The sequence below is a fragment of the Rhipicephalus microplus genome, chromosome 1 (genome assembly GCF_043290135.1).
Source record: "Rhipicephalus microplus isolate Deutch F79 chromosome 1, USDA_Rmic, whole genome shotgun sequence".
Classification (NCBI taxonomy): domain Eukaryota; kingdom Metazoa; phylum Arthropoda; class Arachnida; order Ixodida; family Ixodidae; genus Rhipicephalus; species Rhipicephalus microplus.
In genome coordinates this window covers 116,595,058-116,666,552 of record NC_134700.1, presented here as the reverse complement: position 1 = coordinate 116,666,552, position 71,495 = coordinate 116,595,058, and the positions used below count along the sequence as shown (strand labels likewise).

General features: G+C 45.1%; 2 protein-coding genes across 2 annotated transcripts in view; both read right to left on the bottom strand.

Moving 5' to 3' along the window:
- LOC119178238 (progranulin) overlaps positions 1 to 30,454 on the bottom strand; it is a 102,385-nt gene extending 71,931 nt beyond the window's left edge. Inside the window, exons 1-4 of the mRNA XM_037429432.2 lie at positions 30,299 to 30,454; positions 26,769 to 26,832; positions 4,419 to 4,529; positions 2,622 to 2,924 (exon numbers count right to left, since the gene is read on the bottom strand). Of these exons, the coding sequence (XP_037285329.2) occupies positions 2,622 to 2,924; positions 4,419 to 4,529; positions 26,769 to 26,832; positions 30,299 to 30,301 (481 nt within the window). The 5' untranslated portion in view covers positions 30,302 to 30,454. The remainder of the gene's footprint in view (positions 1 to 2,621; positions 2,925 to 4,418; positions 4,530 to 26,768; positions 26,833 to 30,298) is intronic.
- A 26,168-nt stretch (positions 30,455 to 56,622) lies between these two features.
- Positions 56,623 to 70,667, bottom strand: LOC119178136 (uncharacterized). The gene has a single exon (XM_037429300.2). It carries the CDS (start codon positions 70,396 to 70,398, stop codon positions 69,169 to 69,171), a length of 1,230 nt encoding a protein of 409 aa, XP_037285197.2. The 5' UTR covers positions 70,399 to 70,667; the 3' UTR covers positions 56,623 to 69,168.
- Between the last annotated feature and the right edge of the window lie 828 nt (positions 70,668 to 71,495).

Genomic DNA, 71,495 nt, shown 5'->3' with positions numbered 1-71,495 from the left:
GAGAATGGAACACGCTCTGAAAAACGGAGGAAGCGTCAAAGCAGTGAAGAGGAAACTTGGGCTAGGCAAAAGTCGGATGTATGCAATAAGGGACACAGAAGGCAAAATAACTACCAATATGGATAGGATAGTTGAAATAGCGGAGGAGTTTTACAGAGATCTGTCCAGTAGGCGAGACAACCACGACCTTAATACTATAAGAACTAGCAGTAACCTAGATGACACCCCACCAGTAATGATAGAAGAAGTCAGAAAAGCTTTGGAGAGCATGCAAAGAGGCAAAGCTGCTGGTGAGGATCAGGTAACATCAGATCTGCTGAAAGATGGAGGACAGATTCTGTTAAAAAAACTAGCCACCCTGTTTACGAGGTGTCTCCTGACGGGAAAAGTACCAGAGTCTTGGAAGAACGCTAACATCATCTTAATATATAAGAAAGGAGATGACAAGGACTTGAAGAATTACAGGCCGATCAGCTTGCTCTCTGTAGTGTACAAGCTATTTACAAAGGTAATTGCTACAGAGTAAAGAAAACATTAGAATTCAATCAACCAAAGCAACAAGCAGGATTTCGAACAGACTACCCAACAATTGACCACACTCACACTATCAATCAGGTAATAGAAAAATGCTCAGAGTATAACCAACCACTATACATAGCCTTCATAGATTACGAGAAGGCGTTTGATTCAGTAGAAATATAAGCCGTCATGCAGACACTGCGGAATCAGGGCATAGATGAAGTATATATAAACATTCTGGAAGAAATCTACAGGGGATGAACTGCTACCATAGTGCTTCATAAAGAAAGCAACAGAATACCAATCAAGAAGGGTGTAAGGCAGCGGGACACAATCTCCCCAACGCTATCTACCGCGTGCTTACAGGAGGTTTTCAGAAGCCTAGAATGGAAACAGTTAGGGATAAGAGTTAATGGAGAATAGCTTAGTAACCTGCACTTCACCGATGTCATTGCATTGCTGAGTAACTCAGGGGACGAATTGCAACTCTTGATTACGGAGTTAGACATGGAGAGCAGAAAGGTGGGTCTTAAAATTAATCTGCTGAAAACGAAAGTAATGTACAACAACCTCGGAAAGGAGCAGCGCTTCGAGATAGGTAACAGTGCACTTGAAGTTGTAAAAGACTATGTCTACTTAGGGCAGGTAATAACTGCAGAGCCGAACCACTAGATTGAAGTAACTAGATGAATAAGAATGGGTTGGAGCACATTCGGCAAGCACTCTCAAATTATGACAGGTAGATTGCCACTATCCCTCAAGAGGAAGGTATATAACAGCTGTATCTTGCCGGTACTTAGCTACGGAACAGAAACCTGGAGACTTACAAAGAGGGTTCAGCTTAAATTGAGGACGACGCAGCGAGCAATGGAAAGAAAAATGGTAGGTGTAACCTTAAAAGACAAGAAGAGAGCAGAGTGGATTAGGGGACACACGAGGGTTAAGGATGTCATAGTTGAAATAAAGAAAAGGAAATGGACATGGGCCGGGCATGTAGCGCGTAGACAGGATAACAGCTGGTCGTTAAGGGTAACTAACTGGATTCCCAGAGAAGGGAAGCGGGTTAGGGGGAGACAGAAGGTTAGGTGGGCAGATGAGATTAAGAAGTTTGCGGGTATAAATTGGCAGCAGCAAGCACAGGGCCGGGTTAACTGGCGAAACATGGGCGAGGCCTTTGTCCTGCAGTGGACGTAGTCAGGCTGATGATGATGATTTTTTAACATGTATCTGAATATAACCACGCTGGTGTTAGTTGAATTTAGCCCCACGCTAGCATATAATCTACATCAGTGAAATCCGACCTCACGCTGATAGTTATGCCTGTAAAGCGTAAGTGCGTACAATGCAGCACCGACTACTGTATGCCATCGAGCGTTTAAGCACCTCGTGTGCCGAGATGCGGCCTCTTGCTCTTCACTATACGCTTACCCGCACGTTACCTTAGAGGCATAAGATGTCTTTAAGTACATATGGCACCTCATTGACTAGAGGCGTCACCAGAAATTTTTTCGTGGGATTAGACTCTTTATCAATATTCCAGCATGTGTTTGTACATGTGCTCATATATGTACATATAAAAATGTATACTTTTAACAGCAGCATTTCAACGCCATAGAATCATTACGTTGTTGCAAGAGACGCAACCCGTGCAAGAGTGTTAACTGAAGCGATGCACAACAGTGCACATTTACACAAAAATGGCCTTCCTTCATCTTTCCGTCGGGATAATATGGCTGAGGTTTCCAAAATTTCCTATACAGGTAGTAAATTTTAAATTTCAATTTGGCCATATTACAAGTCTAACGAAAGTTTGAGTCTTCTTTACATTTCAGTGCACTCAAAATTTTAATCAATATCTTTAGAAGCAAGAAGGCGTCATAGAAATAAGGCCCAACCCTCACCTTTTCAGGTGCTTACGCACAAGCCACGACACCTCTCGCAAAAACTATGACGGTTTAGGATGCCAATTCAAGTGCAGTCCAATAGGTGAACCAAAATGGGCCCGTCTTTCACGACAAAGTGAGGGCACTTATTTTTCTGCGTCTTAGTGTCAGAACGTAATCCAAAGATTGTCCCATATGCATGCAGCGACCGCCACTCACTAGGACGGCAAGACGAGCTGCCCAGGCTCTTCTGCAGAGGAGGCAAAAGAGCGGCCGGACTGTACGACAAGGAGACTCCGCCTTCGTCATAGATGCATGCTCCTTGCTGGCAACGGTGTCCACGCAGACAGCAGCCATGTTTCTCAATGGAACTGCCTGTGCCGCTTTTGTAAAGGCAAGGCACTCCTCTGTCGTAGGGACAACAGTCATAGCTGTCTGAACCAGGAGAAGTGTTCATGCAGCTGCCGAGGATGCATTTGCTGCCGTCGGGACATTTTAGAACAACAGATCCATGGGCACCACCTGGACAGATAAAAAGAAATGTTGCCCAGTAACTCGGGTGTACTTTTGCAACAGGACGAAGTAGAACTCAACTGGTACCCCCCTTTCCACCTTGACGTCACATCCAACTTCAAACACATGACTGCCAGTTCACATGTGTCTTCCCTGGTACCCCTTTCAAGCTTACATGAATTCTAGTTTTCACTCTAGCTTTTAACCACCTCTAGTTGAGAAATTCTGTTTGTTGTTTACTCGCCTGTTGTCTGCACTTTACCTTCTTTTGGTCTTTGTCTCTCCGTTACAGCCCGTAGGTATACAGTGCCCCTAATTACATAAAATAAATTGAAGTAACCAAGGATTACGGTGTCTTTAGGAACGGACATAGAACACTTTCTGCACTGGGCATTGTAGTTTTCAATTCGAGGCATCATACAATGCAGATGTCCGTAAAGAAGCAGTCTGAACAGCGAAACGAATGAAACTTAAGGTGAGCATTGTGTAGGATTAGTGGCGAACGCTTCTTTGTGCTGACCATGAGTAGTCCGCTTACGCATCACCCTGGTAAGTATCTCACAATGACGGAAAGCTTTACCCATCATGTTGATGTGCTGAATGGAGAGTATAAATGGACAACATAGTCGTGGCGACGTTAATCGCTGACAGGGTTTGTATAGGCTCCAAATAAAAAAAAAGATGCTGTAAAATTAGGGGACAGTTTCAGCCGATGAAAACCTGATATAAAAAAAAACATGGGTGATCCCTCTTTCATAGGAATCGGTCACGAAAATGAAACACGTCTCTAAAAAGGTAGTTGAACGCGTATTCTGCATTGTGCCACCACAAGGTTAAAGAGTAACATGTAATGTCATGCGAAAAACAACAAGTTCCTTGAAACTCGTGGCACGTTCCTCAAGCACAAAGGACCCACGAAAATAACATATATGCGGGATAAGCGCGAACTAACGACTGCCTCAGCTTGAAAATTAAAGCGATCCATTCAAGCACATAGAAGGAGGTACAGAATGAACGCACATTCAAGTTACAGAGGACGAGCGCGAACAACTTTTACAATGGCTACTTGTGTGTGAGCAGCTTGCTCCCTTCTCAAGCGCGGCCGCTGCAAAGAACGAAGTTGGTTTCGTGCTCCCTGCAACATTCTATAAAGCCTTTCTGTTATTTCGGCACCCATCACCAAAATCAAGTACACCATTCCACATCACATACACGAGAACCTATACAATCGCCCACTTCCAAAAAACATGCACCCTGAGCACCACAAAAAGCGCCGGAAGCAGCGTGTGAAGGCTCTCAAAAACAATTCTTATCCTAAAAAATATCCTCTCTCACGGCAGGGTTGCTACGGCCGCCTTCAATCCTGCCACTTCTTTGAAAAAAGTGGAAGAGGCGCACATAGCCGTGTCCCTCACAATACCTAAGCGACTCCAAAGCAGTTATACATAATTTCGGATCTGGCAAGGTTTCTGAGTCAGCCCTTTTCCTACTTTTGCACCATACCTTTGATTGACTTGAGCACTAGTCTGGACTCCCTTGCATGTGGGCCTTGCCGGAAACGAGCCGGCTCACTGGTCATTCTGTGCCAAATGTCGCAGCCATTTTGGTGATTATCTGAAATAAATTAAGAAAAAAACGTCTCGCTTATTTAATGCGTTGAAAACTGAATTGCTAAAAACGTGGCTGCCTTCTGAACTTCTCAGAATGTCGTCTGGCTGTTGTTTGTGAAGCAAAAATTCTGTTAAAAGTACCACTTTTTCTTTCTACACTAAATTTGGTCTACATGTTAAGTAAAAAACCTATGTAGGGTGTTTGAAGCTCAATAATATTAATGCACTTTCTTGCCACAGACGCCTCCGAGAATTAAGCCAAAAATGTGTTATGTTTGCGCTTTTTCTATTAAAATACTGCAGATTTTATGAATATCTGAGCAGTGGATACCTACATCACAGAGGGTGCATCTTGAGAATAAGACACCTTCGTAATTCTCAAGGTGTTAAATATCATGAGAAAAAAGTCGTCATTTTTGTCTGTATTGAGACGGTATTTGAATCATGTGGTGGTCAAATAAAAATTACCTTTATAGCTAAATTGCAAGCAAATGAAGAGTTAAATCTTCTGAAATAGCGAATTTTATATTACACTTTTTCTTTGAAGGAAGAAATTATTAAGTTTCCCAAATGCGGCGATTTTTTAATTTGGTCATACAGCAGCTGACGTCCTAGAAATTTGCCATTGCCGTCAATGAGAAACTTTGGAAATTATTTTGCTCTATAATATAGAACGGAGACAGTCAAAACTGTTATCCGAGACCAGGTAGGAGCGTAGGCCTAGCTATCAAAATCAGCGACAGTCCGGGCCGAGCGTGTCTGCTTAGCACTGACAATGTGTGTGCCGAGATTTGCATGACCCACTACAATCATCATTACATATTTCCCCCTCGCTGAAGATGGTGCCAAGTAAGCGTTCTAAGGTGTCGTGAGGACAAGTGGTTCGTGATATGGTTTGAGGCGATTCACATGTACGATTTCGCGGCCTCGGCGACGCAGGTCCACAGTGGCCGTGAGGGGTTCGATGAGGTAGTTAACAGCGAAAGTTTGTTCTATGACGCGATAAGGTCCATGGTACCTGCTGACAAACTTTGTAGAGGTACCAGGAGCAGCACTGGGGGGCACCCACAGCCAAACAAGAGAGTTGGGCGAAAATTGGTAGTTGGACCGTCTATCGTCGTGACAAAATTTCTGTAGCCCTTGTTCTTGTGTTGTAAGGGTGCGAGCTAATTGCCGACATTCTTCCGCATACCGCGCGGCTTCGGAAAGTGGTGTGCCTTCGGATGAGTCGGGTCGGTAGGGGAGAATGGTGTCAATTGGAGATGATGGTTCTCGACCATAAAGTAAAAAGAATGGAGAAAAGCCTGTCGTCGCTTGAGGTGCCGTGTTGTAAGCGTACGTTACGTAAGGAAGGATAAGATCCCAGTTGGTGTGGTCGGAGGCGACATACATAGAAAGCATGTCGCCAAGAGTACGGTTGAAACGCTCGGTCAAGCTATTTGTTTGTGGACGACATGCGGTAGTACAGCGGTGAATTACATGGCATTCTGCAAGAAGTTCTCGAATAACATCCGCGAGAAAGACGCGGCCTCGGCCGCTCAAAAGTTCACGTGGAGCGCCATGACGCAGAACAAAACGTTGCAGCAGGAAAGACGCAACGTCACGTGCCGTCGCGGCTGGTAGAGCGGCCGTTTCTGCATATCTCGTGAGATGGTCGATCGCTACAATAATCCAGCGATTCCCAGCTGATGTATATGGTAGAGGACCATAAAGGTCTATTCCAACCCGGTCGAATGGTGGCACTGGGCACGGTAACGGCTGCATTGGTGCAGTAGGACGGCTAGGATCGTGCTTGCGGCGTTGGCACTCTGTGCAAGATCGAATGTACTTTTGAACGAATGTGTACATGCCGCGCCAATAAAATCGAAAACGTAGCCTGGCGTAGGTTTTAAACAAACCGGCGTGCGCACACTGCGGATCGGCATGGAAAGCAGCACATATGCTGGCGCGGAGATGCCTGGGTATGACGAGTAGCCATTTGCGACCGTCAGGGTGGTAGTTGCGGCGATAAAGTATTCCATCACGGATGGCGAAGTGAGAGGCTTGTCGGTGTAGCGCTCGAGATGGCGGGTGGGCGAGTGTTTCAGATAGGTAATCCATCAGAGACGCAATCCACGAATCTTTGCGCTGCTCCGCAGCCATGTTGATGGGTTCTGATAGTGGAAGGAAGTTGTCTTGGATGGAGACACTCGCAATATCAGTAGAAACAGGCGAACGCGAAAGAGCGTCGGCATCGGCGTGCTTCTGGCCTGAGCGATAAATGACGCGGATGTCGTACTCTTGGAGCCGTAAAGCCCATCGTGCCAAGCGTCCTGAGGGATCTTTGAGGGAGGATAACCAGCAGAGCGCGTGGTGGTCGGTAACAACATCGAAAGGGCGGCCGTACAGATAAGGCCGAAATTTTGTAATGGCCCAGATAATCGCTAGGCATTCTTTCTCTGTTACCGAATAATTTGCTTCTGTTCTTGTAAGAGTGCGGCTCGCGTACGCAACAACATATTCTTGGTAACCAGGCTTTCGTTGGGCGAGTACAGCGCCAAGACCGACACCGCTAGCATCTGTGTGGATTTCTGTGGGAGCGCTTGAATCGAAATGACGCAGTATCGGTGTTGTTGTAAGCAGTTCACGGAGCTTCGCAAAGGCACTGTCGCAAGCTGGAGACCACGCAGATAGATTGCGGTCTCCCTGAAGTAGGTCTGTCAGAGGCGCCATGATCGAGGCGAAATCTCGGACGAAGCGGCGGAAGTATGAGCAAAGCCCAATGAAACTACGCAGCTGCTTGAGAGACGCGGGCCTCGGGAACTCGCGAACAGCACGTAGCTTAGCGGGGTCAGGAAGAACGCCATCCTTCGACACGACGTGTCCGAGAATGGTCAGCTTGCGCGCTCCAAAGTGACACTTCTTCAAGTTGAGTTGGAGGCCGGCTGCAGAGAGGCAGCGTAGAACCTGTTCCAAGCGACGAAGGTGCGTGGAAAAATCGGGTGAGAATACCACTACATCGTCTAAGTAGCACAAACACGTGTTCCATTTGAGGCCTCGTAGGATAGTGTCCATCATGCGCTCAAATGTTGCCGGCGCATTGCATAGCCCGAAGGCATCACGTTAAATTCGTATAAGCCGTCTGGTGTAACAAATGCAGTTTTTGGCCTATCATCCGGATTCATGGGCACTTGCCAGTACGCAGAGCGTAGATGAAAGGAGGAAAAGAACTCTGGGCCTTGTAAAGAGTCGAGGGCGTCATCGATTCGAGGCAAAGGATCAACATCCTTTCGTGTTATTTTGTTTAGGCGACGATAATCTACGCAAAAGCGTATCATGCCATCCTTCTTTTTAACTAAAACAACCGGCGACGCCCAAGGACTGTTTGACAGTTGAACGACGCCTCGCTTTAGCATGTCACCTACTTGTTCATCGATGATACGGCGTTCAGTTGGCGAAACACGGTATGGTCGCTGGCGTAGTGGTGGGTGATTACCTGTGGCGATCTGGTGGCATACGGTAGATGTGCGACCTAAAGTAGCGCTGTGACTGTCAAAAGATGGTCGAAACTTGTCAAGGAGGCTCAAAAGCTCACACCTCTGTTGTGGGTTTAGGCCTTCGTCGATGACACGGTTGAAAATGTCGGTAGTGGAAGGGTCATTCACGGAACTACAGGAGAGGGCGCTGACTTCTGATGATTCATCAGGAACGTCAAGTGTAGCGATGGTTTCGAATGATTCTATCGAACCAATACATTCGCCTCGAAGTAGCGTAATCGTGAATGGGAACGGATTCTTCACAGGCACGTTAGTCGCACCACCTTGAAGAGTAACGAGAGCGGTTGGGAGCGGTGATAGGTGGCGATGAACGAAAGCAGCGGAAGGCGTGAAGAATTCGGTAGCGTCGACGACGGTGGAACACGACACAGGTGCGAAGACAGTAGCGCGTGGAGGGATTTGGGTGTCGTCACTAATGACCAACTTCGCGTCGGAAGGGCGATCGTGCACTGGTAGCGCATCACCAAGGGGACAAAAGGCGACTTCGGCACGGGCGCAATCAATGACGGCTTGGTGATGGGAGAGAAAATCCCAACCTAAAATGATGTCATGAGAACAGTGCGGGAGTACTACGAACTGGACTGTGTAGGGCACTCCTTGAATTACAAGTCTGGCAGTACACGCGGCCACAGGCTGCACAGGCTGTGCAGTGGCAGTATGAAGACATGAACCCAAGTAAGGCGTTGTCACTTTTCGAATTGAACGGCAAACTTTTTCGGCGATGACAGAAATTGCGGCACCAGTATCAATAAGGGCAAGTACGGGTACACCTTCAAGAACGGCATTAATTACATTCGGCGGCGAACGAAGAGGGCTTGTGCTTTGCGACGAGGACGCAGTTCTTGCCTCGGGAACTGCGTCATTTAGTTTTCCGCGTCGATTGTAGTTGGGCGTCGGCGCATCGGGGAGGGCGAGCGTCGACGTGGAGAAGGAGATCGGCGATCAGGAGCTGGTCGGTGGCTTGGACGAGGAGCGTACAATTCGGGGTCTGGGGTGTATTCAGTGTACGTGTAATCGTTTTCGTATGGACGTAGGTTTTCACGTGAGTGGAGTGGGCGGCGGCGGCACAGACGTGCGACGTGGCCAGGTAGACCACACGAAAAGCAGATCGGTCGGTTGTCGGCAGTGCGCCATGGATTAGGGACTCGCGAAGTGGAGGTCGTGGCGGCCGGGCGGCATAAACAGGAGCAGGCTGTGGAGGCGGCGCTTGGAACGGCTGTGGTCGTGGTCGTGCTGCTGCTTCGGCGTACGTCAATGGTGCATTGACTGGTGGCACCAGCTCTGGAGGAAGGACCTCAGACACTTGATCTCGTATAATAGTCCGTAGAGTAGGGCTAAGCGGTGCACTGCGCTTCGGTAGGCCAGAGATGAGCGAGAGTTGGCGGGCAACTTCTTCGCGCACGAAATCTTTGATCTGCGAGAGGAGGACGGGGTCTTGCGAGGGAGTTAAGCCGGACATCGGTTCCTGATGTGGGACAGCACGGTGGGTGACGAGACGTTGCCGGCGGAGCTCATCATAGCTTTGGCAGAGCTCGGTAACTTGGGCGACAGTAGCAGGGCTTTTTGAAATGAGCATCTGGAAAGCGTCCTCGTCAATACCCTTAAAAATATGCTTGATGCGGTCCACCTCTGTCATGTTCACATCGACGCGCTTGCACAAGTCAATGACGTCTTCTATGTAACTTGTAAAGTTCTCACCAGGCAGTTGAGATCTCGACTGAAGGCGCTGCTCCGCACGAAGTTTGCGGACAGAAGGACGACCAAATACTTCGCTGAACTTTGCTTTGAAGGCTGTCCAGGTGGGAACGTCGGTCTCATGGTTCCGAAGCCATAAGTGGGCAATGCCACTGAGGTAAATGCCGACAGTGACCCGTCTAGTGGCTTCGTCCCATTTGTTCAAGACACTCACGAGTTCGTAAGTAGCCAGCCAGTCGTCGACGTCGTGGTCGTCAGTGCCGCTGAATATGGGAGGATCCCGCTGACGGACCGCACCGGAGCACACGATGGCCTGGGAAGCCATAGGAGGAGGGCTTCTGGCAGATGCAGTGGTCATGACAGCAGGTAGAGTCCGGCTTCGCAACTCCAGGATTGCAAGGAGACCCAGCAAACTCCACCAATTATAATATAGAACGGAGACAGTCAAAACTGTTATCCGAGACCAGGTAGGAGCGTAGGCCTAGCTATCAAAATCAGCGACAGTCCGGGCCGAGCGTCTCGTGCTTAGCACTGACAATGTGTGTGCCGAGATTTGCATGACCCACTACAATCATCATTACAGCTCCTAAAATAAAAATTGTCTCGTGAAAACTTCCATATAAGAAGCACGCTTTATCTGCTTTCAATTTAGATATGAAGGCAATTTTTAAATGGACCATACGGTGCAAATGGCGTCTCATTATGGACAAAAATGACGACTTAGTAAAATTTGAGATTTTTCGCGTAAAGTTTGTCCGCTTGAGAGCTCTAACAGTATTTTATTTTCAAAATATACTTTCTGTGGTGTAAGTATTGATACAAAGCGCAGCATTGCAACAGAAAAAATGCAAACACAACACTGTTTGCCTTAAGCTTTGGAGATGTATTTGGCAGAAAAATTGCATTAATATCACTGAGCATCAAATATCTTACACAAGCACTTTTTGCCCAACTTGTACACTAAATTTGGTATTGAAAGATTGAAGCAGTAATTTTAAAATAATTTTTTTTCACAAGCAACTCCTAAGCGTCATTCTCCGAAGTTCAGAAGGCAGCCACGTGACCACGAGAATTCTTCTCTTCGAATTATTCTAGCAATTCATCGGTTTCGACGCATTAAATCGGCACAATTTCTTTAGAAACATTGAAGATGGTTGCAAAATCGGTTGGGACGTTTGGCGTGGAATGACCCTCATGCCAGTGCCTGAGAATTTACCATCCGGGCACAAGCATCCCATGTGTCGTAACTTGCAACGGAGGAGGCACCGTTTACAGTGTTGGATCACCTTATTTCATTACATGACATTTACACCCACTACCAATTATAACGCTTAATGTTCCCGCCCCTCACACAAAAATCTCCGCACAGGGGCGAAATTCTGTGGCGACAGCCACAGACTCACACCTTTCCTTCACCTTACCTCCTACTCCGCATTCGCCCGTCCTGTTACCCTTCTCGCTCTGTAAATTCTGTGACTATTCCACTACCGACTTGAACCACCTCATGTGGCGCTGCCTTAAGCAGCCTCCTCTCCTTTCCTGAAACGCCCACTTTCTAGTGAGGAGCAGTGGGAGGCTGCCTTGCGCAGCTCAAGGCCTGAAATTCAGGAGATCATCTTAGAGTGGGCTCAGAGGGTAAAGCAGGACTACTTCGAGAAGTTCCTCCCCACCACCCGCTGTCCTATTGTCCCCTTCCCTTAATAAAAAATGAATAAAGTTGTTCGGTAATTAATTCATTCGTCATTCAACGAACACTTGGGGAGAAAGCCCAAGACTCATAAACAGCTGCGATCACAAGATGAGCGCGGACGCACCAGCGGCCACGCCCTGTTGAGGCGCATCTACCGTCGACCGCAATGCTAGGCCAAAAATGGGTCTTTTGGTTATTAACTGGCTTTTCAATTAGTGCATGCGTAATGCTGTGTTAGTTCGCAGTTTTCACACGAAGCGCCTCTGTATACAGTATGGCCGTTCCATTTCTATTTTCATAGCAGAATGTACGCTACCATGGCGTGCCTCGCGCGGCACTCCACTCGCTCTGTATCACTTCGTGTTAAATATTGCGACTGATAACAGTTATGCTCATAAACTGCTCTCGAGGCAGACGCAAGGTATATGTAAACTGGTAGCGTAAGTTCTGTAGAAGCCCGTGGATACAGTAGTCAGTGGCTCGTGGCCACCGTCACCATCCACGTGAGAAGCAGACAACCACTAGCAAAAAATACTGACAAATAAATAAAGCATGACGTCACAACCACAAGGTATAGCAACGTCGCATTTTCGCTAAACGGCGCGAAATTAAATTTTTTAAATTGCTGACCTGCTAAGTGCCTTTATTATTACTATATTTTATTGTGCCTTAAATGTGTCTCGTTAATTGCATGGGAGAGAGAAAAAACAAAAACAACAAAGAATAAAAAAAAGTTGTTTCAATACCCAAACGACGTACTTATAATATGCGCAAGAAACTTGGCAGAGGCAATTGTGAGACAACTGTTCACGAGTGAAATAGCATAATAGTTCGAAAGCTAACGTTGCCCAATCGTTGAAAACTACTGCAGCGAGACAGCAGTTTTTAAAATATAGCTTTGGCAGCCGTAGAGGACAGCGTCTCGTTGCCTAGCCTGTCGCTTTTAGAGTAACGAAAGGCGAGGGCACGCCGGCCGTACACCAGCGAAAGCAGTCGGCATTCAAAAGAGTGGCTATCTACACATTTTGTGAGCTAGTTCAGCTCTGCAATGTCCTGCCAGTAAAGAGCACATAAGCAAATGAATAAACTACGTAAGGTACGCCCGACATTACCATGCGAAATTGAGCAATCCCTCGTTGACCCAGCGATGCACTGAACTAAACAAAAGTCATGATAGCAGATTGCCTGAATACACCCCCCCCCCCTTCCCGCTTATGGCGCTAGACCAAAAAATGAGGCAATCAAAGATTTAGCCAAGCGTCAGACAAACTACAAAATATATCTATAGCTAAATTTGACACATAAAAGTTACGACCATTTGCAAAGAAATTATATTAAGCTCTTAGTTTTGGTGATTTGTTGACTTCTCACCTATAGTTGCTCTTCAATCGTCGGCGGAAGTTGATGCCTGTGGCAATTGATTTTCAACAATTGTTGTTTCAAGTTTCACGACCCATTTAACTTACCGTGGGTACTCTGGACAATATATGTAAGTACACGCGCTATTTCTTGGCGTATGCACAGCCAACAGTAGCTTGAGAGGACGCAACGGGCCACGCGGCTGACGTCACAATACTCAGCAGCGCTGGCCGCCCCCTCCCTCCCCCTCACACCGTTTCACGCGCGGGTGGAGCATACGATGTGCTAGGGTACGCTGTCACTGAAGGTCTTCATATGAACATGAAGGCGACGACGATGGCGTAAACCAATCGGTAGTGTTTATTTAATCGCTATCGCAATAAAATATGCAGTCAAAAAAATGCATGCATGTGATTATATTAGTTAAAAACTGCCTCAGCCAGTGTATGAGAGCATGTGGCATACACGTGTGCCGCCGCCTTTAGTTCTCGGGGGTGGAGCTTCCAACTGAGGCGAATTTTTTTCGTTTTTCGTGGCTGCAAAGAGTGTCTGTGTATGGGTAGCGTGTGTTTAGAAAAACTGCTAAACAATTTAGAATACTTTCTGCTGTACCATGGGAGAGTATTATGCGGTCCCAGATGTGGTCACCACCTTAAATTAAAAAATGCCATATCTTCACAGCCAGATGTATTTAGAAAAGGCATAGTTCCACGTAGTACGTAACATACATTATGACAATGTGTCTGCACAACAAGGACAGTAATAAGTACTTGTCTCGAAAAAATGTTTTGTGTTTAGAAAAGTTTGCTTTGACGTAGTTCGTAACACATGAGTTGACTCGGTGACTGTACAACAGACCGCAATGGACACGTGTACAAAGAGTAAGCCCAATGTGCATGGAATATTATCACAAAAAGGTTCAAGTCAACGATATGTCCGAAACTAACACACAAACTTATCACAAGTTACACAATATACATGACGATGTAAGCGCACCAATACATAACTTCCCAAACATGAAAGTATATATGTCCATGAGTTGTTATGGCAGAGGCTATTTACATAAGAGTGATGGCTTGAAATGTTTATATACAAGAACACTTACGAATACGCTACGTATACGTACAAAAAACCAAGTGACTACACACGCATTACATACAATTGACAGCCACTATCTGGTGATCTGGCTACAAGAACCAGACCAGATGAAAAACAAGCCGCATACGTCCATTGGCCACCAAAGAAAAACTGCGTGACTACTGCCGCACGAATTTTTCTCCCCTTATAGGAACAATTCCTCCAACGAAAAAGACAAACGTTCCGTGTATAATCATTCCACATTTGGAAACAATGTACGGTGACGGTGACCCGCCGCAATGGCCTCACACATGTTACACCTCAAGCAAAAAGCCCTCACAGCAATAAGAAGGAGATCGAAGAAACTACGCGAGTAACGACGGGAAATGACAAAATGATGAACTCCTACGCCACGGAAGTCAGCATTCACGGCATTCCAGAATACCATTGAAATCACACATTGCTGTAGCACATGCTCGTTTGACTCTTGTAGCAGGCAATTAGGGTAAGTGGGACATGGCATCATGCTCCAGCTCTCCTGTTTGTATCGCGTTGGGAGTACTCTCCGTTTCAGACGCCGTTTCAGAAGTCACGGAGATGGCCCGTCAGCAAGAATGCCATTATAGCACTTCAAGAGACGTGGTTAGAACGTGATAGACGGGCTGGAGGAATCATAGGGAGCAGCAGGGCCACCGTTGTATTTACGACATGGCTTTCCAGTATGTCAACATCAGGACAAACTTGCTGTGCGTGACGATAAAGTGCTACAACCGTGAAGGCAAAAACAGGAACCACCAGAACGTGCGGCGAGGCATCAAGTCGTGCTTCTGGTAAAAAATAGCATATCGTGGTGCCTGTGAAGTAGCAGGCAAGACCTCGCTCTCGACACTGCTAACAATAGCTGAAGAAAGAATCACAGAGCAAGCAGCCGACAGCGAATAAACATAAATACTGCATTCTTGATAGGAAAGTCGCACGATCCGGGTTATAGGGCCGGCGCCCGCACGGTGGCTGTTCGGGAGAGGATATAGATTAGGTCTGAACACTCGAAAGAAGAGGGTTGGACACTTTGCAGTGGGTATGAAGTAGAGTGTCGATACTTTCTCTATATTAAGGGGCTTTAGCGTTGATAAGTTCGGTGCGCCACGTGTTTTTGAATCCATCCCAGTTGAATAGGTGAATAGGTGAATAGGTGAATAGGTGAATAGGTGAATGCATCCCACGTGAATAGGTGTCGAAGGTAAACGACACATCCAAACATGATAATCATGACAAGGAAATCATGTACCGCATCATTTACCTCCACCTCGTAACGTTGTGCTGATTTTGAAGTGACATATTAACATTTCTCATTCGTGCTTCGCATATCCTCGATTCCAACTGTACGTGGCATCTGCCATTTTTTTCTCCTGCGAACCGTCTGTAATATGCAAAAACATACGTCATGTGGCTATTGACAAACGCGAGGATGAGCCTTATGACATTTGCCTCAATTTGATGCCGCTATGCTTACTGGTAGTACTTTTAATTAGGCGCATATTTGGAGAAACCATTGCTTCGAGATTGCGGAGCGTATCCCCGTTGGTGCCTTTTGCTTCTATTATTTACCCCAGTACTCTCATTTCCTCGACAATGGGTATGGTATGCCCATCTCGTGTTGTAAGCTGTATGTCAGTGTAAGTATGTGTGTTTTGGTGCTTGGAAGGTCGGCCTTTTAATGTTGGTGTATATAGCGGCAGCTCCAATTTTTCGGCTGAGCACGTGAGGCCAGTTACTTCTAGGTATTGCTCTACGGTGTCGACCGCTTCTTATAAACGTTGTTGAATTGATCCATTACCCACAGAGTATATCCACAGAGTATATCATTTGCATAAATTGTATGGTGCAAACCTATCTTTTGTAATGTACTTGTGAGGTCAGTTAAAAATAAGGTAAATAGAATATGTGATATCACTGATTTTTACGGTGTCCCTGCACTACCCATAGATATATTGCAATATATCTATTGCAATATAGGCAATATTTCCTCGCATGTGAGGCCTCCACCGATATTGCTTTTCCTATTCGTTAGGAAGTTCCATGTGTACGTCCGCTCACCTAAGCTTAAGTTACTGATATGATTCAGCATTGCTTGATGGGTGACATTATCAAGTGCCTTTTTGAGATGGAGCCTGAGGATGGCTAGAGTTGATCTGCCAGGGTACATCCATAATACGGTGTTTTAGTTGTAACATGGCATCATGTGTACAGAGATTCCTCCGAAATCCTATCATTGTTCGTGGAAGTAAGTCGGGTATTCTAAGTAGTTAGTCAGTCGGGTCCATAAGGCGTGTTCTATTAACTTATCTAGGCAAGAAGCTAGTGATATAGGTCTTAGGTTTTCAAGTTGTAAGCGTTTGCCAGGCTTTGGAATAATGACGACTTGCACCGTTTTCCATTGCTGTGGTATGTGGCCTTGTCTCCAGAATTGATTAGGAAGTATATTAATTTGCAAATGAACGTATTGTGTAGGTTTTGCAGTAATTGTAATAGCACCAGGGCCCGGTGCCGACGTACTATTTACTTTGTGTAAAACTGCTCGTATCTCGGCTTCGCCGAATTCTTCAACAAGGTCCGGATTCGGTGCTCCTACGTAATCGGGAGGTGCCTGGAATTTGTATTTAAGCACGACCTCTTTGAAAAATTCTTTTACGGCGAAAGCTGTCAAAAGATCAATACACGGGTCACGCGCGGCGCCGTAGTCTTCCGCCCCTGCCGCTGCCAGTGTCCGCAAATAGTATGGGGAGAAAAAAAACTTAGTATAAAAAAATGGCAGCTTATCCACGGAGTGAATGATGGGGAGTGGGGCGAAGCATTCGTCTGTCCATTCGTTCTTGCTTCCGTCCGTTCCTGCGTACATCTGTGTAACCGTCCATGCGTCCATCCACCCATCCATGCGTGCGTCTGTTCGTGCGTCCGTCCCTGCATTCGCCCATGGATCCGCGCCTGCGTCCGTTCATGCGTCCATCTATGCATCTGTCCGTGTGTCCGTTCGTCCATCTATTCAGCACTCCAAGTACCACTATCTCGCATGTTTTCATCATATATTCTCCATATAGAAGCACCGCCATCCAGCGGACATTTCAAGGACTAAACGGGAGGTGATACATGCACACTTTCTTACGGCTTGCGCTTCGGGTTTACTTCCCACCTTTAACCACCTCGAGTTCATGGTATATACTAGTTCACTGTATTCATGGCTATGCGGCCCAACGCTCGCTAAACCTTTCTAAAACCAAGGAGGTTACACCAAGCGAGTATAACGTAGCAACGCTTTCTTGTCAGATCGTGCTCAATGTACATGCCAATAGCTGCTAATGGGGATCGCAGCGTGCGCGTAATCTAAAGGCCGAATGCCCCTGTCTCTCGTTCCCCCTTAGCAGCCATTAACATGTGCATTGAGCACTATCTTTTATTGTTCAACAACGCACAGAAGAAATCTCTCACCGGAACCACCTTGGAGGCCAAAATCGTAAGGACCGCTATTTCGGGTATGTGCCACTGGTGGTTGCGTACTACGAGAGACGCACAAGCCACGCCATAAGGAGCTTCGCCCCTAAAAATACGGACAAAGTGGGGCACAAGCCTAAGTTCACTGCGTGCCAGTCCAGTATTCTACAACCTAGCCACAGTGGTGAATGTGACTTGCCTGCAAAGGTGTCTTAGGCAGGCTTGATGTCGGGAAAGAAATCATGTTAATATGAGTAATAAAACGTTTTAGAAGAGCAAAATATCCACCAGGCATCACACATTGGGAATAACGTAACGAGTGGGTCATCCAATGCTCCAACCCATTAGAAAAGCTTCTTCTTAATCACCGAATAACTGTGGCACATGCCCACTTAAGGCGTAATTCCTCATAATCGTCAGCCACTGCATGAACAATTGGCCCATTATTACTTCAAATGTTTAGCGTATACCAAACTCATTTTTATTTATTTTATTTTTTGAGGAAAGTACTGCCAGTCTGAAGGCCAGACTTAAGGCAGGGGTCGGTCGTATAATAAACACAACAGTACACAGAAATTACAAAAAACAATATTGAGGAGGCTACACATACAAATAAATACATTATTGTACAAAGGGCCTGCTACCCTGAAATTATGATTATTAAGGCCGCAGTGGGCACTCAACAAGTGTGCTTGCCGCAGTTACCCAATGGGCGTTTAGAAAATGCTCTGAAAGGCCCCTCTTCTATCCTACGCGGCAACTGCGTGGCGCCTTCCGTGCAGGCCTGGCGTTTTGGGGGCGAAGCTCCTTAAAGCGGTGCCCATTCGTCCCTCGTGGTCAAAGTCGTAGTCATAGTGTGTGACCAATGTTACATTTTGACCTGCAAGGTGGTGCCGGTGGGAGATTTTTGTTGTGTTTGTTGAACAATAAAAAGTTCCCGGCGTGCGCGTCAGCTAAAAGCCGAATTCTCCTGTCTCTCATTTCCTATTAGCTGCCATTGGCATGTACATTGAGCACTATCTGACGCAAAAAGGTTGCTACGTTATACTCGCTGGGCGTAACCTCCTTGGTTTTAGAATGGTTTAGCGAGCGTTGGGCCGCAGTGCCATGAATACAGTGAACTAGTATTTACCATGAACTCGAGGTGGTTAAAGGTGGGAAGTAGACCCGAAGCGCAAGCCGTAAGCAAGTGTGCGTGTGCCTTCTCTCGTTTAGTCCTTCGAATTTCCGCTGGATGGCAGTGCTTCTATATGGTGAATATACGATGAAAAGGTGCGATATGGTGGTACTTGGAGTGTTGAATAGATGGACGAACGGACACACAGACAGATGCATGGATGGACGCATGAACGGACGCAGGCGCGGATGCATGGACGAATGCAGGGACGGACGCACGAACAGACGCACGCCCGGACGGGTGGATGGACGCATGGACGGTTACACAGACGTACGCAGGAACGGACCGAAGCAAGAACGAATGGACGGACGAATGCTTCGCCCCACTCTCCATCATTCACTTCGTGGATATGCTGCCATTTTTTGTGCCTTTAAATCATGCTGAAATTTTGCTCATATTTTGTCTTTGAACTGTTTTTGTGTCTTCTGGGTTTAGGAGGTGTCGAAATAAATTCCATGTTTTGGCTAGGCTCAGTTGATTGTCCATGCCGGTACAAGTTTTTTCTCATTATTGTCGAGAAACCCGTTGTGCATATTGTTCGATTTCCATGTTAAGTGTGACTATCTTGTTTCTTAGTATTCGAATGTGTTCCTGCGTTTTGCAGCGTTTTTTCAGCTCTTGTTTCGCTTCCCACATGTGTATTAGCCTACTGCCTAGAATTTCAAGCTTAGTTTCCGGTGAGTCTATTTGCACTGCTTTTGAAATATCCTTCTTTAGAATAGCTGTCCATTGGTCATTGTTTGTAACGTTTTCTGCAATGCCCTCTCGTATATTTCTTAATTTAACCAAGTCAACTTGCTTAAGCTGTGTGACCTTGTATTTGGCAAGCTTCCCGATAAGCTGCACTTCAATACTAGAATGATCACTTCCAATGTCATGCTGTGTATTATCAGGCGTGGTATCAGCGTACACACTATTGCCTTGCCTAGTGAGCATTGTGTGGTCAGTGATGAAATTTAGGCCTTCTAGCTGCGAGTTGAGCCAGAGATCCCTGCCCTTGGGTTGAGCGTGTTTATAGCCCCACGTGGAATGGGGGGCCTTAAAGTCCTCTCTGATTATTGCAACTCGGTTGCTCGCGATGGTAAGCGTGGGCTTCAAGACAGTTAAAAATCTTTTTCATGTGAATTTCGGATTACTGTACAGCTTTAGGATGAAGATAGTGTCATCCGTTTTTTTGCGGGTATGATTTCAATTAGTATGTTTTCTATATCAGTAACCTGTGCGCTGTGTTGCGATGCTTTGTGGTCCCTCCGCACTATAAGGTTGTACGGGCTTTAGTCCTCCCCTCTGAACTGTCCTCCGCACTGCCGTTCGACCATGCATCCATCTGTGCGACCGTCCGGGTGTCGATCTGTGCGTCCATTCATCTGTCCATCCGTTCGTCTGTGCATCCGTCCGTGCGTCCATCTATGCGTTCGGCTCTCCATGCGTTCGCCCGTTCATTCGTCCGTGAATCTGTCTGTCTGTTCATCCGTCATCCATGCGTCTGCCCATGCGTCCGTCCATCTATACAACACTCCAAGTACTGCCATCTCGCATCTTTTCATGACATATTCATTATATAAAATTACCGCCATCCAGCGGACATTCGAAGGACTAAATGAGAGGTGGCATGGCCGGACTACAGGAGCGGCACGCGCGCACTCTCTTACAGCCTGTGCTTCGTGTCTAGTTCCCACTTTTCACCGCCGCTAGTCATGGCACTGCAGCCCAACCACGCTAAACCTTGCTAAAATAAGACAGTTATAGTATACCGGGCTTACCGGGATACTGGGTTTACCGTGATAGCGGGATCAAAGTCTGCGCGCGCAGATACGTGCGTTACCCATACCGCTTACCGTTTCCAAGCTATTTTTCAGATTTATTGTTACCGTGGTAGCACAGGAGCACGTAGTGTACGTAAAACAAGGCGGCGCTCTCGGACGCCCGCTTCGAAGTGATTTTGCCGTAGTTTTTGAAAGATTCACCTTGTTCGCTGCAAACTACTTCTTAAAGTCGCTTCGCTTGCCTTCAGTTAGCTTCGACGACCGAGTATTGTGGATAAGTTGGCGTATTTTTTTAGATAGCCTCCCATTTCGAACGTGTCGAGGCCTACAACAAGATTTATGTAAAGAAATCGGCAACATAAATGTGTTCGCGTTTGGTGCATGGTTCATTTATTTTCTTTTATTGTTACTAAAATAAACTTGTAACAATGCTTCGCGCGGTGGCACAGGCAAATGTTCTCGTTTTCATTCATTTTTCACTGTTCTTTACCTTACTAACAATCCGATAGGTGGCGCCATCATCCTTGCTGGGGCACGTAAACCACGTAAATGGCATTCCCCTAAGCTCTAAGACGCTGTCTGCAACGAACGTTTGCTGCACGGTAACGTCATTCCCTTAATTTTCGCTATCACGCTAACAGTAACCTAGAACTGTCTGTTAAAGATGAGAATAGTGCGTGTGCAGTAAGCGGCACGGGTAACGTACCTATCTGCGCAGGCGCACTTAGATGCCGGTATCACGGTACGCCCGGTATCCTGGTAAGCGTGGTATACTACAGTTATCTATTTTTCAGATTTAACGTTACTGTGGTAGCGTAGGTGTATGTAGTGTACGTTCAACATGGCGGCGCTCTCGGACGTTCACTTCGAAGTGATTTTGGCGTAGTTGTTCAAGGATTCACTTTGTTCGCCGCAAACGACTGTGGCTTCGACTGTGGCTTCGTTTGCCTTTAGTAAACTTCGATGACCGAGTATTACAGATAAGTTGGCGTAGTTTTTGAGATAGCTTCGCATTTCAAGCGCGTATGGGCCTAACTACAAGATCGATGTAAACAAAACAGCAACAAGAATGTTTGCGTGTGTGGTGCGTGGTTGATATTGATTTACTTTCATTATTACTAAAATAAACTTTTCACAATGCTACGGGCGGTGGCATAGGCAAACATTCTCGTTTTCTTTTCCTTTTCACTGTTCGTGAGCGTATTGACCATGCAATGGGTGGTGCCCCCATTCCAGCTGGGGCACAATGATGATGATGATGATGATGATGTTTGATGTTTTGTGGCGCAAGGGCCATTTCAGGGTCAAAGAGCGCCAGTTCTTCTTGCTAAACATATGGACAATGATTGTGACAAGGGGCTGTATAAGGGCCATAAAATTCCTCGCGGTAAGGCGGGTAAAGAAATACAAGCAATAAAATCATGACCATGCCGTGAAAGGTGTGTGTGGTGTGAATGGATGAGAAAAGTTGGTGATAATAGAAAACGATGGTGGACATGTATGGCATTAGCAGAAGTGCCTCACTCGTTCATACCCTTGCGTCCAAGCGCCGTGAGGCAAGTGCTTTGTTGTGTAGCCACCACAGCGAAAACTTCTCTGGAGAGGTCGTGCTACGGAATGCCCGGGTATGTATAATGTACACTACGAATTTCTTTTAAAAACGCTAACAATGATTTATGACTAAAGAGTTGTTCCCTACCGACGAAAGTGGTTCCCTACCGACAGGGTGTAAAGGTATATGTTGTCGGTAGGGTAACAGAAAGTGTTGTTTTCGTGGAGTTTCTAACCATTTGCACTGGATTAAAATGTGAAGAACTGTTAATTGTTCACCCAGAACACTACAACATGTTGTTTGAGTGTGTAGAGTGTGCATAAAATGGAGTAAATTCAGACGAGGACAGGGTTTTTTTTTGTTTTTTAAGAGTGTGCAGAGCCGTTACCACACTGAGAGAGTCTGTATAGATTACTGCTTTTTGTATTTGTAATTGCTTGATGTGTTTAGCCGCCACAAGTATTGCATAAGCTTCCGCTGTGAAGATACTTGTGCTTGGATGTAGAGGGCCAGCATCCGAAAAGGATGGGCCGACAGCAGCGTAGGACACAGAGGAGTTAGACTTCGAAACATCTGTAAAGAACTCAAGACATGTGTTTTTGTGTTGAAGTTCCAGGAATTTTGTTCGGAGATGGGCAATGGGCGCATGATTTGTAACTTCTAGGAAAAACACATCGTAGCCTATAGTCTGCCACTGCCACGGTGGCGGGTATGCTAGTCATTAAACTGTGTTCAAGTGACACTCCAACTACAATACCAACTCGCAGTTTCTCAGAAATTTTGACCTGGCGGCTTGTACGTCTATAAGTGTATAACTGAACAGATATAAAGTACAATCTTGACTTTCCAATCTCGCTTCATGCCCGTAAAGTCGAATAGTCTCGAAAGAAAAATAAAAAAACTCTCGAAGGATCTTGGTCGCAAATAGGAGGTATTGCTCCGGAGTACAATGCAAGAATACTTTAGGTGAGCGAACGCTAATGAGCAAGTGCTTGGTGGTGTAGGACAAATTATGTTCTCGTTTGCAACATGTGGCTCGCCGGACTGAGGATTGTTAGCGGGCTGCTGGCAAATTTTGCAAAACACATCTGGCACGTGGGCGGCGGTTTAACAATCTGAGAAAATCGGTTTATTGCGCGATGTCAACCGGCGGCGCTGCGAAGAAGGGGGTAATAAGAGAGGAGGTTGACGGCAGGGCGAGGGTGTTGCGGCGACGATGAATGAGTGCGACTACTTTCTTACGTGACGGGACTTTCCTTAACCGAGAAGAGGAGGAGGAGCCGGGCAAAGTTTGTAGCGCCATCTCTTTGGCCCATTTCGAAGCAGCACATTATCGGGCAGCGGATACTCGCAGAGTTCGCTCACCTAAAGTATTCTTGCACCCAGCTCCGAAGGGTGCACGTAAGAGAAGCTGTGACAGCTAGAGTCAGCGGGAAGTGCCTACACCAACAAAACCCCAATCTGCCCATTTCGCCCCATACCGTGGCGGCAAGCAGACCTGATCTACTTTTACGGACATAATATTCATGTGGATCGTCGATGCCATCTGCGGCGTAAGGGACCGTGGACCATCAGGTCACCTTACTTGCAGCGATGGATTTACGTTCGAAATCACAGGTCCCTCCTCGACCTAATGGAGGAAACGCAGCTGCCCAATTTTGTGTGATATATATTGATGCCGTAGGGCAAACTTACGCAATGAAAAAATGGCAGCGTATCCACGGTGTGAATGATGGAGAGTGGGGCGAAGCATCCGTCCGTTCATTCGTTCTTGCTCCCGTCCGCCCATGCGTCTGTCTGTGTGACCGTCCATGCGTCCACCCGCCCGTCCGTGTGTGCGCCTCTTCGTGCGTCCACACGTCCATCCAGCGTCCGTTCCTGCGTTCGTCCAGGCATCCGCCCCTGCGTTCGTCCATGCGTCCATCCATCCGTACAGCCATCCGTGCGTCCGTCCATGTATCTGTCCGTGTGGCCGTTCGTCCATCTAATCAACACTCCAAGTACCACCATCTCGTATCTTTTCATCATATATTCTACATATAAAAGCACTGCCACCCAGCGGAAATTCCAAGCACTAAACGAGAAGTGGCACACGCACACTTTCTACAGCTTTCGCTTCGTGTCTACTTCCCACCTTTAACCACCTCGAGTTCATGGTATATACTAGTTCACTGTATTTATGGCACTGCGACCCAACGCTCGCTAAACCTTTCTAAAACCAAAGAGGTTACGCCCAGCGAGTGTAACGTAGCAACCCTTTCTTCTCAGATAGTGCTCAATGTACATGCCAATGGCTGCAAATTGGGAATGAGAGACAGGAGAATTCGGCTTTTCGTTAACGTGCATGCTACGAATTTTTTATTGATCAACAACGCACAGGAGAAATCTCCCACCGGCACCACCTTGCAGGTCAAAGCGTGAGACATGTTACATACTACTACGAGGGATGAGCGGTTGCCGCTTTAAGGTGATTCCCCCCTAAAAACTACGCGCCAGGGGAAAATTTCACAAGAAAAAAATCGGCATGTTCATGAAGTGTATGACTATGAGTGGGCGAAGCAGTGGGATCGTTCTGCGTTACCGTAAATAACCCTTGAAATTTATCACTCATGCATGAAAAATAGTGCCAAAGCGGTTTACATTTACCTACAAGATTGATTTGCCGTAAATAAAGGTTCTGCTGAGCTGTGCATATTGTTTGCCATCATTATTTATTTACTGCTTTAAGCGGCCGTGGGTGTGGCAGTGGGGACGAGTGGCAGGGCAGCCTCGGCTGTTCCCACCGTAGGTGGAGGCATTGGCAACCGCCTGGGCACACTGTGCCTGGCATGGGCAGCTGCCGCCGGCCATTGTAGTGCTGCCCCTGTTGCACTACATTGGCAAACGATGGTTTATTAGTGAAAAATCCGGATACTTGTTGTCGACCTTCTCGGTAAGTTAGGTTTTGTGTGATTTCGATAGTGATTATTTCCTTTTTTCTTTTCCCATGTTGGACATGTTCGGGAGTACGCGGGGTGAGCACCGTTGCAGTTTGCGCAGTGGGCTTCATCCTCCACCTTACAATCGTCGCTGGCGTGTTCTGTGGTGGCGCACTTCGCACAGGTGAGTTGGCCGCGGCAACTTTGAGAGCCGTGACCAAAACGCTGGCATTTAAAGCAACGTCGTGGGTGGGGAATGTAGGGTCGTACATTTATCTTCGAGAATCCGGTTTCGAGATGGTCAGACAGGGTACTGGTGCAAAATGTCACAATTATATGTTTGGTTGGGACTTCTGTCTAATCACGCCTGATTTTTATTCTTGGAACTTGTGTCACCTGCTGTCCTTTCAACCCTCGAGGAGCTCAGCTTCAGTCAGGCCAAGCTAGTCTTGATCGGACACAACGCCTCGTGAAATGTTGAGGGAACGGTGTGTTGATATTGAAATAGGGATGTTTCCAAACGATTCTAGTTTCGAGAGGTTTACATACTGGGACTGACTTTTTACTTCGACGAGGAGATCCCCACTGGCCATTCTTGTAGCCTGGTAACCTGGGCCAAGTGCAGTGGTGAGGCATTTGGAGACAACAAAAAGCGAGATTGTTCTGGCATTCTTTTCAGCAATCTCGCAGTGAATTACATGGTAGCGGGGGAAAAGAAAGTGTGCATGTGCCACCTCTCGTTTAGTCCTTGGAATGTCCGCTGGATGGCGGTGCTTCTATTTGTGGAATATATGATGAAAAGATGCGAGATGGTGGTACTCGGATTTTTGACTAGATGAGTGAACGGCCACACAGACAGATGCATGGACGGACGCACGGATGGCTGCACGGACCGATGGACGCATGAACGGACGCAAAAGCGGATGCATGGACGAAAGCAGGGACGGACGCACAGATTAACGTGCGGACGCACGAACAGACACACGCATGCACGGACGGATGGACGCACGGGCGGCCACACAGACGCACGCATGGATGGACGGAAGCAAGAACGAATGAACGGACGGATGCTTCGCAACTATCCATCATTCACCTCGTGGATATGCTGCCATTCTTTTTTCCCTTCTTGCTGCCTTTTGCCTTGCCACTGCCTTGATGCTACTGCAGCTGGCCATGGCGACTGTCGGTGCGTTTGTTTTGCTGGTGCTTGGTGTGGCATACGCGCATGAGAGTAGACGAAACTCAACACGATGTGCGTCACAGCCTTGTGTGCTCACGTGATCAAGCCGACTATGCATCGACGTCACTGCCCAATACAGTACCGCGAAACCGAAACCGAAAATCGTGCATGTAAGTAGCACAACAATAAATTATTTAGCAAAAATACACGAATCATGGTGTGTAGATTATGCTTCCTGTAGCTGAAAGAAACGCTTATGCCCAAGAAGACACATGCCACAATTTTGTGGCACCACCATTTTAAAGCTACAAACACAGCCTACTACAGAAAACGGATCATATTCTTTGACTACGAAACTACAATACAACGCTTCTTGTGCGGACAGGTCAGCAAGCTCACGAGCTCCGGCAAACTAACTCATGGGTCATAACACACAGACTTACTCCCACTCAGATGCAGCTGAATGTCCGAGGCTGAGCAATTCTGAGGTGAGCAATCTTTTGTGTCCGAGGTGAGTAATATTTGGATGAATTCAAGTTTGAGTGGCTCCGGCAGAGAAATTTTTGTGAAGTTTTGTTTTCGACTGAGTCTCGTTGATGAAAATTTTGCTGAATCTGAGCACGAGTGAAACCAAAGGGTAAAATGCATTCCACGAGTGAGTCTGAGTGAGCTCCACTTTTCTTGCCTACCTATGCTTATACCAGCATTAGTGTGAGGCCTTGAGCACTGCTTTGCTACGACTGCAAGAGGTCATGCAGGAATATTTCTATTTGATCTGGAAGGCTAAAGCTTCTCATTTCTTACCTTTTAGGCCTACCGTGCTTAAAATAGTGGTACACAGCCAAAAAACAGCGTACGGTGTGCTTTTCTGTAAGAAATAGAGCACGAAAGGAAAGAATGTTTTTTTTAAGAATGGGTCTGTAATTACCTTATTTCTTGGTATATGAGTGCGAACTACAAAATCACTATTATGTTTAAAGTCCGGCTAAAAATCACAGCACAACAACAGAGTGAGTAATGATGAGTGGCAAGAAGCTTCACAGGCTCTCAGCTGTGCCACCCATCCATCAATTTGTCTGTCTTTCAGTCCGTCTATCCGTGTCTGTGTGTCTGTCCATACGTCTGTCCGTCCGCACCTCCAGAGTAACATATATATATATATATATATATATATATATATATATATATATATATATATATATATATATATATATATATATATATATATATATATATATGGCGGCATTTCCTGACGTGTCGCTCACTAAAAAACTTATAACACGGTCACCTTCTCTCCACATGCTTCGCATAACGTCGATTCCCGAGATGCGTGGGATCTACCATTTTTTTATTTTTTTTATTTTCTCCCTCCGGGTCTCGTTAGGCGAGCACTGGGAGCCAGCACTGCAGTGCTCTGGAGGGACCTCGCCACCGTACTTGGTCCTAAGTCCTTCCTTTTCTAATCCTTCCAATAATCTTTCTCTCGCCACATTGCGCAATAAAAGAAGTTCGAAGAAAACGCATTGCTGTTTTCGCTTTACAGCCTCAGCTCGTGAGCAATGTATATGAGCTAAATCAAACTATGAATGTCTGCTTTGTTCCGTGTTTTTTATTTTCTTATTTTTTCGAATGCAATACTAAGATTACAGCGTTAGCACTGCGTTGATAAGATAGACTCAGCTACAGCATTTCTTGGCATTTGAGCGAAGATTACAGAGCGAAATTGCGTGAATCCTACCTCCAATTAATGTAATTCCACAATAGCGCTCGTGTTTTCAACGATAAACATAGCAATTCTTCTTCTATTATTGCGATAGCGATTATATGGACACTCCCGTCCGGATTTCGCCGCCGGCGTCGGCGTGGGCGTCTGCGTTGATGTCATGCACCGTACCTGTATACATGAAAACGCAAGGAAGAAAAAAAAAACATCTAGAAAAAAGACTCCGGCACATGGAATCGAACGTGGGACCTTCGCGTCGTGAATTCAAGGCATTAACCACTTATCAACCGAGAGATACCTCCTTCAACGTTCAAACGGCACGCACTTATACCTACCACTTACCGCTTCTGGCGGGCATCTGGCGGAGAAACTATCTTGTTTTCAGCACTATCAGCAAGACTGGGCAAGAGCACCGGCGGCTCTCATCACTCGCGCGTACTTTGGCCCGTGGAGATGAGGAGGGTGAACAATTTTTCGAGCGCCCTTATCTTCTGTGGAGACTATCATACGTCTTGGCTGACGGTGGTCTTAACTGGAACGGTTATGTTGTAGTTACGGGGTGCACAAGTGTCACTGTAATCATTGCATTGCCTCCGTTAGCGAAAAGGGCGCGCTTTTCAGACACAGCGAAGTAACTACTGAAACACATATATGCGTACATCTGTGCTTCTGAGCACGTTTCGTGTGTCATACGTGTGTGAGAAATGCGAAAAATGTTTCGATTTGCATCTCATTAGCACGTGACCTTGCAATTCGTTGCTATCGCGTTAATTTACCTACATCTGTAATAACGCTAACCGAACGCTAGGATACTTACGCCGCAACTTTTCTCGCGCTCCGCTGTCCCTCAAAATTCTACTATACCGATCACTAATTCGCCCATAGCTTGAGTACGCGTCCGCTATATGGGATCCCGTGCAGCAAAATTTAATCAACGCGTTAGAATCTGTTCAGAACCGCTCAGCTCGGTTCATTTGTTCTAATTATTCCCGTACTGCTAGCATATCAGAAATCAAATCTAATCTTGACCTGCCCAATTTAACTATCCGGAGGAAACTGGTGCGACTGCATTTTTTTCATAAGATATTTTTTCACAATCCATCAATGAAGCGAGACCTCATTTCACAACCGTCATATCACTCATCGCGCATTGATCACCAGCATAAGGTTGCCATTCTGTTTTGCCGCACCAAATTCTTTTCAGCAGCATTCTTACCGAAAACAGCCGCTGATTGGAACCACCTTCCCTCTTCCGTTGTAACAATAACAGACCCTTTGTTATTCAAGACTGCGATTTCTCAGCAATGTTTGTAACTATACGCAGTTTCCATTATCTTTGTCTTGTATGTGCATGAATTCTTACTTATACATTTTTAGTTGATTTATGTTACCTTCGTGATTTGCGCATCTGACACTTGTTTCTTTTCTTTGTCTTTTTTTCTTGTCCTTATTCCTTTGTGTGTTATAAAATGTTGTACCCACCCCCTCTGTAATGCCCTACGGGCCCTGAGGGTATTCTAATAAATAAATAAATAAATAAATAAATTGTTTTTCCCTTTGCGGCTTGCACCATTAGATGCAGCTTGCACCATTGATAGGATGCAGCTTGCACCATTGATATACTCGTAATTCCTTTAGTTTATACGTTGTGACTCCACATTTTTGAACGCGTGAGAAAGTCCCGCCTTTTTACGTGCAGCTTCAACACTAAGCGGCGTCCGCATGTGCATAAAACGCTGAGTGTGCGCCACCGTCACTTTCCATCGGCTTAATAAACGCGCGGCAAACGGACTACTTCGCGTAGTGATATATCTGCAGAAGCTCCGCCTCCATAGCTTTCCCTTCAGTGCCAAGAAACGTTGTCGCCGAGTATAGCTAGCTCTGCCAACGCTTACACATTTTTCTGCGCAACTATTTCGCATATATGTGCTACAGTCGTACCTAACCGAGGAGCATACAAAATAACCACTTAAAATCGTGACGCAGTCGCATCTTCTCACAACAACCTCCAAGACATATCTTGAGTGCAACTGACATCTTCCAATAACGGAGGATCCGAGCACGCATCATTTGTTCCCAAATCCATATTGTTTGAAACGGGCCAGGCAGGGCCGCACCCAATTATTTCGTGCCTGGGCCCGGTACAGTCAAATCTAGCCCCACCACGGTGTTCTAGTGGCTAAGGTACTCGACTGCTGACACGCAGGTCGCAGGATTGAATCCCGGGGTTAGTGACTTTATTTCCGATGGAGGCGGAAATCTTGTAGGCCCGTTTGCTCAGATTTGGGTGCACGTTAAAGAACCCCAGGTGGTCGAAATTTCCGGATTCCTCCACTACGGCGTCTGTCATATTCATATGGTTGTTTTGGGACGTTAAACTCTACATACCAATCAATCAGCGGTCAAATCTAAAAGCACGGACCCGTACTCGGGCGGCTTGTGGTACGTCTGTTTTGGGTAGGCCCGGGCCCCCCGGGAAAAACCAGCCCGTCCGGTAGAGTAGTCGATCACGCGATATTGTGCTCATCGCCCATAGCAGCTGAAGCTACACTTTCTCTGTGGCTTGCTTCTACCCTTTAAGTAATGAGGTGTATTGAATGCGCTGACTTACCATTCCGCAACAGTCTGCCTCCGCGTAGAGCGGGAAACGTTGTCTATGGCACAAATGTAGCTCTAGGCAGCGTAACGAATCTCCCGACTGAGCATTCGAGACTAAGTGCGCATATTGTTGTCGGTAACGCCCGGAAAATCTGCTATCAACGACAAGTTCTCAATGGGCGCGATAATGACGCGAATGCGTCGCTTTGTTCTCTATCTGCGAAACAAAAAAGGCACTCTTTCCGAATGACTCGCGCACCGATAATACATTTTCTCATTGAAACGCACATGCTCGGAATCGTAATATACGATGTCAGGCATTACAGGCAAAACAGAAAGGTATTAATACTTGAGGCACGCAGAACGGTATGCCCACCTGACGAGGTCAGGAAAAAAAATAGCATGTAAATATTTAGGAGAATCCATTCATTGACTGCTACAAGTTTTCCTTCGTTTGCTCATGCTGTTGACATCTGGAATGATCCTGAGGGCCCCCTGGGTGAGTGAACTACTGATGAATGTGTTAAGCTATCGCTCACTGACAAGCGGTGCATCCTTTCGTGATATTGTTCTCGCTCTCTCTTTTAATGTATAAGATCTTTCGCAATTCTTACTTTTAGCGTGCTTATGTACTAGCTCCTGCAACAGCTTGCGGTGAAAGATGGCAGTATCTACAAAAAAAAGAGAAAAGAAAGTTGTGTACGATATCTCTTTTACGCGAAGACGTTTCACCATGGCGTCTATCATGCACCACCCCGGTGGTCTAGTGGCTATAGGGTACTCGGCTGCTGACCCGCTGTCGGCGGAATTGAATCCCGGCTGCGATGACTATGACGGCTGCGTTTTCGATGGAGGCGAAAATGCTGTAGGCCCGTGTGCTAAGATTTGGCGTCACTCTCAAGAACTCCAGGCGGTCGAAATTTCCGGAGTCCTCCACTACGGCGTCTCTAATATTCATATATGGTGGTTTTGGGACGTTAAACCCCACATGTCATCAAAATCAATGGCGTGTGTCATATTGCGTATTGGGACAAATCCGACCTCATCATCCTTCTTCTTGCATGCATTAGGGATGGTAAAAGCTGGAACCCGTTGCAACAAATTAAGAGAAGAATGACGATGTTTTCAGACAGCATACAGTATGATGCTCGCCGTAGTGAAAGAATATAATGAATATGGCTTCCTTAACTCATTAGTACCAAAAAGGGAAAACAAAATCTGCCTTCGAGCTTTTCATAAAATTTAGTTGTGTGTAGGCAAGCTCGATCAAGAGATCCGCGTATATTTTTTATTTTATACTCAAGGACAAATCATACATTCGCTGCAAATTACACCCAAGCAGCATTTATGTGTCCGCTCCTCATCTTTTTAAGAGTGCCATGCGAGTTGTAGCCTGCTCCAACAAAGCTTTGAGCCCGCTCAAACAGAGTTTGAAACAAATTTGGACAAAGTTAAGATCAAACAAAGTTGAAGCCTGCGCAAAGCAAAGCTTTCAGCGGGCTCCAACTTAGCTTAAACGCGAGTGTGTAAAAGAGGTCATTTGGTAGAAATTCCGGCGTCGGTGACGAGCTCGTTCGTTGTGACTGAAAAATTGTCTTATTCATGACTGAAAAGTCTAGAAAGATGAAAAATAAAGAAATGAAGTTATACGTGACGGCCGGGTGAGATTCCAACCCAGGTCTTCTGCATGATCAGATGTTCTATCACAGAGCAAATATATTTTTGCATAGTATTTATTTAAAGTCAAACACTCAGATTTATTTCTTTAACGTTCTCGAAAAAGAAAACATATGAATGTCATGTGTTTGAAAGAATCGCCTTAACGCACGTAATATTACGTGGCAGAAGCGTAGATTCGCTCCACGTGGAACACCCGTAAAATGCAACGAGTGAGCGTTTTAAAAGACAAGCCGGGACTCGCTCTCTGGATTTCGTGCCGACCGGTAGTGCCCCCGCGATTTCCAACGACAGCGCCGCTCTGGCCGACTGACTCGTCCTACACCATCTCCTACCACCGACAAGAGCTCTCGTGCCCCGTCCTCGGTCTCCTGCGACCGTGTCCATTTTTCCTGTCTTCTCCTTGCTTATGGGTGTCGCTGTCCCTGCACCACGCTCTCTTCTTCCCCCTCTCCATCTTTACACCCTATCCTTTTAATCCCTGCTTACACCCATCCTTCGTGAGCTTCTGTTGAGGTGTCGCACTCTGATGCATAAAGATGCAGGGCTCACTTTTCTCTTCTTTTTTTCAAGAATCACATAAGAATAAGAAGAACAAGCAATTAAAAAGTAATCAGAGGTATTCATTTATAATCATCACCAAATGCATCAAGAAACTGAAGAGCTGCGTTGGTTCGGATGTTGCACTATACAGTGCATACTGGGTCCTTCGCTGATTCGCAAAAGAAATAATTATGGCTTATAGTGAGCACTCAACAAGTGCACTTGTAATAGGTATTCTATCATACTTTGAAACTGTTAATGTTACGCGCACAGTTGTTCGTTTCCTCACGACACACTTGAGGCGTGCATCGAGAACCGAACCCATGTTCGCACATGAGAATGCGCACGAGACCCAGTTACGCTGTCGCGTTGAGCTCTTGAAGGCGGAACTCAATCGTCCTCTAAGTATTTTTTTTTGTTTGCTTCCGATGATGTTAACGCCAGGTCAGCCTCACCGGGAGATAAATATTCGTCATTTTTATGGAAAAAATTTATTCGGTTGAATTGTGAGGTAGGAAATCGCACGGAACTGTACAGTGTTCAACCGACCATCTTAAGAATAGTTCTGCTGAAACAGGAAATTGTGCTTTATGTCGCGAAAATTCGCGAACGCAATCGATTGCTGCGGCATCGACGTCTATGTTCATTTTAGGTTGGACAGTGGTATACGAGTCAGTGGCGTGCAGGCTGAAATTTGTTTCGGGGAAGGGAGACACAGGCAGATAAGTGTGTCCCGCGTTCTATAGGAGAAAAAAAAAATCGGTGCTAGGGACACGAGCCTGTGCCACCCCACGACTATTCCATGGCTACACCTCTGGTACTCATGCATTTGTAGGCTCATACTGGCAAGCATTAGGTTTATTGTATGCGGTACTAGTATGCCTCTGCCGTCCTACGAGCGAACATGCGATGATGGTGTTTTTTAACGGAGATGAAATAAAGCACTTCATACGCTCTGATGCTGAACCCATCAGTATTTGCATGCAAAACGCTTAGAAATATTTTACGACTGGAAGGCATTAAAAATAGTGAAGTTTCGAAACCAATAAAACAACACACAGCGATTAGTTTCTGAAATGCTTAGCCAGAGTGAGCAAGTTCGAGTGGCCATGTGTAGGTTTTGATGAACGTCAATAATTCTAAAAGGGAAACATTGCAAACCTTACCGCCGGGAAGCTCAGATCATATTCCCGAAAAAAGACTATGCGAATGAGCAAGCAGATGAAAAATGGGCTTTAACCTTATTTTCTAGGCAGGCCACAAGAATGTTTGCGTAATTTCGACCAATGCGTGAGCTCATCGATGTCCCACTGATTTTGATGTAGGGCGTATCAACAAATTCGAAATCATTGAAGTTCAAAATAAGCAAGTAATTTCGCTAATGTGCTGCTGTCAATCGCTTTCTCGGCCAACATTTATTCGTAGGATTCGATGACAGCCCCGATGCCGCTGACACGTGGAAAGCTAGGTTACATAGACACTATACATGAATTCACCAATAGAGAGCAGTATAGGATAGTGATGTCAAGTATAACGGACATAAAACTAGTAGTGTCTTTCACGCAAAACGGGAATGTAGCTCTGATACTGCTAATGAGGGAATCTAAAAAGCTGGATAAGTTTGCCGTAACAGTACCTATTCCGAAACCCGTAAGACGACCAGGATTGTCTTCTTTGCATTTTTTGTATCTGGTAAAAACGACTGGAGACCACTTAATGGAACGAGTGAATTAATTGCGTTGTCCACCCGCCATTTTTTATCTCTGATTAGAACTGGAATAGTGCGTCCAATCAGTAACTTATGCTCTTCTGTCGGGTCATGATCAAATTGTTTAAAAACCTCGTGTCTGCAGGATAGCTGCTTGTGGACCTCTTTGATATAATCAGACCTATTCACTAGTACAATCACGAGTAAACAGACTTATTCATGACTGCATCTTCACTGAACTACTCAGAACAACGTACCGCAGATCTTCGCTACATACTATCATCATCATTATCTACAATTGCTCGCCCAAACGCCATCGGATGTAATTCATGCCACAAACCGAAATGTCAAACAAAAGTTCCCATCCCCATATGTGCTCTTTTCAACAGAGCGCCAGTACACCTTCAAAATTTCGTTTAAAAGTTCAAGAGAACTTCGACTGTGACACTAAAAACGTAACTATATATTTGCTTGAATTTACGGCATGCAACAAACAGCATACTGGACAAACAGAATGCCCTTTCTGATTACGATTTATCAATAATCAATCTCAGGATAACACGTTGCCGAACCTGCCCATTCCAAAACATGTGCGTATCCCCGGTCAGTAATAACTTTACGATAAATTTAGTCGACTCTAGATTTTGCCCAAACTTTGAGAAGAAGGGCAGAAATCCTTCCTGATTCACAATGAGTTCATGAACATCACGTTTAGTTTAAACGAATGCACTGTCAATTTGAGTTGCTTGTCTCAGAAGTTTTTCTTTCTCTGCAACCTATGTCTCGTGGGCATAAAAGGGCAGTGTGCTTACATCACTACTGAACTGTAAAGATTCTGTACTTTCATGTTTCTTGGTGATTCTACCTTTCCGAGTTTATTTTTCCCAATTATCTTGTTTTTGTTTTTGCATTTAGACGCATGTATATTTTCAGTGTTGTCAGTGTACCGAATGTTTCAGTGATTGTCGACGTCACGGGGTCAGGATGTCGACGAAGGGAGCAGACAGTAGGTTTAAGATTAAACTGTTCATTCAGCCGAAGTTGTGTCCACGTAAAAAGAAAGTGAGACTACAGGAAGACAATGGCACTGATAGCGGTGAGCAGAACGTCAGCTGAGAAGCGGCGAAGCGCATCGGCATATATACACTTCGGCATTATACGCGTCGGCATTTATACACGGCACTCTCAGCGCCACGTAACAGCCATCGTTGGAAACATTGCACATGCGCAGCATGTGCTTTGCGAAACACTCTTTCCACCGCGCGCATCACGTCATCGATACGCTTGTTTGTCGTCTGCTAGCCACATTTTTTGTTCGCTGTGCTGATACCTTCTGCATTTCAGGGTCCACCTGGATTGAAGGAAAAAAGTGAATGTAAGAGGGATAACTAATAAACTTTTTATTCAAGAAAATTGCACTTTTGCAATTTAAGTTAAAGACCATGGGAACAAATATAAAAACATGAGCAAATCTAAGAGCGAGTCATGTGACCACTTACAGCAACGACTGCAGCTATTCTGGACGTCAACAAGTCGCAAAGTGATCGAACATATTCCCGATAGGCTTTCAGCTTTTCCCACTCGTTGCTGACTTGCGCCCACAACTGGTCCGAAGTCAAAGAATAAAGGGGCTTCCTCGTCAAAGAAGCTTTCAGACGGCCCCACACGTTTTCTATCACATTCAGGTCCGCTCCTTTCGGAGGCCATTCCAGTAGCTGCATGTGCTGCTCCGCCTGGAATTTCTTGACAGCCTGCGCCGTGTGTAACGGTGACCGGTCCTGTTGGAACAGGTAATCACCGTCTGGGAATACACTGCTCGCATATGGCAACAACACATTGTTCAAAATGTTGCAGTATTGTTCCGACGATAAGTGTCCCCGTATACGTTGCAGGAGCCCTAAACCATATCTTGAAACAGCACCCCACACGCTCACACTCGATCTCCCACTGGCAGAAACGTCTTGCACGTTGTCTGGGTCGTTCCTGCGTGGCATTTTGACGTTAACTAAAACAATTCCTTTTCAAAGCAGGAAGTTTGCCTCACCGTGTGCCTGGTAGTCTCCAAACATGCAATCTTTGGTCTTGTCGCGTCGAGTCCTCGCGTATTGCTGGGGCTGGCAAGAAAGGGTTACGAACAGCAGCTGCAACTATGAAGGCGTCTTCATCGTCTGTGGTAGCTTTAGGGCGGTGCGCGCGGGGTACATCCTGAATGCGACCTTCATACTTGTAGGCTTCAATTATCCTGTTCGCAGTCTTCAGGGGCAAATCTAAAGCGCCAAGATAAGGCTGGGAATAACCTTTCAGGGAAAGTTCAGCAATTGAGCGCCTTTCATCATCAAGAACCTTAGCCATAATACAATCTGGCGACAGAATGAACGGCTGCAAAATATGTTTGGTTGTTTTATATACGGCGTTGCACGCGCAACAACTTTGAAGGTAACGAATAGACACGCCCCCATAGATATACAAGTTTTTTGTCTTGTTCTGTTCAAGCACAGATGTTTAGAGAAATCTTAAAGTGCAGGATGCATGGGCTTAGAAAACAAAAATGCGGCTAGCAGACGACTAGCAAGTGCATTCATAACGTCATGCGCGCGGTGGAACAATTATTTTGTGGAAGGTGTGATGCGCATGCGCAATGTTTCCAGTGATGACCGTAACGGGGCGCTGACAGTGCCGTCGGCCACGTGCTCGCGTGTTCACCCTGACAGGGCTCACCGCTGTACGTTGTCATCTGCGTCGTTTCTTGTACGCTGGTGTTGAATGCGAAGGTTACGTGCGCAAGGATGACATCCACGTCGTGTGTTAAACGTCGACTTACATGGCCAACATGTCGGCGATGGTCTTGTTTAGGCGCTCAGTGAGACCATTGGTCTGTGGGAGGTGCGCTGTTGTATGGCGGTGACTTGTCTAGTTGTATGCCAAAATCGCTTGGGTTAGCTCAGCAGTAAATGCCCTTCCTCTGTCGGTGATGACCTCCGGGGCGCCGTGACACAGGATGATGTTTACAACGAAGAATTTCGCTACCTCACATGCACTACCTTTCGGCAGGGCTTTTGTCTCGGCGTAGCGCGTAAGGTAGTCGGCAGCTACGACGATCCATTTGTTTCCGACTGCCGACGTCGGGAACAGCCCAAGTAAGTCCATATGGATTTGCTGGAACCGACGGCGAGGTGGTTCAATGAGCTGCAGAAGTCCTGCTGGCCTTGTCAGCGGTGTCTTGCGTCGCTGGCAGTCCCGGCGTGTCCTCACATAATGAGCGACGTCGGCGGCTAGGCGTGGCCAGTAGTATTTCTCTTGTATTCTTGCGAGTGTGCGGGAAGAATCAAAATGACCAGTCGTTGGGTTGTCGGGCATTGATATCTGGGGTTTAGCATCCCAAAACCACCATTTGATTATGAGAGACGCCGTCGTGGAGGGCACCGGAAATTTCAACCACCTGGGGTTCTTTAACGAGCACCCAAATCTGAGCACACAGGCCTACAACCTTCCCTCCTCCATCGGAAATGCAGCCGCCGCAGCCGGGGTTCAATCCCGCGACCTGCGGGTCAGCAGCTGAGTACCTTAGCCACTAGACCACCGCGGCGGGGCAGGTTGTCGGGCAGGGCCTGTAAGATTTCTGGTCGCATTGCCGAATGCACGACGATAAGGTAGCTGGCTTGGGCAGGAGAGAAGTTCTTTTTCACGAGGACCTTGTTCTTCAAGAAAAATGACGCAAGTCCTCTCCTGAAGACTCACCTAAAGTGTTCACTTGAGGACGACCCTCGTTTGACCCTCGAGGTATTCCACTAGCCCTCTCAGTACCTGATCGCATGGCTGTCGCTCGGTGAAGACGTCGGAACCAATGATTCCCAAGAAGTATTCATCATCCTGGTCGTTCCGCGGTGGTAGATCGACTGGGGCAGGAGACAGGCAGTCAGCGTCGGGGTGTTGGAGTGCGAGAGGTACCGGGATCGACACCCAGCACCTATACCAGATGTCACGGGGCCATGACGTCGACGAAGGGAGCAGACAGTTGGTTGGAGAATAAACTGTTTATTCAGGCGAACTTGTGGTCACGTAAAAAGAAAGTCGGATTCAAGCAACACACTGGCACTGATAGCGGCGAGCAGAGCGTCAGCCGTCGATCAACTGACAAGTGGCGAAGCGCGTCGGCATTTATACATTTGCCATTGAATGTTCTAGCGTTATCGCTCGCGGAGACATAGGTTTCAGAATATTCTGAAATGTTCACGAAGTGGGCGTAATCTAAAAAAAAAAGCGAACTACTACAGCCTCGAAGCTTTTCAAACTTGGTAGGCATGGTTTGCGCTGAACATATATGTAATGGGGTGATAACAAAACTTTAGGAAAGGAACGTGGCAGTATCAGCGATTGTTTAGAGCTATTAAAGCACATTTTCATCGATAATAACCCGTTTGTTAGTCGGTTATTAAGGTATCTTCGCTCTGCTTTATTGATTGATATGTGGGGTTTAACGTCCCAAAACCACTATATGATTATGAGAGACGCCGTTATGGAGGGCTCCGGAAATTTAGACCACCTGGGGTTCTTTAACGTGCACCCAAATCTGAGCACACGGGCCTACAACATTTCCGCCTCCATCGGAAATGCAGCCGCCACAGCCGGGATTCGAACCCGCGCCCTGCGGGTCAGCAGCCGAGTACCTTAGCCACTAGACCACCGCGGCGGGGCTCGCTCTGCTTTATAGGGGATGTGTACGAACTCATGCTACACATTTCATTCTGATGAAGGTCTGACCCCCACAGAAACGTAAAGAAAGCTGCCTCATACGCGCATCCGACTTTGCTTTGCATATTACATCATACCTAGAAACCCTTCAATATATATATATATATATATATATATATATATATATATATATATATATATATATATATATATATATATATATATATCGCACATAGAACTGTATTCACAAAATGTTTTGTGACTTTTTTTTTTCATTTCACGTGTTAGACGATTTCGTACCCGATTGCAGACCTCATAAAGGTGCCGTGCGTGCAAACAACCGACACGATGTTTCCAACTGCCGGAAGCGCGCTCTGGGAGGCAGCACATGCGGGAAATCAGCACGTGTGTTAAGCTTTAACTATCGTGTAAACATGCAATAAGGGTGGAGGTTTAATATGGTCTGCTGAACTCGCACCACCACCACAGTCTTGCTATTACTCTATGACACAGGAGAGCATCAAGTTGTGCTAGTTGGTTGTCGTTCATTACGTAATGATTTCACTGCGCTGGAACAAGTAAAACCAAACAAGCAAGCAAGCAGAAAAAAAAAGATACATCGCATGCGCAGACTCGCGAACGAACTAACTGAACTTTATTTGTCGGAAATATTGCGTTGTTGCTAAAACAGAGCAACGCCACGTGGTCCGGTCCTTATTACAGGGCACTGCTGGCTCGAGCCATCCTTTCAGCCTTCCTGACTATCATCAGCCGCTCCCAAGGACAGGGATGGTCTGTAGTGCCTCCCTCTAAGGTCTCCCTCCAAGGCTTGCATTTCCACGTGATGTGCCAAAGCGTCGGTGTGCTACAACTAAAATTTCACCGAGGGAAAGACAGCATATATAAAATCAATATGAAATGACAGTTTGAGCTCATTGGCCAAACATGGTGACATATCAAAGCTTCATGTGACCTTGTCTGGCCAATGAGCTCATGGGGTATTTCTATGCTCGCTGTGTATGAATCATTACCTTTCAGTCAAGAAAATTTTAGCAGTGAGTTTGCGCAAGTCCTGTCTTTTTGTTCCTCGGTTGTACTTCTGCCCCGCCGCGGTGGTCTAGTGGCTAAGGTACTCGGCTGCTGACCCGCAGGTCGCGGGTTCGAATCCCGGCTGCGGCGGCTGCATTTCCGATGGAGGCGGAAATGTTGTAGGCCCGTGTGCTCAGATTTGGGTGCACGTTAAAGAACCCCAGGTGGTCTAAATTTCCGGAGCCCTCCACTACGGCGTCTCTCATAATCATATAGTGGTTTTGGGACGTTAAACCCCACATATCAATCAATCAATCGGTTGTACTTCTACTAGCGCAGTTAAACCTCCACGACCCTGACACAGTCCTTGTTGGCGGGCGGTAATACAGCATATAAATGAGACAAGATCGCAGACAAGTAAATCATATCAGGCGATATCCGACCGCATATGATCACGCGCGTGCGCTTCAGAACCTCCGGTTACACCTTCGTCAGCACTTGGAGCGTAAGCGCATGATAAGAGGGCTGAGATGCCTGAGAAGGATCCGGTAGCGAGTCTTGCTACCAATTCGGGTGTGGTCCAGTTTGGCGTTCGTGAAACGCTACATTACGTGAGCACCCCTTGTTGGCTTGGTGCACTCTTAGGGCGGCTCCTAAGATGGATGATGGACGGGGCGCACACGTTGTGATCCGGTCTTCCTGACGTTGACCCTATGCTCCCAATCCCGGAGCAGCAAGCCCTTCTACAGAGGGGTCGTTAGCTCGCAGGTTTTGCATCCATCATACGGAAGAACCATGATTTAGAGATGCATATACGTGCATTCAGTGTGCTCTTCACGCTATAGAGCTACCGCAGATTAGACCCAGAAGCCGTGAGGCGGCTGCAGAATTAGCCTATCATTAGCCTATCAGCTCGGTTCCGGCTAAGCCGTTTCTTTCCTTCAGTTCAACTTGAATTGATTTCAGCAAATAAACTGTCCTCCTCAACACTGGCCTGTCATGGTCCACGACGTCTCTCCATTTTTTACAAATATAATTTGCTGGATTTCTTACGTTCCGGGCAATTTGGGAAGAGAGACTTGTACAAAACTTTCACAGCGCTTTTGAAGCCATGCATGAAGTGGTAAGCTATGGGATTTAACATTCTAAAATCACCAGAGTACGCCGCCGTGGACGGTTTCGAATATTTGGACCATCTCGTGCTCTTTAACGTGCAGTGACATCGCTGAGAACACGACACTCTAGCATTTCCTCTGCATCGAAATGCATCCGCCGCGGCTGGGATTGAACTCGTGACCTTCGGGTTAGCTGCCGAATACCCTAACCGCCACACCACCGTGGTGGACCTGGCAACAAAGTAAATGATGTACTTTGAAGGCATGCTATTTACATTGAAGACTGTGATTTTAGAGTGCGCAGTGTACAGACATCTCATTTTTACGTAATACAGTTGAAACACGATCTAACAAAGTCCGATTTTACCAAGTTCCCGATCTAACGAATAAATTTACATGTTCCGGCAAACGTTCACACGGTTCACTATTCGGTTCAATATATTGTTCATGATTTCGGCCACCAAACACAATTTAACAAAGTTCTTTCTTGGAATTAATAACCGAGTAATGAGGCGGCGATTGTTTTCTAAGTTTTACACCGACGGGCGTTTTTTTTTTTTGAACGGGCGCTCAAAGGCTATTGCGTTGAAATATCTCGGCGCACTAGTCACGGCCTCGGCTTTATTTTTAGGGGGCTGCACACCACGCCCGTGCGTGGAATAATATAGTGGTAAGTCGGTACGCTCTTTACTACATTATGCATACCGGATGGCACTGTATACGGTTCATCGGTTACCTTCGTTATTTGTGGTTTACCGTAACAGTAGGCAACCTGTGCCTCGCGGGGCAGTGTTGTACGCGGCTCCCAGCAACCTCCCTTCATTAACCGATAAAGCGCCTCCCGACAAACCGATAAACACCACTTTCTGCGCGGGTCGTTAAACCACAATCTTGCAAAATTTCCGCTCAAAAGAAGCATTCTTTCTACCCCCGTTTCGTAGCTCATCATTTTCGATTGGCCAAAATTTTTTCTTCGCTTGCGAAGTCCCCCCCCCCCAACCCCCGCTTTGCCGTGCTCACCCCGTGTCAACTACACGCAACTTGACCCTCCGTTTCGAAACGCTGCCGACTCTTGGTTTAACCGCGTTTCCCCAGATCGGTTTCCTGTGACAGCTTCGCGTTAATGTCACCCGGACATCCTGTGTCCCGACAACGTGGCAAGTACCATGCTCAGGCCGCCCTCGGGAACATCTCACGCGTGCAGCCATGGGTGGGCCGCATAATGCCTTGGTATATGACAATGACTTTATTTGCGCGTCATTACAATGAATGATACGACGGGGCGGGCGGAAAAAGCTGTTGTTTGGACAGCTTGACGAGGCCACTGGCTTCCTCATTGGCGCTGAACAGCAGCGATGCAACAACAAGAAACCAACATAAATCAGCATTATATATCACAAGACATATATAGAAAAAACAACAATGTCTAAGTTTACAAAATTGCAATCCTTTGCAAAGACAAAGAAAAAGAAAAAGAAGAAAAACACCGCATTACAATTATGTTCTTCCTACGTGACCTTAATTATTCGTGCGCGCGAGATTTAGATATGAGAGGCGTCATAAAAATGCTTTTCAAGAATTATCTGTCTTGAGTTCAAAACAACTATGTATGGCTTTAAAAGACATGTTCTCTAATTGTAGCCCTTCGCAAATTAATCTGTTTAATAATCTTGGTAAGCTGTTTCCGAGTGTTTGTTTTCCATATATTGTTCGCACTGTTGGTATTTTGCAGTACTCCCTTTTACGTGTTTCATATACAGGGGCGTTTTCTTGTAACCTGGAAAGGCGCCTAAGAAAATCTGATCTGGTTTTTAACTCTTGTTTATACGCCTTACACAAACGGTAATTATATAGTGTTGTGGCTTGAAGTATCGCATATTTTAAGAAATACTCACGTGTGTGGAAATGTCTTGAGACATCTTCAATTCCTTTTTATTGTCAATACCTTTTGATTGTCGCTACGTTTCAGATTTAGATATTGGAGGAGCGAAAAATTATTTTGTTGATCTTGCGAAACCAATTTTTCCGGTTTAACGAAAGCGTGGTCATCACTTTGTTAATCGAATTTCAACAATAATACAAAGGTCGGTGCCGTAGTAAGTTCGTACGGTGTCACTACAAATGTATTTAACAGACGACATTGGGATCTTGACCCGCCACGAAGGTTCAGTTGTTCGGGTGCTCGACTTCTTACCCAAAAGTAGCAGGTTCGAATCCCGCCCCCGCCGCCGTACTTTTCGGTGGAGGCAAAAGTGCTTGAGATCCGTGTGCTTCGATTTTAGTGCACGTTAAAGAAAAAAATCTAGCCAGGTGGTCGAAATTTCCAGAGCCTTCTAATATGGCGTGCTTCGTAATTGTATCGTATGGGTCCTTAAACCCCAGAAACAATTGACTACATCTTCAGCGCTTCGTAAGAATTATATTAAAAGGCCTTTGACCTATTTAGTGTCCATTAACTTCTTCTGCCACATACAGGTGCTTCACGGCACCGGCGACAAACATTTAAGCTTCGGTTCACTTTCAAATGCACAATTTTAAAGTACCATTCAACACTTGCGGGCACTCATTCTAATGCTCATCGGGTTAAGCTTGTTATTAGAACATAGGATATGGATATTTTGAGAAAGATATCCAGCGTACCACAGATTTTGTGCTTTATTACTGAGTAAAAAAAATGACAGCATGTCCACGGAGTAAATGATGGAGAGTGGGGTGAAGCATCCGTCCGTCCATTCTTTCTTGCTTCCGTCCGTCCATGCGTGCGTCTTTGTGGCTGCCGTGCGTCCATCCGCCTGTCCATGCGTGCGTCTGTTCGTGTGTCCGCAGTACATCTGTGCGTCCGTCCCTGCGTTCGTCCATGCATCCGCTGCTGCGTCCGCCCATGCGTTTATCTGTGCGTGCAGCCTTCCGTGCGTCCATCTATGCATCTGTATGTGTGTCCGTTCGTCCACTTATTCAACACCCAAAGTACCACCATCTCGCATGTTTTCATCATATATTCCTCATATAGAAGCACGCCATCCTGCGGAAATTCCAAGGACTGAACGAGAGGAGGCACACGCACACTTTCTTACGGCTTGCGCTTCGGGTCTACTTCCCACCTTTGACCAGCTCGAGTTCATGGTATATACTAGTTCACTGTATTCATGGCACTGAAGCTCAACGTTCGCTAAACCTTTCTAAAACCTAGGAGGTTACGCCCAGCGAGTATAACGTAGCAACCCTTTCTTGTCAGATGTACATGCCAATGGTTGCTAAGGGGGAATGAGAGACAAGAGAATTCGGCTTTTAGTTAACGCGCACGCTGCGAATTTTTTATTGTTGAACAACGCACAGAAAAAATCTCCCACCTGCACCAGCTTGGAGGTCAAAATTTAAGACGGGTTACACACTACGACTATCACTACTACTACTACTACTACTACGAGGGACGAACGGGTGCCGCTTTAAGGAGCTTCGCCCCTAAAAACGCATCAATGCGAAAGGAAGTGAGCAGTGATAAGGCCTGCCTTTCAGCGGCCCACGTGCATTCACGAACCAGCGCACGCTGGCCTTCCAAGCATGCAGTCTGCTTCGGCTACGGGAAACTAAACCTTCTTTTGTGACTCAGCTCTTCCTACTTCCAACCCCACGTCTCTCCTCCTCTTCCCTGTTCTGAGCCTTGTTATACTATACGGCTATTCTGTTATACCTTGCTCCTCATTCACACTTTCTTTTCGCACTCGTTATACTGCACAGCATACCATGCTGACGATGGCATGCTTCTCCTCTCTTCAGCATCGCATCGATTCTCTTCACCCTTCATGATTTTACTTCCTCGTCTCCTTGCGATTCTATATTATACATACGGCTGTGCCATATGTGGTTTGGCTTCCTGAAGCCATACATGACTATTTCATGTCATATGCCCTCCTCGTTTCCTTCTTCGTCTAGAGTGATCTAGTGCACTGCATCATCACCCTCATCTCCTTCTCCCACAACGCTTTTACACCTTACTACGCTACATATGATTTCGCCTTCATGACCACGAGCGAAATGAGACGGCGATCATATATCATATACGATGACAGCATACGACAAGCCCCGGCGCCTAGAGTTATTCGCACTGAATAGGACCAGAATTTGCGAGCAGCCATGCTCCTTTTCCCCGCGCCGCGCACAACTTTCTCCCTCAACTGAATTTCTTAAAACCGAAACTGGCAGTTTCTCATAAATCAGCAGGTTTTTAAGAAGTATAGAATTGCTACATTATAGAGCCGAGTTGTGTGAGATGAACACAACCTTTCTGGAACAATGGCATCTAGCTTATTCTGACAAGAGAGAGGAAAGCAGAGCGAGTGCATGCTCGCAGCGCGTCAGGAGTGTCACGAGTGAAAGAGAGCAAGGACAAACAGAGGAGAGCAGTAACAGCAGTACGTAGTTTCGAATGCTAGGCACTGCACCGTGTCGGCCAAGAGGCAGACAGAAATTAGGTGCCTTCTTCCCTCTTCTCAAGAACCACTCAATCAATCAAATCGAATGCTAGTAAAGGAAAAACAAAAAGTGACCTCGTGGTCCCGCACCGCTGCCCTGCAAAGCTTTTTCAAGACCACGTGGTCGTGCGATGTGACCGTGCCGCTACAGATTGCTATAGAAGGACCTGGAATGACGGGCGATGTTCCGTCCAAGTGCCGTTTTGCGGGAGGGATACGTTTTTTCGATGACATTGCCGGTGACCACCGATATTTTTTATGGAGCTCATACCAGAAAAAAAAAAGAAAACGGCAAGGGGCCACTGCTTCGAAAAAATGCGTTCTCTTTATTATATATTCTGCTTAAAAAAAAGGAAAGTAGAGCAAGTACACGCTGTGTGTGCCGGAAGCGGCAAGGGTTTAAGGGAGGAAGGAAAAATATAAAAAAAAGACACTGCTTGGAATGTAATAAAAGAAAAAAGGAAACAAGAGCTCGCGGTCCACAACACAGACAAGAAACGCCTCTCAGATTGTTTTATGACCGCGGGCCTGTGGTTGCCGCTCTGCTACAACCTAAAGGGTCATAGAGTGCAGTTTTTTTTAATGCATGGCACTTACAGAGTCCGCTTGTATCGTCCGTGTGCTTGAGACGTACGCGAAAACGCGGTTGTGTTCATTTGTTTCTAGTTCACTTGCATGTTTGTTGGTTTTGTTGCGGCAGCATATTACATTCTCGTGTTGACAACGTCATAGAAACTGTTCACAAAGTGCAGTACAGTTGGAAATCGATAAACTTTGGGTTTGGCAGAAATGAGATCTGGAGCTCTCGCACGAGCACTTCATCAAGTAAGTCTTGGCCTCATTTCGCGTCGCCGCAAAAACAAAGTGTCAACTGTAGTGACAATGACTGCGCTTCGATGTGCAGCTATTACGAACCACAATTACAAGTAAGTGCAGAGGAACCGTGGCACTCTTAGAGAACACAATGGACGGTGTTCCTTGAAATGGGCTACCTCAAATCGGTACATCATGCATCTTTGAAACTACTCCAACTTGGATCAATCGAGACTTGCAAGCCTAGAGTAACATTTCTCAGGGCTATTCGGGATATGACAAAAGCGCAACACTGTCATGTGGCTGGCTAAGATTGACCGCTGGCGACTAAAGGTATGACAAAACAAGCCATAAAACCAAGAAAACATGATCATAGCTGTTTGCTAATAATAAATTCTTTTGTATAAATCTTCTTTCTGAACCGAAATGAAATAAACTTGTTTTTTCTTTAGCATCGGTATACCAAAATCAATGTTTTTACAAGTGTCCAACTATGAGGGCAATGTGTATGACAGAAGGCTGATTTTTTGCTACAATAAATTAAACATCAGGACAACGCTACTGAGCTAGAATGCGGAACAGTATGTTTTAAAAGTTTTATTGAAAAGAAATGACGAAAAATATTGTCTGATAAAAAGATCGTCAAAACGTCAACATTTAATACAAGAGTAATATTTGGTTTATTACAAAAAGAGACGCTGACGAATGAAACTAAACACACCCGATTGCTTTTCATATTGTACCTTCAAAAAAAAAACACCCTTGAACAAGCCTTAACAAACATGCGATGAGTAGGAATTACCCTATATCTGTGCTACAGATTCTATAAAGATTGTAGGTATTAAAGCAGACATTGCGTGGCATGTGAAAACAATCTTCGGTAAGAATAATATGTTAACGCACTGTGCATTTTGGGAAATGTCAGCACTTCCATTTGTATGTATGGGGTCCTATAGTTATCCTCAAAGATTTGCCAGTCGTTGTGCATTGCACAGTACCAATTTACAGGTGCGCATATCACCGTCTTCTTTCGTTTCCTGGAAGTGGCCACAATGTCTTTGTGCTGGCGATACGGATTGCTATCGCTATACACACGACAGAGACGGCAGCACACTAAGTACCGCGGTTGCCTCTGGTGGGGATGTTGCGCACGTATTTCCGCAATCACAAGATCTTGCACCGCGCGGCCGATTGCCACAGCGCGAGAACGGCGGGCGCTATCGGATGAGCCGCCCCTCTTGCAACCTGTATGGTAAGAACTACTTGTTGCTGGGCGAGCTGCTTGGTGCATCTTGACAGAAGAAAAAACCCTGAGAAACTGGCCAATCACACTGGCCAGATCTGGCCCGTATACCCTACTGCTCATAAGTGTTGCCTTCTGGTTTTGCTTGCCCGCCATGCCTACTAACACCGAACTTGCTAAGAAAATCGAGCACCTTGAGTCCCTGCTTCATGCTAAACTTGACAATCTTGTTGATGATCTTGTGTCTAAAATGTCGAAAAAATTAGAAGATCAGGGACTAGGCTATCTTTCTGCACTTGCCGATAGTGCATGTGTCATCAGTGACCAATATGATTCAGTGCGCAAATCTGTAGATGAGCTGGTGCAGTCAAACAAAGCACTGAGGGCAGAAAATGACGAGTTAACCGAAAAGATTGCAGATATGGAGCAATACAGTACGCTCAATAACATTGAAATCAAAGGTGTTCCATATACACAAGGCGAGGACTGCGCTGTTCTTTTGAAAACCATTGGACAAGTGATTTAATGTCCTCTTTCATCGACAGATATTGATGCAGTTCATCGCGTCGCCAGTAAAACAGCTGACAAGTGCATCATCGCGCGCTTTTGTTCACGCGAGAAGAAAAATGAGTTCCTTCGCAAAGCGCGTAAGGCGCGACTGCGTGCTTCCCAGTTAGGACTATCCGGAAGTAATGACAGTCCAGTCTTTGTCAATGAACATCTTACCATTTCCAATAAAAAGCTGTTTAGTAAAGCGCTTGTTCTAAAAAAGGAAAAAAAATGGCGGTTCCTGCGGACAGAGAATGGTCATATCAAGGCCCGCAAGACAGAAGACAGCAGGGTATTTTGAATTAATACGGAATCTGATCTCAACTTATTCACGTGACGTTGACAAATGCGGTTCGCTTTTCCCACCTCATAGCTTTCTTCGCGTATCATCATGTCGTTGCTTCCTTTCGAGGAAACTAAATCCCTCCTTGCTAATTCTACTTGTTCATTGCTGCACATTAATGCGCGTAGTTTGCCAAAAAACTACGATAACATTATTGGATTCACTGACTTACTCTGTCATTCCTTTTCATTTTTATGTATTACTGAAACATGGCTAGGATCTTGTGATGGCAATCTGTACGGATTTCGATCGTTTAACTCTGAATATTTTCACCACGATTCGGGTCGCTACGGCGGCTCGGCCAAATTTATATCGCCCGAGATAAAGTACAAGCGCAGGACTGACCTATCTTTGAATATACCGAACTGTGAATCTGTATGAATCGAGGCTGCCTTCCCCTCCTCTGTTAATCTAAATAAAGTGATCATTGCATGCATTTACCGTTCTCCATCTTCGTCTATTCCGCATTTTCTACATAATATAGCTGCTGTACTCGACATTATCACCGCAGAAAATAAGCAGGTTGTTTTGGTTGGTGATATCAACATTAACCTAATGAATACAGATAACAACAGCACCATAGCATATAGTGATTGTTTTCTTGGCTTCGGGCTTGAATCCTTAATTTCATCCCCTACTCGATTTTCACCCACTGGAACAAGCACGCTCATTGACCACGTATTAAGCAATTTTTCGCCAATCCCTAGCGCAGGAGTCATTGATGTGTGCATCACTGATCATCATCCTGTCTTCGTTACTTTCGCCGTAAATCTACCTCGCCTTAACACGCGCCGTTTCACGTCAACCTTCGATCAGGAAAACTTTATCAAGGCAATTCAAGGCTCTGAGTGGTCTTCCATTAGCACCTTAGAAAATCCTGAAGAAGCACTTCTGCTCCCTATTTCTTAAAGCTGTGCATGCAAACACAAAAACTGTTAAATGCAAGAAAATATAAAGGTTTCAACGTAATCCCTGGTTAACTCAAGGCTTGTTAACTAGTATCCGGAAAAAAGATAATCTCTACAGGAAAAAAAACAGCCATTTAATGTGAATTTGAGACTTAGGTATAAAAAATGTAGTAAGATGTTGAATAAACTGCTGAAACAATCAAAACGACTTTATTATGAAAAAGAATTCTGTAAAGCAAGAAATGATCCAAAGAAAAATGGAAACTTTTCAGTGACTTTTTAAACAGACCTCAGGTTAGTAATGTAATTGAAAAAATTAGGTAAAAACAGCAAACCTGTACCGAGTCCTCTGACATAGCCGAGTCTTTTAGTGATTACTTTTTTGTGAAATATACAATGATAGGCCCAAAGTATCCTCGTACACCCTTACCCGCAGTATCCATTCATTCTTTCTATTTCCTGTTACCATTGAGAAAGTCTATTCTACAATCCTGAGTCTAAAAAACTGTAGCGCTGGACTAGACAATGTATCGGCGTTTCATTTAAAACTTGCTGCTCCAGTCATCTCAGAAGTCTTAAGCAATATAATTAATGTCATTTTTAAACATGATATATTTCCGAGCTCACTGAAAAAAGCCAAGTTAATCCCAGTACACAAAAAAGGTGATACGACAGATGTCCGTAACTACCGCCCTATTTCTATTTTGTCGTCCATCAGCAAACTTATTGAAAAATTATTTCTGAAACGTATTAACAAGTACCTCAATAAATATAAGCTGCTAAAGCCTTGTCAATTCGGTTTCCGGGCTGGTAGTTCTACGAATTTAGCATTGCTATTATTAACCGATTTCTTGAAAACGTCCATCGACAACGGTAATTTCACAGGGTCTGCATTTCTTGATTTCGCGAAAGCCTTTGATACCATGAGTCATAATATTTTATTTAGCAAACTAGAGTCCTTCGGTATCACTGGCCCATCCTTGACCTTCATAAAAAACTACCTTCTTGATCGTGAACAATCAGTCTGCATTGGGGGCATTAATTCTAATGTTAAAATAATTAATCAAGGGGTCCCACAGGGTTCTATTCTTGGACCCTTACTGTTTTGTATCTATATTAATGATTTGCCTGACTGCCTTGAAGATTCCAAAGTTATTCTTTACGCTGATGATACGACCATTTCCATCCCGCATAAATCATTACCTACTCTAATCAATATGTTGAACAAAGAACTGACTAATGTCGTTGAATGGTGTTGCTTAAACAACTAAATTTTAAACCCACTCAAAACTCAGTTTATGGTTTTTAAAACATCACAAAAAATGCTACCTTTCATTCCACAAGTGTTCATTGACAATCATTTCATTCCTGCGTGTAACTGTGTGTGTTTTCTGGGCGTAAAATTAGACCCTCATTTAAAGTTCACCAATCATATTCTTTACGTCAAACAAAAAACAGCATTTGGTATAAGATCACTCATCAAATCTCGTCCTTTTTTTTTTTCACTTGAAGCCTGTGGGGTCTCGGCGAGGCGAACGCGCGCACCGCCACGCCACGCTCTTGGAGTGACGGACACAGTTGACACGATCGGTACCAAGCACACCACATACATACATTTATTAACTAATTTAGACGACGATATCGTCCGCCGAATGATACAATTTCAATTAACACTAAACCATACAATCAACATAATGCAGGGACACACTAAACACACAATAACATGATAAACACACACTAACACACTCAACACACTAGCACATACCCAAGACGGCGTCGCCAACGCCTGACTTTCCACGCGGGACCCCGGCGCGAAGCCCGCGGTGCCGAGCACCGGGGACCCGCGCTACAGACAACCGTTCGCGGCAGCCGCCACGCGCCGAAGAGGCTCGCTCAACGCTCGCCCACCACCAAGGCCCGCCTTCCGCCAGGGGCCACCACCGGCGCTACCACTCTACCAACAGTGGTACTCAAAGCGAACACAACGCCATCTATCGCCCGGTGGTGGTCACCACCGAAATAACGCCCTGGGGCGAGACACGTGCGCCACGCGGCGCAGACAACTTTACAGGGGGGGGGGGGGTGTCAGCACCCCCACATTCCCCCAACCTTAAATCAAACCATATCCCGAAATCAGAAATTAGCTACACAAGCTTTAACAAAAAAATGATATCGCACGACCATAATGTCCTTGCGCCACGACACCGCCGCCGGTCGACACTGCTGCACTCTCCGGCTAGACTTCACCTCTGTACCGGCCCCGCAACAGCAACGTTGCCGTCGGCGCGACGATCCGTCGCTAGCGCCGACACGTCTTCCAGTTGCGACCAGCACTCACGAGGGCGCCGGACTGCAGGCAGTTGCGCAGGTCCCAGGCATCTTCATCGCCCGAACTCACGACCGCATTCCTGGCCAGCGACGCTGACGATGCGCAGGACAGCCGGCCGTGGATGACATCCCTCCCGCTGAATACATCAACAAAAAACAAAACTCGAAAGAAACAAAGGAGCGCGGCCCAGGGGAGGGAGCTTCAGGCTTTTCGGCCACGTGGTACGGTGGTTAGTACTGCTAGCTAATACATCGGTGGCGGCCGAGACGCCCATCAAAATAAAAACAAAAATCACTTTTCCTAACTCGTGCTCACAAGGAAAAAAAAGTGAGGGAAGCAGAGCGCAACACCTCAACGCTACGATCCACCTAGTTGTGCCACGTGCGACAGGCGGCTGCGCAGAGCCTTAGGCCTAATGAGTCGCTCGGCAACAACCGGCATCCACCCAGCACCCAGCCTAGGCGCAGAAGAGGCAGCCGCGAGGAGACGTCCACTCTGTGAGGTGGCCCTATCGCTCGCCGCACACAGCAGCTTACCGAGCGATCGGCGTCCACCGCCCCGGGCGGTGTCACGACGCCCCGGCGTCGAGCCGCAATACAAGTCAGCAACGACGCCCGGCTCCCTGAGCCCAAAGAGATAGAAGAAGCTATTTACAGAAAATCGGACCACCCACGAGGCTTCCGTACTCACTCGCTTCGGGCCTGGCCTACAAACCACGTGCTCTAGGCCTTGCTCACCCCAGGATGCGGACCGCATGGCTCTCGTCCTAATGCAACAACGTTTTTGAAAACTAACAACAAAAAATAAGAACACTTGCGAGCAAATAAAAAAATAGAAAGTCAACCTGCCGACAAATTGAAACACGTTACAAAACCAATCCCCTCGCTTCTCAACAAAGCACACCACCGACGCTAGCAAAGAAGTCCCCCCTAGGCCTACTCTACTCCGGCTCTAACAAAATCCCTGTACCGAACCGCACGAACCGACGTCCGACACTCCAAGAGCTCCACGTTGGGCAGCCAGTGTGGGGTCTCGGCGAGGCGAACGCGCGCACCGCCACGCCACGCTCTTGGAGTGACGGACACAGTGAACACGGTCGGTACCAAGCACACCACATACATACATTTATTAACTAATTTAGACGACGATATCGTCCGCCGAATGATACAATTTCAATTAACACTAAACCATACAATCAACATAATGCAGGGACACACTAAACACACAATAACATGATAAACACACACTAACACACTCAACACACTAGCACATACCCAAGACGGCGTCGCCAACGCCTGACTTTCCACGCGGGACCCCGGCGCGAAGCCCGCGGTGCCGAGCACCGGGGACCCGCGCTACAGACAACCGTTCGCGGCAGCCGCCACGCGCCGAAGAGGCTCGCTCAACGCTCGCCCACCACCAAGGCCCGCCTTCCGCCAGGGGCCACCACCGGCGCTACCACTCTACCAACAGTGGTACTCAAAGCGAACACAACGCCATCTATCGCCCGGTGGTGGTCACCACCGAAATAACGCCCTGGGGCGAGACACGTGCGCCACGCGGCGCAGACAACTTTACAGGGGGGGGGGGTGTCAGCACCCCCACAAGCCTTACTGTCTTTATACTTTGCCTTCACACATAGTCACATCACCTATAACATTACATCATGGGGAAATACATATAACACTGATATTTCGTCTGTACAGCACATTCAGAGTCAGGCCATTCGCATTATTACCAACGGTTCATTTTATTCTAATGCTACCCCACTCCTTTAGGCTAACTGTATTCTTACTGTGTCTGGCTTATTTAATTTTCACTTGATCATATTGTTATATAAACAACTTAACGAACAGCTTGTGTTTGATTTAATCGATGCTAGTTTACTTACTAACACCAATAGCACTAGATTCGCCCACAGTCACAACTTCCTTTTACCTAAATGTAACACCAATTATGGCAAAATGACGTCCGCCTTCGCGGTCATTAAATTGTGGAATAACCTGCCCTATACACTAAAATCATGATCTTTTCATGCATTCGAACGTGAACTTAAAAACTTCATCTTGTATAACTAGGTTGACAACGATTATTACTTAACGATTCTTATGTATCCGGGCATGAAATTGGAAAGTCTTTGCAAATGTAGGTTATTGCTTTATGGCGTGATTATGTTTTACTTGTATAACTTAATACTATTGTTCTTGTGTCGCATTCTGACTGCCTTTTTTGTTTGCTTGATGTTATTTTAGGTAAGTTCACTGTTTACTTTTCACTTGTGTTGCATATTTTACGTGCTGTTATAATTATTTTATTGTTATTGTTAACCGAGGGTCCCACTGCAGTCGCTTGACTTTGGGAACCTCGTCTGCATGCTACATTCTACAAATTTTGTATTTTGAATGAATGAATAAACTGAACAGAACTGAACTGAATATCTTTTGCGAGAAGAGGGGACATTTGCTGACAGCCTTGACTATTTTATAACACAATAACACCTATTTTCATTATTTAATTTCGGCGAAACAAGCCCTTTCATGAGAATTTTGGGTGATGGTTGTGCCTATAGCCACTAGAACTACCCCCCCCCCCTACCCACCTAACTACGGGTCTGGTCCCAATGCAACCTGCGCAGACTCCTTTGAGAGCAGTGTTCATGTGATCGGTCGATCCATTTCAAACGATCCATTTCAAAAAACTCACTGGGCCCCTTCCACACTTAGAATTTCCGTGAAGGATCTTGCCCGATGAAAAAAAAATCCTGAGCGAGATCAACTGGAACAATTACACACATGCATAACTGTAAGCGTGGCTCACTATCAGCTCTTCCAGCCCAGGGGCGTAGGCAGAAATTTTTTCTGTGAGGAGTAGGGGATCTCTTGACTGTGCCACTGCACTATGTTGCAAGCACGGGTCAGTAATAAATGAATCATGGCCATTATTTTCACTTAGTTCAAATATATTGATTGTCTTTTCGACCTGTTTTCTGATCTCTTCATACATTTTCCCCTGTGCGGGGTAGCTAACCGGATATAATTTTTATTTTCCGGTTAACGTTTTTGCCTTTTTTCTCTCGCTCTCTCAAAGCACAAAATGGAGGGAAGCGTGTAAGCAGCAGCGTTATGTGCGCCTGCCTGCGCCTTTCCGGTGATATATGTTGCAAAATGGTGCACAGACCACAGAATTCATACACAGTTGCAACTCTTGTGCTTATGTATTTGTTTTCGTTATGTAGATTACGCTGCTCCACTGTATATTTCTTGGAGACAAATGACCTTCTGAAGCTGTGCGTGCCGGAACCACGATATGGTATTGGTGAGCTAGGAAACGCGCGGAAAGAAACAGCGGGGGCCGGCGACACCACCTTGAAATTCGCGCACCAATCGCCACGACGACATAGATTTAGGCAGCGTCTAACAGCAGCTGTGTAGTTCCTAATCAGTAAAGATGAAGTACACTGTCCTCCGAGGCGGTGAGAGAATTTACACACCAAGTTTCGGGAAATTTCTTTGAGCCAAGCAAGTTAAAATACGAAAAATATGTGACGTTGCAGGCGGAGATTTCGGCACAGGACTTTGACCTTAATTTTCTCCTTTATTATGAAAGCTATGTAGGTGAAATGAACTCTAATAAGTATAATTTATACGCATAGCTTCGCTTTTGAGTCTCTTTAAATGTACAGGTGTTTCCGCATTTCGATCTCATACATATCAGTGCCATAACCAGAGGTGGTCTTTAAGTGGTTTACCCCATCCCCCCCCCCCCCCACCACCTATAAGAACCTAAAGTTTGAATACACAAAAACGTACACAGAAGCATGCATACAAAAAAAAGCACTTGGTTCCCCTACCAAAATAAATTTTGGCCGCGTGATCTTGGCTATTGTGGTCAAGAATTGAACACGTGCCCTTTGCATCACTACACAGAGCTTATGTGCGCTTTACTTCATAGTTTGCGACCAGTTATTTGCTACTCAAGTTGCTCTTTTGCCCCTGTTGGCTGTTGTCATTTGCATCAGATGCCGCCATTCTACTTCGTTCTCCGAACACTGATCGCTTCATGTTTTTCGCAATAACGGTGAAAATTCGGCCTTTTAATGTCTGCTTCGCTTAAGTGGTTTCTCTTCGCAATATTTAATATCTGTCCTCAAGAAAACTTTATTATTATTATCACAAAATGTAAAGGTATTTTCATTGAACGGTTGCAAGAAATTTTCAGGTGGCACATGGAGATGACAGCAGAGGTCAATGGACTTCTGCTCCAGAATGAGCGTACTTCATCTTTTTCTCTTCACCTAGTAAATGTGCTACTTTTGAATCACGTATAAAAACTTCAGAGTTTCTACACAACACCAGAAGTTGCAGAGACATCACAGTAGTACTATTTTCTTGCCCATTATCTCGATGACATGCAGAGCAGCTTCTCTATGTACTCAGTTGGCTCGACGTCAGGCTGCTAAGGGAACAAATTATTTTGGGAAGGTGACCACGGAATATAATATGTAGTACCTGAACATAAACTGTTCAAGTTCTAACATGTAACAGCCAAGTTTCGATGTGTTTTGCGAGTGTACCCTCAAGCATCAACCTTAGCCAGCAGGCAGGATGTTGCGGTAGTTTTTTGGAAAACCAGACTGAACAGCGTGCTGTGACAGTTCTCCGACTATATATTGTTGGTGTACTGCAAGATTTTGTAGCGTCGTCACAATTTCTTTACCTAATTTATTCATTCTCAACCCCTTTCCCCTCGCCGAGTGCAGGGTAGACAACTGCAGATTTCTTTCTAATATTTCCTTTTATTTTATTTTCTTCTCTCCCTATTTGTCCTAGATAAACAAACAGCTGTTCTGAATGACTTCTCTAAAGAAGACAAAAAAAAACCATGTTGCAAAATTTATCAACAGATGACAAAGAGGCTCAAATACAAACATTTTATTAAACACAATTATAAGAATGCCAGAATATAAATGTAGGACATTTTCCCAAACAAGGAACATCAAAATAACTTCATACGATATCCTCTCTAATAATGCTTAATTGTAATAAATAGTGAAAATGATGGGTCTAGGAATTGACATTGTGCCTTCCAGCTGCCTGTGAGGCTAGATGCTCGCTTCTACTCAAACTTATGCTGGCTCAGTGTAAAACAGCGAATTTTCATGCATCAAAGGGTTAAAAGCAGTTGTGCAGCCTGTGTAAACTACCGTACACATTTAGTGTACAAACGAGCATGTTTGCTTTAGATTATTACAAAAGAAAAAGCAGTATGTATAGGATAGAACTTTTCAATCAGCATCTTCTCCTAAAGATATTAAGACGAAGCCAGTAGCTCGTGTCTTGTGATAGTAGCACTCATTGTGCTATCAATACAAGCATAGCGCTACTTTGCCAACTCAATACGCCGTTCAGAATCATTAGCTATAATGCTTCTAGCTGAAAGCTGCTGCTGTGTGCTGCCACTATCACTTGTAATCTTTACCAATCTGCATTGAAAAGAAACACAACTGCTTGCACAGGATGATGCAAGGCAGAATTCAATCAGATGATTGGAGAGCATTTCTGCCTCTATGCTGTGCAAATTAGGTTATACCCAGCTTGTTTTTTCAGCCACATGTTCTTTGAGATCACAAATAATCTAGTAGGAACATTTTCCAACATTTCTGTTTAAGAAAAAGAATCAGCATATCAGTACATCAGTTTCGAAACTCAAACTGTAAGAAATGAAGACAATGCACTGTTAGCCTCTCAATAGCACAATATGTCAATGCACACATGTCTGCTCAACGACCTTCACTAAAGCAGACCATCACATCGTGTTCAGTGCAAAAAAGCAACGAAACAGAATACAATCTACAAAATGCACATAGGTGACGCACTCACAACACAATGCATTATGTAGGTACAAGAGAAAAAGTGTTTCAAAGTAAAATGCACGATCATCTAACTCTATACAAATGCTCACTGTATTGAAAGTTCGAAAACACATTTCCACATCAACATGTTATAGTTTTTAAGCATTAACAACGTTATTTGCCATTGTTTCAGAAAGCCAAGGCACTTTGCTGACTAATAACTCAATTCAATGTCACACTCAGAACTATATAAAAAGTCTATATTACATCATGCTGGAGACTTACTTTATATGCTCAGTTTTGCTCTAACATTGTTATTTTTACGTTTTACCATGTGCCAGTAAGACAAATCATGTTCTGTATGATGCAGTGATATCGCATTACTACAACCAAGTCGACGCGATCGCATCAGCACAGTCAAGGTACACATATATATATGCGCATGAAATTTTTGAATGCATTCGAACAACAATCGTAAGGAATCAGGCATGCTCCTTATGGATGCATTGAAGACATCAGAGTGAACATAAAACATGGGCACCAGAGAAAGGAAAGAACAAATAGGGTTACGCTGTATCGGCTGATTGTTTTGGAAAGGTATACTTCTACGATTTCTGGAAAACTAAATACTTGTAAATAATGACCAGAAAAGTAACCTCGAAAAAATTAAGCAAATGTGAACATCTTCATTAAAGTGTGCAAAAACTAAACGCTATGTGTGTACTTCGCTTAGGTGCAGCTCTTGTCCAAGTTTAAGCAATCAAACTCCTTCTCAGCTAGGGTAACTGACTTGACACATCTGCCACTACCACGTGCATTTGTAGCACCTCAAATATTCGCCTTGTAGCTCCATTTCTCATTTTTCTTTGAGAGAGCATAATCTTCAAATTCACATGCATGCCATCATTCTTCACACAGCCCAGCCAAATGCCACTTGAAGCCACGCTTCCCATTATTGTCATGCCTATGCAGTCAATGATAAGTTGCTTTATCCGGCCAACGTAATAGCACCCACACAAAATTTGGAATTTATATACTGTTCCACTAACGTTTAACAAGCAGCTCAGACAACTTAATTACACAACTGTTTGGTTGCTAGGCACCAGCCTTTTTTTTTGTAGTGGATAAATATAGCTTCCCTAAGAATGGAGACAAGCTACTGGCTAATCTAGCTTAGATTATGCCACACAGAATGAATTTTTGAACAAGTCTCGCATTTTGCTTTGGAGCTTGTTTGCTGCCTAGACTGTACTCCTTCAATCTAGCAGTTCACAGTTTCTCACGATACCTTCAGTCATAGGTGCCGATGCATACACTGCAGCGTTCATTAACATGAAATCAAGTGAAAAACACTTCAGTATCAGGGGAACAGAAATAGGCAGTTTTATTAACCACCACTTTGCTAAATGTAAAGGAATCTGAAATATTGTCTTATTTTCTTGCACTCTGCATTTACAATGCACATGGTTGCTGATAAGTTGAACAATTTGTTCAGCAAACTTACTCAAGTAATTGCTCATTGGCAAAGCATTGAGGCACTTTTGGAAAATGCTTACACTAAATACTTGACCATGGAACACGTGCCAACAATAAAGTTACATTCAGGCTTGAAAAAAAAGAACCCGAATCGATTGCCTTCTCTCGAGCTACTCATTTATAACAACCAAAACTTACAAATGATTAGCATGACAATTTCAGTGAAGTGTGATCAAACATCGTCCTGATCACGACAATGCATAAGTGTGGCCAAGGACAGAATTTCGTTGTAGACTGTAAGGAATGTGGTCACACATCCTAATTTGAGAAATGCACATTGGTGGGAAAGAATTGAACAGAAGAACAAAGGAAAGCAACTGAAGCCCCATTGATGGCACGGTGTGGCCCCAGATGCTTCAGCTTTGCTTTTGTTACTCTGAGAATGAAACAAAAATTTTAAACCTAGAAGAACAAATGTCTCAGCATGTCTGGCGTTCATATCAAATTTGCTTTTTTGAATATTTAATTTTCTACTTCATTGCCTTGCTGGGTGTTTCGAAAAGAATCATACAACAGCACCTGTCTTGAACGAGAAACACCTAGTGTCATTCATGCCAAAACTACAATATAGTTGTGAGGTACACCATAGTAGACAGGATCTGTAAATTCTGACCACCCTGGGTTCCTTAACATGATATTAAATCTAAGTATACCATTTCGCCTCTAGTGAAACCTAATCGCTGCCGCCAATGTTCCGCTCACAACCTTCAGATGAGCAGACGAGCACCACAACTAATGTACCACCGTGGCAGCACATCTATTTCGAGCGATAAAGCAGTTGAAAATACAGTTGTCTCCCCCTTCTTTGCTCTGACGTTCAATCTCTTTCCTGTTAGTCTTCAAATGTTCACTGTAACAACGTCTATGCAAATCGCTCAAACCTGTGACTCATTGATAGAATAACGTTCCTGTTTTCACTGTAGAAGATGCAGATCACAACCACACAAAATGAAGGCATGCGCTTTCTCAAACAACACAATAAGTGAGATTACCAGTGTGATGGGTTTCGCAATGTACTGTGTGTGCAAGTAAAAATAGTCAGACAACAAACACAAGTCTTGGTACAGCTCTTAATATTTGGTTTCAAATTCTAACTGTTTAATAGATTCACAGAAACTTACCCTTTCTGTTCATTAAATGAAGTCCGCTTATTTGGAGAATGAATGTGATAGTAAACAAAGATGACTCTGCCAAGAGGTAAACATCACAATTCAATAACGAAAGAAACATGAATACTATATAAATAAAAATGAATAAAAGCTATAGAGTGTGGTTATTGATGCAAACGTAGGGTTAAATACATTTTGCGCACGCAGAAAACAGTCTCGAGATGCCCTTAGCAATCATCCATGCCTGCCCACAATTGTTGGCACAGACACAGCTAGCAATAGCACTGCACCACTTGGGAAACAAAAACAGCGCAAAATATGGAGCACGAGAAAAAATGTGGACACAAAATAACAGCGCTGTCGCACCAACACACCCAAGCACCCACTTTAGGTGCACCACTTGGAGTATTTGCTAAGCAAATAATTCACACTACAAAAAAGCTGTATACCAGTCCATTCATTCCACAGATTCGTTTGGTCAAAGAATGAGTGTGAATGAAGAAGAGAAAATGAAAATCTAGACAATGTTCATTATAAATATTACATGTCTGAGTGAGTTCTAGAAAACATTGTACACTGTATATTTTCAATAGCCGTGTTTGTAATGAAAAGAATATTACATTAATAACAAAGTGCAAGAAAAACAACCACAGTAACTTATCTTTTGTGCATGCTAAGATACCAGCATATTCAATAATTTGTGCAAGCTTCTGTCTTAATGCAAGCAGGATGTGAACTGAAGCATAGCTACAAGTGAGAGCATTTGAATTTAGCCTAAATTACCCCTTTAATTATATAGTATGCTCATATGTGCAAGTGCAGAAAAAATTGAAGGTAGCATTTGACTTCCCACATTCTATTTCACTGCACATATTTGTGCAGTGAAGTCTCCTGAAATTACCATCTTGGTAATGTAAGTCAGCATAGTTAGCAACATCACTGTCCAAGGCCATTAAAAACCAGTCACTAATTTTAAATTAGCACTTGTGCTTTCTTAAATCAGAAAGGCATCTTCAGTACAGAGATGTTTAAGAGTGTTTTAGTGTGGAACGCACAAATTCCGATCGGCAAGATGATAGCAGTAACGCTGGAAGCAGCATATTGCAGCGCTGAATGAAACCAAATGATGCCCAAGTTATACCTAAGCTATGGCCTTAGTTTCACAATGACGCAAAGAAGCCTTCTCAAACATAGCTATGATAAAAGTAACAAGACATAGCAATGTTGTGAGCGCATTATGGCTGCATACCACATCATGAGATTTTACAATCAGCCGACTTGTCACAAACCTATGAGGCATGATGTGAAATGGATGATAAAGAGTGCCAATCACCGAAACCACAAAACACAATGTGAACAATCATTACCATCAGTATTTGATAATGTGGCGCTTTCAATACGACTCTGTCAATACCTTTGACAAAGTCACAGCTACGTCTGTGCATGGAGCGACTGGCTTGCGATTTCTTAGTGCACTTAAAAAGGAATGCATAGCAAAAAAAGGAACTCTACCTCGACCTTCCAAAAATTGTGAATGAAACACATGAAATGCTTCAGCAGCTTTACAGCAGGAATGCATCAGCTAATGACTAGAGCACCTTGAGTTATACATTGCTTTGAAAATAGGAATACCATGATGAGGATACTTGACAACCTGAAGAGGATTCCACAACAGCCAAAGTACACATCAGTTCATGGTTTGTCTGTCTAATATTCCTGCTTGCCTTTCCCAGAGACTGCTGAAGATACAGGAAGAAAGCTTTGAGAAATTGTGACAAAATCTTAGATGCACTGTATTACTGCAAAATCGATGCAATGTATATGAACGAGGTTCCCGACGCACAGGCCCTTGCTGGACTCAATTTCGTGACTGCAGCTCACTGGCTGAGATGAGTTTGAAACTTCAGCTCTATGGGCTGATTAGGTTTCCATGTGTGGTACATCTACCAATACTAGTTTTCCAGATGTGTAACTTGCCAATGCAAGTTAGAATTACCAAAAGTTGAGAAAGTTGGTAGAATTTGATAGTACAGAGATACAGAAGTGGAAATAAAACATAATGAATGATTTGGGCCAGTTGGTTTACACTAAGCGTAATGATAACTGTAATGAAGCACGATGTCAGAGCATAGAACGAACGCACAAGAACATGAACAAAAGGTGTTTGTGTTCTGTCCTTTTTGTGCCTGGCTTTGTATGTCTATCCTCCAAGTTGCACAACTGAACGCAATACTTTTACCTCTCTACATTTCCACAAAGAATGAGTACCCTACAAAAACACACAACACAGGGTACATTCACTGGAATATAGCTCGGTGCCTCTAAGGTAAATAACGTTCATTTCCTGCAGGCACATGCCCACAGAGAGCAAAATCAATGAACGGAAAGCATAAAAAGCATGCTCAAAAGAGCGGGCAAGTCTTTGAAAAATCGTTCTCACAGCAGGCGAACACAGACTAAGCAAGCACTCTAAACAGCTTTGGTCACTGCAAATAACACCGTGTGACATAAAACAGTCTGTTGGATGAAAAGTACAAGGGAAACATTCAGTATTATCATATGACACCATACATTGTGCATAAAGCACAGCAATACACAATCAATATTTTGCAGAGCTGAAAATTTACAAATTGGGGTTCGATTGTGCAACTTGTCGAGCAGTGAAACACAACATGACAACCCATACAATGCAGGTTGAGCCAATAGCAGTTGCAATGCTTGCCAAAAAATATTCCATGAGAGGCAAAGAAACTGACTGGAGTACCCTGCTTTTCCGAGTGCCGAGAGGAATAGGGCAAGAATGCACAAAATGTGCAACATTTACGTGCAAATAAACATGTTCTGGAGCAGAGCTTTGGTACAGTTGGTCCTCTTTGTCTCAACTTCAAGCTAAAGTATTACAAATAGCATGGCAAAAACTGTGCAGTACAAAAAAGGAATAGTGAATTCCCTGATAGACATTACATGACGACTAGCTTATTTACTCGACACACATGCAAGTCAGGAGACCAAACCTAGCTGATGTATATTGTTGCGGTGCAACGCGAACAAAGCACAGGTATGCTTTGACACAGCGAAAGCAGCGTGTTCTCAACAGCTGAGCCGCAAGATTGTCTTCTTTGTTCTCGAGTCAAGCCAGAGGCCCGCTACCTAGCGCCCACTAAATCCCCCCATCATCGTTTTTGTCCACATGTAGACACGGGTCAATATTGCCTAGGTAATGTAACACTATGCCATAGGCACACTGCAAAAATAACAACAGGACTACATTACAACAAAAAAGGTGCACGCAAACTGGGTCAGGTGGTTTGCAAAATAAAAAAAAGCAGGCCATGGCAAAATTATTAGATATACACAAAACTTATCATGAACTGAATTCTGTATCTATAAAATGCAGACAGGAGACACGAAAAAAAATAAAGATAAGAGCTCAGGGCCAGGCTAGTGAAACTATTCAATATTCATCTTTTTTCTAATAACACTTTGTCACCGGTCTAGGATGCAATCTACAAGATTAATTGCTGATATCATGGTAAATGAATAAAGGGGCAAGAAATATAGTAAAAGGCATTTTTACATAAAGCTGGCCCTGTTCTCAACCCAATTAAATACAAGAAAAGGAAACTGAAATGGGGCTATAAAAATGCCAAGTTTCAATACCACTGAAACAATTGTAATGCCATGAGATTTGATTCTGTATCACAGTGACATCATTCTGATAACACTTACTGGGAAGCTATTGGGTCAAAGTCATTAACAAGGGCATGCATTCAGACAAGGCCTCAGCAGCTTCATCTGGAGAATATTTACATATCAAAGCCCACAACAGTGCTCTTGTATTTTTTATTACTAAACAATCATACACTCCACCCAGCACCCCTCTGCATGTCCTTCAGAGAAATGTTTTCATATGTTAACAGGCTGAGAAAAGATGAATGCTCAGATGAGACAAATCGATATTGAGCCAAGATGAAAAATTGGGCTAGTTGACGATCTGTGCTGTACCATCTCCTTTTCTCTAGTCTATGTCTGGGTGTTTTGTGCTGTAAGTCGCAATGTTAAGGCACTGGCTGTCAGCCCCTTGCATAGACATAGGCATGATGCAACATGGTTTTGCATCCCCCAAAAGAGATAAAATCCTGGTGAGACTCATAGCCCTGACGTGCAAAAATCATGATACCGGGTACTGCACAATTTTGCAGGGTGTTCAAAATTTTCGGCAGCAGAAAAGGCTGGCTGTCAGAACATCACTATTTGGTTGATAGGCACTCAGCCCTCATATTTTGCCGTTAGTCCTCACAGAGGCAAGTGTAACTTTCCCGCAAAACACTAATGCAGCCTGCTCTAGAATTGACTGTTGCACCATGGCATCATGAAGAATGGACGCATGCCTAAATGTGCAAGCGTCCTTTTGAATCTAATAAGTAAAAAAAGAAATGCTAGCACTGTTTCAACAATTCTTCATATTATACTAGCCAACTTCCAAAGCCATGTTTGACTGTGAGTCACTCAGGATCTTGGCGAGTTGTAGAGTCAGCTGATTTTTCAGAATAAAATTGTTGAGAAGGACCACAATTAGGAGGAAGGAGTAGAGAAAGTAGGGACACTAAAGTTGTGTAACTCACAGTCAGCCTTGAGGCACATATCTAGAAGTAAACCTGTGCTCTAAATGGAGAATTTGGTGCTGGACCACCATCACATCTGCACAATAAGGAAGTGGGTGAGCAAGGTCAAGAGCACAGATCGGGATGAGTCTCACTAGGAATGGGCTCTCATCCATCATTGGCAACGTGGTGCTTACTTAGCCTGTAGGTGAACTGCGAATTCTGGCAAGTTGGGCAGAGAAGCCTTCCTGTCGTGATGTGCAACTACACCTTGCACACACCCTACAAGACACACACCCTATTCTCGGCGTCATAAAGCTAGCTGGAGTTGCACATACGTTCATATGAAATTCACAGAAAATAGGTATTGGCAGTTCACAAATTATCTCTCAAATAATGTTAATGAGGGCTGTTTATCACATTGAACTTGCTTAAAATCCTTATGTGGAGGGCACATTATAACGATAAGATGTTATGTATAATGCTAGACATTAGGGATCCCAAAGTGCTTCGTCATAAAGGCATCTGGCTGTTATTATATCTGTGACCTGATATGCAAATGAAGTGCTTAAGAGAGTCACACAAGGGGTAGTTTAAAACTTTTTCAGATGCCACCTATGAAGAACTCCTTGTAAATGCATCAAATTGTCACAACATGACTTTGAGGCCCTGTATATTTTATTGCAACAACAATTTTATAAAAGATTGATTTATGCATTTTATAGCAGTTAATTGAAATTAAGCTTTCATTAAATATCTACTTATCCTGAAGACATTCATGTTTGGTTCTTGCATATATAGAATCAAATTTAAGACTTGAAATATAGAGCGAATTGGTTTCTGGTTTTGTCGATATTGAGAAAAGAAAAAATTTATTTCGACGTGGCTCCAGGGAATCGCCACGTCTAACGACTTGTCAACTATGGTAGTGCCTCCAGGAAAGTGATTATATGCAACAGTACCATCAAAACTAAAGTTAAATGAAGACAAGTTTACTAAGAAAGAGGTTCATTTCTTGTAAGCTTCATAGTATCTCGCACTTTCTTGCCCCTAGTTGACGCAACTAGCAAAAAGAAGTGATGTACACAATTGTATACAAAGCGTCTGAAAAGGTTACTTGGTAAAGGGCAGGAAAGTATACAGGTATAACTTTTAACTTGTGAGGTATTGCCAGAATGGGCCATTTCCAGGTGCAAAAAGCTCCACCAGTGGCGATTGCCCCAATCAAAGCTGGGGGCCAGTGGCCCCCAAACTTATTGGTCAAGCGCCGTTTGACAATCTGCCTGCCTTATCACCTTTCTTTTGGGAAAATATTTTTGCAAGTTTTTGATGCCAGAAGTCGCTTGGTCCACACCTGTTATTGAGTTTCGGCTAATGAAAATCGTGGCATGTGCCTTGTCGACGCCAGTTTGCATGCACTGACCACCTACCCAGAAAAAGCTTATTCTGAGTATGCAGCAAATAAGCACTTCACTTTTTGCACAAAAAACACAAAAGAGTATCAAGCACTATGGCTTCCAACATGAAGGACAAAACTATGTGCTGTTGGAAAGTCCACTACCAAATCTACACACACTGCAGCCATTGGTGTGCCTTAGCTACAAGCACTAAAGTAAGTTCAGATTTTACTGCTTCATTAATGCACCCTCGGGTGACATCCCTACTTCTTTTAAATGAAAACCTCACTGATACATTTGGAAAAAAAAAGTGTAAGAAACATACTGTTCAGGAGAACGTAACATTGATATTCACTGAAACATAATGCAATTTCACCTTATAATGTTATCATGAAAATAGGCAACAGAAAATTGGGTTGAATTAAAATGTATCAACTTGGTTTTCATTGAAATTATTATTTGTGGAGCATCTTTTGTATAAGCTCATGAGCAAGAAAAATTGCAATTTGGCCATTTGTAGCACAGACCTAGCACAAAATTGCTTCATGCAAAAAACATGTGACTACTATCACGCATGATCGCCAAGAAGTGATATGACTTTATTAAAAAAGTAAAAATAAAGTCCAGACAACCTTATCTTGCAAGAGCTTGCATCAGCATGCCTTTCATTGACTTGCACAAAAAAGAAGCTGCTTTTCTATAGCATGCTCTCACAAGATAAAATTGTCTGGACTGTTTTTTTATTTTTAAGTTTCCATCATGCACGGTAGTAGTCGCATGTTGTTTTGCACTGTGCAATTTTTCACAAGCTACATGAATTTTTTGAATAAAAATCAGTTGAAAGTCACCACATGTTAGCGTTAGCTCTTTTTTGCATTCATGTAAATTTCCACGCTGTTGAAATTTTCTTGACGATAAAAATGAGTGTTCTAAAATAGTCTAGCAAGTGGCCCCCCACCCCTACACCCTGTAAAAGAATTCCAGGCTGTCAGCATGGTTTAGACATGCAGTGATTAGGTAAAAAATGTGCTTCCCCTCATATTTAGCTGGTCCTTCGAAAAGCACAACTAAAGCAACGTTTTTTATGGTGGAAGTTCTGAAGTGGAAGCTTTCAACTAGGTAGCTAGCAATGCCTACCTATCTGACGACTGATAAACAGTTTGCTCACCAGTCATAAAACTGTTGCTTTGTAACTGTTTTCAAACATAATAACAACAAAGGAAGTGTGTCTGGCAAGCAAAACTTTCCAACAGAGGTGCACGACGTGTGAAAATGAAGCCGTGGTGCTAAAAAGAGCTATACCAAGTGATTATTGTCTTGTGGGGTTCGGAAGGTGATAGCAGCACAAATTGTAAAAATAATAAATAACTCTAGGGCCCACTTAAGCATATAAATTACGAGTTTAGCTTGCCAAAGCTGTACATAATACATGTGATTACAATAATGACTGATCTCGCACTCATTCTTTCACATTGTCTACTATGCAATTAAATGTACCCACAGAGGCACCAAGCATGTAGATATTGAAGCCTTTGCTTCCATCAAAATGTGCTAGCCGCTGGCCAAAAACCGTCAACATGGAAATCTGCACTTCCGTGAAATGGTGACTTGCCTGCTGCCGTCGGCACTGCACGTGAACCCAGTCTATAATACACATAACAATGTAAGAACGAATACTAACTCATGTGTACCCATAATGAGATAAACACAAATCGTGCTACACTTAGGCTATTTTGCAAATCGGTAGTGCCATTGCAATACTGGGCTGTAGTGTGGCTGCTTTGTGTCTTTAAAAGCTAAACAAACAGTGCTATTGCAGAAACACACACACAGAAATTATTGGGTTGGTGCGTTTCATGTTTCTTGACTATCAATTCACACTGTGATATGAAAAAGCAAGAAAACACTCATTTAATAACATCTAAAATGGTAGTGCTTATGTGCATCATGTAAAACCGTGTATTCTGCACAGTGGTAACCTGGGAACTACACGTGAAGGCCCTTACCCCTGGTTAGCTCTGCGGCAGAAGCAGGCCAAACACACTGCCTCCTGCGAGTTATGGTTTCATTGCAATGATGGAAAGTTCACGAGCAAACTTGTGGACAGCATACCACTACATAATTCCCCAGAAAGAATTTCATAAATGTAAAACCTGCACGTTACAATGAATGAGCTCTGACCAGCGCACAGAGACACGCACTCACTGTCAGCTGCTCATTGTTGTAAAAAAAAAAAAAACCCACTAATGGGGACCTAAATGTGAAGCAAGAGATAAGCAAGCCAAATACTAAAATAAATAAAATGGTAAAAGGTAGAAGGCAAATCAGCTCACCTGATAGTTAGGCTACAGTCTCTTTCACAAATCAAGTGCCAACGCTGTCGAAGCTATGCGAGAATGTTTGAGTGCATGCATCTCCCTAGTGGCTTTTCTCGTTGTAAACGGTCCTGTAAACTGAGTAAGAGCCCGCACGTGATGTGTCGTGATGGGTTGATAACTGTGCAGTGGGTTCCTTTACCGTATGAAGTACAAAGCATCTTCATTCATCTGTACACTCAATTTTAAAACTGGAAGATACCATGCTAAGGATGGTATATTCATTAGACTATTTCTTATTGCGAATACATCTATGACAAAAAGTCCGGCTAGCCTCCGCAGCGTTGCACTTGACGGATAAAACAGAGCATGAACAAACCTTGTACCCGCAATGTACTTAGAACGAGTAAAGAATGAAATGTCGCATGCACAAAACAAGTGCGAAGCTAACGATGGGGCAGCCGGGCACATCCAGAATGCTCTAGGAAATAGTGCCCGGTAAAGCATACATTATCCACTCCTGTCAACACGACAGCTGATGTTCAAGATGCAAGATGTCCTGGCTTCTACTATCACATGAGCATAGCGGGCACAAAATCCGCACTGTTCAGTCGCACAAAACACAAAACAGAAGGCACGTCGCCTTGCGGTCAGTGCCAGAAACTGGCCAGAGGTCTACCAGCCACAAGGAACATTGCTAAAACTGCTAGGCACCAAGCAAAGGCACACTGCTTACGCGCATTCGAAGCACTCGAGCTCGGTGTGGCCTCTTCCGCGGTAGCCGACACTTTGCTTACCGCGCACCTGGCGTCTGCAACTTCGACGACGCCTCGCCTTTCGGGCGTCCAGTAGCCCGGCAGTGGATGTGCGCGGGTCGCGCATTTCTCCACCGTGAGCGCGTAGTAAACCAATGCGGCGACGTGCGAGCACATGGCGCTAGAACGGCACTTGGGCTGCCGCTGACCTCCGTTCACGTAAACGTCGAGATCGCCCAAACTGCCGGGGATGCCGTATCCGCAGCTATCGACGCTGCTAGTGTGGACGGCGTCGGTAAAGGCGGCTCTGCCGCGCCCACTGAGGTGCGAAAGGCCCAGCTTAGCGACGAAAAGCGGCGCCGTGGGATCAAGCAACGTGAGTCGGCCCAGCTTGTCGTAGTCGTCGAAGTAATGTAGCTCGTCCGCGACGAATCCGACGACGTGGGCGCCCACACCGAATCCCACCAGGTGCACCCGCGCGAGCTCGTACTCGTGGTCGTTGACGAGCCCGAGGAGAGTGCGCGCCAGGGCACGCGCAACAAGGCGACCGTCGCCGGCGGCTCGCTGGTAACGAGCGCTGTCGGTCGGCGCCGCGTGAGACGGGCAGTAGTACACATCGGCGGCGCGGCTGGTAGACACACCGTCGTCGCAACCAACGTTCCACACGACTTCGAGAACGGCGTGCGACGGTCGTTGCCGGCGAAGCGCGGACAGCAGCGCGTCCGCGCCGGCTGCGTACCTCGGCGGAAGGCCGTGGCACAGGACCGTGAGGTTAGCGTCGCCGAGCTGCTTACCGGGCGAGTCGCCGTCAAAGTCGACAGGTAGAACGAGCGGCGAGAGCTGGTTGCCTCCGGGAAGCCACCAACGAAATGTCGCGTTGACGTCGGGCGCTAAGCGAGGCACGAAGTAAGCCCACGGACCACTCACGTTAAATGTACCGTAAGGCTGGCGCGTCACTTTTGCTTGCCCGAGATCTTCCTCGTCGGTCGGTGTCGGTCCGAATACAGCCTCTCCGGGACATATTCGCATTCTCGCGGACACTGGACTGGAGAACGAGGCCATCGTTGCCATGGCGACGATGAGCGCATGAACCGCAAGCACCTTTCCGCTGTACTGCCACTCCATCGGTCGAGCCGTTTAGAGTAACAACCGTTCGGCAAAGCGAGGCAGAAGTGGGCTTAGCACACTTCGCACGTCTGTAGTGAGTGGCTAGAAAACGGTGTCCTCACGGCGAAGTGGCGTCAGCTCGCAGGTTTTTCCATTCGGCAGGGCAAAAAGCACCAGCACCGTTCCGGCTACGGCTGAATGAAAAGCCGCAGACACACAACGGAAAACACGCGTCCGTCACCACGAGACACCCACAGACGACGCGAGGAAACGCGCCGGCACCGCGTGCAACTAACGCCGGCACAAGCAAAACACACAAAAAAAGCAACGTCCGCACACGAAGTAAATAGTGCGTCATTCAACTACAAAGCAGATTTGAAATGTACAGTTCATGGCTGCCGCCAGGTGACGCAAATGTTTTTAGTGGTGCTTTGTGAGTGAACGTTTTTCTTTTTTGTTTTTGTAAAGTGAACGCTGACGAACTAGTATTGCGTGAGAGTACGTCAGTTACAATTATGGGTGAAAGTGTTGTCCGTTTAGGCTGTTGGCAACATGTCCACTGCGGAACAGAGATGCAGTGGCTAGAGGTGTGCGCCGACTGGTCGGCGCGCCGCTGCGGAGAGTTTTCGCCGCGTCGTCGCCGCCGACGCGAACTGATCGGCGTGCCGCCGCTGCCGACGTTTTTCATCGGCGCCACCTTCCTCTGTGATCGGTGCAATCGGCGCGCCATTTATGCACCAGTACCGAATTTTCACAGATTTGTCTTTTTCTTTTTCATCTTGATTTATAGCTTCGTTTCACATTTATGTACCCAGTAAAAAACAGGCTTCTTGGTTATCTTCATCCAGCTTTAGAGACCGAGAGTACCACTATGAACAGCGGCACAAGTTCGACGGGCCTGTATGAAATGACATATTGGACAAATTGACAAAAAAATAAATGTAACAGTTACAGTAATGCATAAACGCTGCCATCTGAAACTTAAAATCAATTTTTGCTGGTTTTCTATGTCGTAATTAGCAATGATTTTGGTCATACAACGTTGAAGGTACTGGCCCAGTGTGTTGATGCGTAGCACTATTCGAATATTCATATGAATGCAAAACGCCATCATA

Coding starts and splice junctions, on each gene's coding strand:
- LOC119178136 (XM_037429300.2), bottom strand. CDS start 70,398: ATGGAGTGGCAGTACAGCGGAAAGGTGCTTGCGGTTCATGCGCTCATC.